Raw genomic sequence first — 68,321 nt, 5'->3', positions numbered from 1 at the left:
GGAGACAGCTCGTGGCTAGGGGCCCGGGAGACAGCTCACGGCCTGGGGCCCAGGGAGACAGCTCATGGTCTGGGGCCCAGGGAGACAGCTCGGGGCTCGGGGCCCGGGGAGACAGCTCGGGGCTCGGGATCTGGAGAGTCAGTTCGGGGTTCGGGGCTCAGGGCCTAGGGCCAAGGGAGACAGGGCTCAGGGCTCGGGGAGACAGCTCGGTGTCTGGGGAGTCAGCTCGGGGCCCGGGGAGGCAGCTCAGGGCTCCGGGCCCAGGGAGTCAGCTCGAAGCCCAGGGCCCGGGGAGACAGCTCAGGGCCCAGGGCCCGTGAAGACAGCTCAGGGCTCAGGGCCCAGGGAGTCAGCTCAAAGCCCAAGGCCCGGGGATACAGCTCAGGGCCTTGGGAGTCAGCTTGGGGCCCGGGGAGTCAGCTCAAGGCCCGGGGAAACAGCTCAGGGCCCGGGGAAACAGCTCAGGGCTCAGGGCCCAGGGAGTCAGCTCGAAGCCCAGGGCCCGGGAAGACGGCTCAGGGCCCGGGGAGACAGCTCAGGGCCCGGGGAGACCGATTGAAGGCCGATAAATCCTCAGGACCTGATGGTCTGCATCCCAGAGTACTTAAGGAGGTGGCCTTGGAAATAGCGGATGCATTGACAGTCATTTTCCAACATTCCATTGACTCTGGATCAGTTCCTATGGAGTGGAGGGTAGCCAATGTAACCCCACTTTTTAAAAAAGGAGGGAGAGAGAAAACAGAGAATTATATACCGGTCAGCCTGACCTCAGTAGTGGGTAAAATGATGGAATCAATTATTAAGGATGTCATAGCAGCGCATTTGGAAAGAGGTCCAAGTCAGCATGGATTTGTGAAGGGGAAATCATGCTTGACAAATCTTCTGGAATTTTTTGAGGATGTTTCCAGTAGAGTGGACAAGGGAGAACCAGTTGATGTGGTGTATTTGGACTTTCAGAAGGCTTTCGACAAGGTCCCACACAAGAGATTTATGTGCAAAGTTAAAGCACATGGGATTGGGGGTAGTGTGCTGACGTGGATTGAGAATTGTTTGTCAGACAGGAAGCAAAGAGTAGGAGTAAATGGGTACTTTTCAGAATGGCAGGCAGTGACTAGTGGGGTACCGCAAGGTTCTGTGCTGGGGCCTCAGCTGTTTACATTGTACATTAATGATTTAGACGAGGGGATTAAATGTAGTATCTCCAAATTTGCGGATGACACTAAGTTGGGTGGCAGTGTGAGCTGCGAGGAGGATGCTATGAGGCTGCAGAGTGACTTGGATAGGTTAGGTGAGTGGGCAAATGCATGGCAGATGAAGTATAATGTGGATAAATGTGAGGTTATCCACTTTGGTGGTAAAAATAGAGAGGCAGACTATTATCTGAATGGTGACAGATTAGGAAAAGGGGAGGTGCAACGAGACCAGGGTGACATGGTACATCAGTCATTGAAGGTTGGCATGCAGGTCCAGCAGGCGGTTAAGAAAGCAAATGGCATATTGACCTTCATAGCGAGGGGATTTGAGTACAGGGGCAGGGAGGTGTTGCTACAGTTGTACAGGGCCTTGGTGAGGCCACACCTGGAGTATTGTGAACAGTTTTGGTCTCCTAACTTGAGGAAGGACATTCTTGCTATTGGGGGAGTACAGCGAAGGTCCGCCAGACTGATTCCCGGGATGGTGGGACTGACATATCAAGAAAGACTGGATCAACTGGGCTTGTATTCACTGGAGTTCAGAAGAATGAGAGGGGATCTCATTGAAACATTTAAAATTCTGACGGGTTTAGACAGGTTAGATGCAGGAAGAATGTTCCCAATGTTGGGGAAGTCCAGAACCAGGGGTCACAGTCGAAGGATAAGGGGTAAGCCATTTAGGACAGAGATGAGGAGAAACTTCTTCACCCAGAGAGTGATGAACCTGTGGAATTCTCTACCCACAGAAAGTTGTTGAGGCCAATTCACTAAATATATTCAAAAAGGAGTTCGATGTATTCCTTACTACTAGGGGGATCAAGGGGTATGGCGAGAAAGCAGGAATGGGGTACAGAAGCTGCATGATCAGACATGATCATATTGAATGGTGGTGCAGGCTCGAAGGGCCGAATGGCCTGCTCCTGCACCTATTTTCTATGTTTCTATGAGACAGCTCAGGTCCCGGGGCCCGGGGAGACAGCTCGGGGCTCGGTGCCTGGGGAGACAGCTCAGGGCTCGGGGCCCGGGGAGACAGCTCAGGGCTCGGGGAGACAGCTCAGGGCCCGGGGCCTGTGGAGACAGCTCAGGGCCCGGGGCCCGGGGAAACAGCTTGGGGCTCGGGGCCCAGGGTGACAGCTCAGGGCCTGGGGAGTCAGGGCTCAGGGCTCAGGAAGTCAGCTCAGCTCCCGGGGAATCAGCTCAGGGCCTGGGGAAAGAGCTTGGGGCCCGGGAGAGAGCTCGGGGCCCAGGGAGAGAGCTCGGGGCCCGGGGAGACAGCTCTGGTCCCGGGGAGTCAGCACGGGGCCCGGGGATATAGCTCGGGGCCTGGGGAGACAACTCAGGGCCCGGGGATACAGCACAGGGCCTGGGAGACAGTTCAGGGCTCAGGGAGACAGCTCGGAGCCCGGGGAGGCAGCTTGGGGCTTGGGGCCCGGGGCCCGGGGAGTAAACTCGGGGCCTGGGGAGACAGACAGCTCAGGGCCCTGAGAGTCAGCTTGGGGCCCGGGGAGTCAGTTCGGGGCCCATAGAGTCAGCTCACGGCCCGGGGAAACAGCTCAGGGCTCAGGGCCCAGGGAGTCAGCTGAGGGCCTGGGACCCAGGGAGTCAGCTCAGGGCCTGGGACCCGGGGAGACAGCTCAGGGCCTGGGGAGTCAGCTCAGGGCCTGGGACCTGGGGAGACAGCTCAGGGCCCGGGGTGACAGCTTGGGGCCTGGGGAGTCAGCTCAGGGCCTGGGACCCAGGGAGTCAGCTCAGGGCCTGGGACCTGGGGAGTCAGCTCAGGGCCCGGGATGACAGCTTGGGGCCTGGGGCCCGGGGAGTCGGCTCAGGGCCCGGGACGACAGCTTGGGGCCTGGGGCCCGGGGAGACATCTCAGGACCCAGGGAGTCAGCTCAGGGCCCGGGGAGACAGCTGGGACCCAGAAAAATAGCTCGGGGCCCGGGGAGACAGCTCGGGGCCTGGGGAGACAGCTCGGGGTTCAGGGCTCAGGGCCCAGGGCCTGGGGAGACAGGGCTCAGGGCTCGGGGAGACAGCAAAGGGCTCGGGGAAACAGCTCGGGCCCAGGGAAACATTGCGGGGCCCGGGGAGACATCTCAGGGCCCAGGGAGACAGCTCGGGGTGCGGGGAGTCAACTCGGGGCCCGGGGAGACAGACAGCTCAGGGCCCTGAGAGTCAACTCGGGGCCCGGGGAGACAGACAGCTCAGGGCCCTGAGAGTCAGCTCGGGGCCCGGGGAGTCAGTTCGGGGCCCAGGGAAACAGCTCAGTGCTCAGGGCCGGTGGAGACAGCTCGGAGCCCGGGGCCTGGGGAAACAGCTCAGGGCCCAGGGTCCGAAGAGACAGCTCAGGGCCTGGGGTTCAAGGAGACAGATCGGAGCTCGTGGCCCGGGGAGTCAGATTAGTGTTCAGGGCCCGGGGAGACAGCTCAGGACTCGGGTCCTGTGTAGATAGCTCAGCACTCGGGAGACAACTCAGGTCCAGGGGAGACAGCACTGGGCTCAGGGAGACAGCTCGGGGCTCGGGGAGACTGCTCGGGGCCCTGGGAGACAGCTCGGAGCCCAGGGAGTCAACTTGGGGCCCGGGGAGACAGCTTGGGGCCCGGGGAGACAGCTCGGGGCCTGGGGCCCGGCGAGTCAGCTCAGCGTCCGGGGAATCAGCTCAGTGACCGGGGAGAGAGCTATGGGGCCCGGGGATAGAGCTCGGGGCCCGGGGAGACAGCTCGGTGCCCGGGGAGACACCTCGTGGCCCGGGGAGTCAGCTCGGGGCCTGGGGAGGCAGCTCGGGGCCCAGGGAGACTGCTCGGGGCCCTGGGAGACAGCTCGGAGCCCAGGGAGTCAACTTGGGGCCCGAGGAGACAGCTTGGGGCCCGGGGAGACAGCTCGGGGCCTGGGGAGACAGCTCGGGGTCTGGGACCCGGGGAGACAGCTCGGTGCTCGGGGAGTGAGCTCAGGACCCGGGTAGACAGCTTGGAGCCCCGGGGAGTCAGCACAGGGCCGGGGGCCCGGAGAAACAGCTTGGGGCTCGGGGCCCAGGGTGACAGCTCAGGGCCTGGGGAGTCAGGGCTCAGGGCTCAGGAAGTCAGCTCAGCTCCCGGGGAATCAGCTCAGGGCCTGGGGAAAGAGCTTGGGGCCCGGGAGAGAGCTCGGGGCCCAGGGAGAGAGCTCGGGGCCCGGGGAGACAGCTCTGGTCCCGGGGAGTCAGCACGGGGCCCGGGGATATAGCTCGGGGCCTGGGGAGACAACTCAGGGCCCGGGGATACAGCACAGGGCCTGGGAGACAGTTCAGGGCTCAGGGAGACAGCTCGGAGCCCGGGGAGGCAGCTTGGGGCTTGGGGCCCGTGGCCCGGGGAGTAAACTCGGGGCCTGGGGAGACAGACAGCTCAGGGCCCTGAGAGTCAGCTTGGGGCCCGGGGAGTCAGTTCGGGGCCCATAGAGTCAGCTCACGGCCCGGGGAAACAGCTCAGGGCTCAGGGCCCAGGGAGTCAGCTGAGTGCCTGGGACCCAGGGAGTCAGCTCAGGGCCTGGGACCCGGGGAGACAGCTCAGGGCCTGGGGAGTCAGCTCAGGGCCTGGGACCTGGGGAGACAGCTCAGGGCCCGGGGTGACAGCTTGGGGCCTGGGGAGTCAGCTCAGGGCCTGGGACCCAGGGAGTCAGCTCAGGGCCTGGGACCTGGGGAGTCAGCTCAGGGCCCGGGATGACAGCTTGGGGCCTGGGGCCCGGGGAGTCGGCTCAGGGCCCGGGACGACAGCTTGGGGCCTGGGGCCCGGGGAGACATCTCAGGACCCAGGGAGTCAGCTCAGGGCCCGGGGAGACAGCTGGGACCCAGAAAAATAGCTCGGGGCCCGGGGAGACAGCTCGGGGCCTGGGGAGACAGCTCGGGGTTCAGGGCTCAGGGCCCAGGGCCTGGGGAGACAGGGCTCAGGGCTCGGGGAGACAGCAAAGGGCTCGGGGAAACAGCTCGGGCCCAGGGAAACATTGCGGGGCCCGGGGAGACATCTCAGGGCCCAGGGAGACAGCTCGGGGTGCAGGGAGTCAACTCGGTGCCTGGGGAGACAGACAGCTCAGGGCCCTGAGAGAGAGCTCGGGGCCCAGGGAAACAGCTCGGGGTGCGAGGAGTCAACTCGGGGCCCGGGGAGACAGACAGCTCAGGGCCCTGAGAGTCAACTCGGGGCCCGGGGAGACAGACAGCTCAGGGCCCTGAGAGTCAGCTCGGGGCCCGGGGAGTCAGTTCGGGGCCCAGGGAAACAGCTCAGTGCTCAGGGCCGGTGGAGACAGCTCGGAGCCCGGGGCCTGGGGAAACAGCTCAGGGCCCAGCGTCCGAAGAGACAGCTCAGGGCCTGGGGTTCAAGGAGACAGATCGGGGCTCGTGGCCCGGGGAGTCAGATTAGTGTTCAGGGCCCGGGGAGACAGCTCAGGACTCGGGTCCTGTGTAGATAGCTCAGCACTCGGGAGACAACTCAGGTCCAGGGGAGACAGCACTGGGCTCAGGGAGACAGCTCGGGGCTCGGGGCCCGGGCAGACAGCACAGGGCCTGGGGCCCGGCGAGTCAGCTCAGCGCCCGGGGAATCAGCTCAGTGACCGGGGAGAGAGCTATGGGGCCCGGGGATAGAGCTCGGGGCCCGGGGAGACAGCTCGGTGCCCGGGGAGATACCTCGGGGCCCGGGGAGTCAGCTCGGGGCCTGGGGAGGCAGCTCGGGGCCCGGGGAGACTGCTCGGGGCCCTGGGAGACAGCTCGGAGCCCAGGGAGTCAACTTGGGGCCCGGGGAGACAGCTTGGGGCCCGGGGAGACAGCTCGGGGCCTGGGGAGACAGCTCGGGGTCTGGGACCCGGGGAGACAGCTCGGTGCTCGGGGAGTGAGCTCAGGACCCGGGTAGACAGCTTGGAGCCCCGGGAGTCAGCACAGGGCCGGGGGCCCAGGGAGACAGCTCGGGACCCGGTGAGACCGCTCAGGGTCTGGGGTTCAGCTCAGGGCCCGGGGAGACAGCTCAGGGCTCAGGGCCCAGGGAGACAGCTCAGGGCTCGGGGCCCGGGGAGAGAGCTCAGGGCTCGGGGAGACAGCTCAGGGCCCGGGGCCCGGAGAAACAGCTTGGGGCTCGGGGCCCGGGTGACAGCTCAGGGCTGGGAGTCAGGGCTCGGGGAGTCAGCTCAGCGCCCGGGGAATCAGCTCAGTGTCCGGGGAGAGAGCTCCGGGCCCGGGGAGAGAGCTCGGCGCCCGGGGAGACAGCTCAGGGCCCGGAGAGACACCTTGGGGCCCAGGTGACAGCACGGGTCCCGGGGAGATGGCACGGAGCCCGGGGAGTCAACTTGGGGCCCGTGGAGACAGCTTGGGGCCCGAGGAGACAGCTCAGGGCCTGGGGAGTCAGCTCGGCGCCCGGGGAGACAGCACGGGGCCTGGGGAGTCAGCTCGGCGTCCGGGGAGACAGCTCGGGTCCCGGGGAGACAGCTCAGTGCCCGGGGAGACAGCTCGGGGCTCGGGGAGACAGCTCGGGGCTCGTGGAGACAGCTCGGGGCCTGGGGAGTCAGCTCGGCGCCCGGGGAGACAGCTCGGGTCCCGAGGAGACAGCTCGGGGCTCGTGGAGACAGCCTGGGGCCCGGGGAGACAGCTCGGGGCCTGGGGAGTCAACTTGGCACCCGGGGAAACAGCTCAGGGCTCAGGGCCTGCGGAGACAGCTCGAGGCTCTGGACCCGGGGAGACAGCTCATGGCCTGGGGAGACAGCACAGGGCCCGGGGTTTGGGGAGACAGCTCGGGGCTCGGGGCCCGGGGAGTCAGATCAGTGTTCAGGGCCCGGTGAGACAGATCAGGGCTCGGGACCCGGGGCCTCAGCTCGGGGCTCAGGGCACGGGGAGTCATCTCAGGGCCTGGGGACAGGGAGACAGTTCGGGTCTCGGGGCCCAGGCAGACATCTCGGTGCTCGGGGTCCGTGGAGGCAGCTCAGTGCTCGGGGAGACAACTCAGGGCCCGGGGAATCAGCTCATGGCCCGGGGAGACAGCTCGGGACCCGGGGAGTCAACTCGGGGCCCGGGGAGACAGACAGCTCAGGGCCCATGGTGTCAGCTCGTGGCCCGGGGAAACAGCTCAGGGCTCAGGGCCTGGGGAAACAGCTCGGAGATGTGGACCTGGGGAGTCAGCTCAGCGCCAAAGGTTTCGAGGAGTGAGCTCGGGGCCGGGGAGAGAGCTCGGGACCCAGCGAACCAGCTCGGGGCCCGGGGATTCAACTCGGGACCCGAGGAGACAGACAGCTCAGGGCCCCGAGAGTCAGCATGGGCCCGGGGAGTCAGTTCGGGGCCCATGGAGTCAGCTCGCGGGCCGGGGAACCAGCTCAGGGCTCAGGGCCCGGGGAGACAGCTCCGGGCCCAGGGAGTCAGCTCGGTGCCTGGGGAGATAGCTCGGGGCCCGGGGAGACAGCTCGGGGCGCAGGGCCTGGGAAGACGGCTCAGGGCCCGGGGAGACAGCTCAGGGCCCAGGGAGTCAGCTTGGGACCCGGGGAGACAACTTGGATCCTGGGGAAATAGCTTGGGGCCCAGGAAGTCAGCTCAAGGCCCAGGGAGTCAGCTCGGGGCCCAGCGACACAGCTCAGGGCACAGGGAAGTGGAGAAAGCTCAGGGCCTGGGGCCCGGCGACACAGCTCAGGGCTCGGTGGGAGACAGCTCAGGGCCCAGGGAGACTGCACAGGGCCCGGGGAGACAGTTCAGGGCTCGGGGAAACAGCTCAGGGCCCAGGGCCCGGGGAAACAGCTCGGGGCTCAGGTCCCAGGGAGTCAGCTCGGGGTTCGGGGCTCAGGGCCCAGGGCCTGGGGAGACAGGGCTCAGGGCTTGGGGAGACAGCACAGGGCTCGGGGCCCGGCGAGTCAGCTCAGGGCCCGGGAAGTCAGCTCAGAGCCCGGGAAGTCAGCTCAGAGCCCGAGGAGACAGCTCGGGGCCTGGGGAATCAGCTCAGTGCCGGGGAGACAGCTCGGGGCCCGGGGTTTGGGGAGACAGCTCGGGGCTCGGGGCCCGGGGAGTCAGATCAGTGTTCAGGGCCCGGTGAGACAGATCAGGGCTCGGGACCCGGGGCCTCAGCTCGGGGCTCAGGGCACGGGGAGTCATCTCAGGGCCTGGGGACAGGGAGACAGTTCGGGTCTCGGGGCCCAGGCAGACATCTCGGTGCTCGGGGTCCGTGGAGGCAGCTCAGTGCTCGGGGAGACAACTCAGGGCCCGGGGAATCAGCTCATGGCCCGGGGAGACAGCTCGGGACCCGGGGAGTCAACTCGGGGCCCGGGGAGACAGACAGCTCAGGGCCCATGGTGTCAGCTCGTGGCCCGGGGAAACAGCTCAGGGCTCAGGGCCTGGGGAAACAGCTCGGAGATGTGGACCTGGGGAGTCAGCTCAGCGCCAAAGGTTTCGAGGAGTGAGCTCGGGGCCGGGGAGAGAGCTCGGGACCCAGCGAACCAGCTCGGGGCCCGGGGATTCAACTCGGGACCCGAGGAGACAGACAGCTCAGGGCCCCGAGAGTCAGCATGGGCCCGGGGAGTCAGTTCGGGGCCCATGGAGTCAGCTCGCGGGCCGGGGAACCAGCTCAGGGCTCAGGGCCCGGGGAGACAGCTCCGGGCCCAGGGAGTCAGCTCGGTGCCTGGGGAGATAGCTCAGGGCCCGGGGAGACAGCTCGGGGCGCAGGGCCTGGGAAGACGGCTCAGGGCCCGGGGAGACAGCTCAGGGCCCAGGGAGTCAGCTTGGGACCCGGGGAGACAACTTGGATCCTGGGGAAATAGCTTGGGGCCCAGGAAGTCAGCTCAAGGCCCAGGGAGTCAGCTCGGGGCCCAGCGACACAGCTCAGGGCACAGGGAAGTGGAGAAAGCTCAGGGCCTGGGGCCCGGCGACACAGCTCAGGGCTCGGTGGGAGACAGCTCAGGGCCCAGGGAGACTGCACAGGGCCCGGGGAGACAGTTCAGGGCTCGGGGAAACAGCTCAGGGCCCAGGGCCCGGGGAAACAGCTCGGGGCTCAGGTCCCAGGGAGTCAGCTCGGGGTTCGGGGCTCAGGGCCCAGGGCCTGGGGAGACAGGGCTCAGGGCTTGGGGAGACAGCACAGGGCTCGGGGCCCGGCGAGTCAGCTCAGGGCCCGGGAAGTCAGCTCAGAGCCCGGGAAGTCAGCTCAGAGCCCGAGGAGACAGCTCGGGGCCTGGGGAATCAGCTCAGTGCCGGGGAGACAGCTCGGGGCCCGGAGAATCAGCTCAGGGCCCGGGGAGACAGCTCAGAGCCCGGGGAGACAGCTCGGGGCCTGAGGAATCAGCTCAGGGCCCAGAGAGTCAGTTCGGAGCTGGGGGAGACAGCTCGGTGCCCGGGGAGACAGCTCGGTGCCCGGGGACTCAGCTCGGGGCCCGGAAAAACAGCTCGTGGCCCGGGGAGTCAACTCGGGGCCCGGGGATACAGACAGCTCAGGGCCCTGAGAGACAGCTTGGGGCCTGGGGAGTCAGTTCGGGGCCCGGGGAAACAGCTCTGGACCCGGGGAGACAGCTCGAGGCCCGGGGAAACAGCTCGGGGCCCAAAACCTTGGGAGAGAGCACAGGGCCTGGGGTTCGGGGAGACAGCTTGGGGCTCGGGGCCCAGGGAGTCAGATCAGTGTTCGTTGCCCGGGTAGACAGATCAGGGCTCAGGGCTCCGAGAAACAGCTCGGAACTTGGGACCCAGGGAGACAGCTCGGGGCTCAGGGCCCGGGGAGTCAGATCAGTGTTCGGGGCCCGGGGAGTCAGCTCAGGGCTCAGGGCCTGGGGAAACAGCTCGGGGCTTGGGACTCGGGGAGTCAGCTCAGGCTCCGGGGAGTCAGCTCGGGGCTCGGGGAGTGACCTCAGCGCTCGGGGAGACAACTCAGGTCCCGGGAAGACAGCACAGGGCTCAGGGAGACAACTCGGGGCCCGGGGAGTGAGCTCAGGGCCCGGGGAAACAGCTCGGTGCCCGGGGAGTGAGCTCAGGGCCCGGTGAGACAGCTCAGGGCCTGGGGAGACAGCTCGGGGCCCGGTGAGACCGCTTAGGGTCTGGGGAGACAGCTCGGGGCCCGGTGAGACAGCTCAGGGCCTGGGGAGACAGCTTGGGGTCCCGGGGATTCAGGTCAGGGCCCGTGAAGTCAGCTCTTGGCCCGGGGGTACAAACAGCTCAGGGCTCAGGGCCCGGGGAGACAGCTCGGTGCTCGGGGCCTCAGCTCGGGACCCGGGTAGATAGTTCGGGGCCCGGGGAGACAGCTCGGGGCCCGGCCGATACAGCTCGGGGCCCGGGGAGACAGCTCGGGGCCCGGGGAGACAGCTCAGGGGCCATGGAGTCAGCTTGGGGCCCGGGGCGTCAGTTTGGGGCCCATGGAGTCAGCTCTTGGTCCGGGGAGACAGCTCAGGTCTCAGTGCCTGGGGAGTCAGCTCAGGGCCTGGGGACCGCTCAGGGCCTGGGGAGACAGCTCAGGGCCTGAGGTGACAGCTCAGGGTTTGGGGAGACAGCTCAGGGACTGGGGAAACAGCTCAGGGCCTGGGGACAGCTCGGGGCTCGGGGCCCAGGCAGGCAGCTCGGGGCTCGGGCCCGGATAGTCAGATCAGTGTTCGGGGCCTGGGGAGACAGATCAGGGCCTATGGACAGGGAGACAGCTCGGGGCCCGGGGAGACAGCTCGGGGCTTGGGGCCCAGTGAGACAGCTCAGGGCCTGGGACCCGGGGAGACAGCTCGGGGCTCAGGGCCCAGTGAGTCAGCTCAGGGCCTGGGTCCCGGGGATTCAGCTCAGGGCCCGGGGAGTCAGCTCGAAGCCCAAACCTGGGGAGACAGATCAGGGCCCAGGGCCCAGGGAGTTGGCTCAGGGGTTGGGGAGACAGCTCAGGACTTGGGGAGTCAGCTCGTGGCCCTAAGAGAAAGCTCAGGTCCCAGTGTCCGGGGAGACCGCTCAGGGCTCGGGGAGACAGCACATGGCCCGGAGAAACAGTTCGGGGCCCGGGGAGACAGCTCAGGGACCGGGGAGTCAGCTCAGGGCTTGGGGCCCAGGGAGTCAGCTCGGGGCTTGGGGCCCAGGGAGACAGCTCGTGTCTCGGGGCCCAGGGAGTCAGCTCAGGGCCCGGGGCCCGGGGAAACAGATTGGGGCTCAGGGCCCGGGGAGTCAGCTCAGGGCTCGGGGCCCGGGGAGACAGCTCCGTGCACGGAGAGTCAACTCAGGACCCAGGGAATCAGCTCAGGGCCCAGGGAGAGAGCTCAGGGCCCAGGGAGACAGCTCAGGGCCTGAGGAGACAGCTCAGGGCCCGGGGAGACAGCTCAGGGCCCAGGGAGACAGCTCAGGGCCTGAGGAGACAGCTCAGGGCACGGGGAGACAGCACAGTGCCTGGGGAGACAGCTCAGGGCCCGGGGAGACAGCACAGGGCCCGGGGAGACAGCTCAGGGCCTGGGGAGATAGCTCAGGGCCTGGGGACAGGGAGACAGCTCAGGATAGGGGGCCCGGGCAGACAGCTCGGGGCTCAGGCCTGGGGAGTCAGATCAGTGCCCGGGGCCCAGGGAGACAGCTCGGTGCCTGGGGAATGAGCTCAGGGCCCGGGGAGTCAGCTCAGGACCCGGGTAGACAGCTTGGGGCCCGGGGAGTAGGCTCAGTGCCCGGGACCCAGGGAGGCAGCTTGGGGCCTGGTGAGACAGCTTAGGGCCTGGGGAGACAGCTCGGGGCCCAGTGAGACAGCTCAGGGCCTGGGGAGACAGCTCGGGGCCCGGTGATACCGCTCAGGGTCTGGGGAGACAGCTCGGGGCCCGGTGAGACAGCTCAGGGCCTGGGGAGACAGCTCGGGGCCCGGGGAGACAGCTCAGGGCTGGGGAGACAGCCCAGGGCCCGGGGAGACAGCTCAGGGCCCGTGGAGACAGCTCGGGGCCCGTGGAGACAGCTCAGGGCCTGGGGAGACAGCTCGGGGCCCGGGGAGTCAGCTCGGGGCCCGGGGAGACAGATAAGGGCTCGGGGAGACAGATAAGGGCCTGGGGAGACAGCTCGGGGACCGGGGCATCAGCTCGGGACCCGGGGAGATAGCTCGGGGCCCGGGGACACAGACAGCTCAGGGCCCTGAGAGTCAGCTTGGGGCCCGGGGATTCAGCTCAGTGGCCATGGAGTCAGCTCGGGGCCCAGAGCGTCAGTTCCGGGCCCATGGAGTCAGGGCTCAGTGCCCGGGGGGTCAGTTCAGGGCCTGGGGAGTCAGATCAGTGTTCGGGGACCGGGGAGACAGATCAGGGCCTGGGGACAGGGAGACAGCTCGGGGCCCGGGGCCCAGGGAGTCAGCTCAGGGCTCGGGGAGACAGCACAGGGCCCGGAGAAACAGTTCGTGAAACAGAGCCCGGGGCCCAGGGAAAAAGCTCAGGGCCCAGGGAGACAGCACAGGGCCCGGGGAGACAGTTTGGGGCCCGGGGAGACAGCTCAGGGCCTGGGGAGTCAGCTCCGTGCCCGGGGAGAGCGCTCAGGGCCCAGGGAGACAGCTCGGGGCCGAGGTAGATAGACTGCTCAGGGCCATGAGAGTCAGCTTGCGGTACATGGCGTCAGCTCGGGGCTTGGGGCGCAGGGAGACAGCTCGTGTCTCGGGGCCCAGGGAGTCAGCTCAGGGCCTTGGGAAAGGGAGACAGCTCAGGGCACAGGGCCCGGTGAGACAGCTCAGGGCTTGGGGCCCGGGGCCTGGAGAGACAGCTCAGGGCTTGTGGGGAAAGCTCAGGGCCTGGAGAGACAGCTCAGGGCTTGTGGGGAAAGCTCAGGGCCTGGAGAGACAGCTCAGGGCTTGTGGGGAAAGCTCAGGGCCTGTGGAGAAAGCTCAGGGCCCGGGGAGACAGCTCAGGACCTCGGGAGACAGCTCAGGGCCCGGGGAGACAGCACAGGGCCCGGGGAGACAGCTCAGGGCCCGGGGAGACAGCTCAGGGCCCGGGGAGACAGCTCAAGGCCGGGGAGACAGCACAGGGCCAGGAGAAACAGTTCGGCACCCGGGGAGTCAGCACAGGTTCAGGGAAACAGCTCGGGGCCCGGGGAGTCAGCTCAGGGCCGGGGGCCAGGGGAAACAGATTGGGGCTCGGGGCCCGGGGAGTCAGCTCAGGGCTTGGGGCCCGGGGAGACAGCTCCGTGCCCAGGGAGTCAACTCAGGACCCGGGGAATCAGCTCAGGGCCCAGGGAGAGAGCTCAGAGCCCAGGGAGACAGCTCGGGGCCTGGGGAGATAGACTGCTCAGGGCCGTGAGAGTCAGCTTGCGGCACGGCGAGACAGCTTGGGACCCGGGGAGACAGCTCGGGGCCCGGGGAGACAGCTCAGGGCCCGGGGAGACAGCTCGGGGCCCGGGGAGACAGCTCGGAGCCCGGGGAGATAGCTCGGGACACGGGGAGATAGCTCGGGGACCTGGGCCCGGGGAGACAGCTCGTGGCCTTAGGAGACAGCTCAGGTCCCGGGGCGCAGGGAGACAGCTCTGGACTCGGTGCCCGGGGAGTCAGCTTGGGGCTTGGGGCCTCAGTTCGGGGCTTAGGGCCCGGAGAGTCAACTCAGGGCCCTGGGAAAGGGAGACAGCTCAGGGCCCAGTGCCTGGTGAGACAGCTCAGGGCTTGGAGCCCGGGGCCTGGAGAGACAGCTCAGGGCTTGTGGAGACAGCTCAGGGCCTGGGGAGACAGCTCAGGACACGGGGAGACAGCACAGTGCCTGGGGAGACAGCTCAGGGCCCGGGGAGACAGCACAGGGCCCGGGGAGACAGCTCAGGGCCTGGGGAGATAGCTCAGGGCCTGGGGAAAGGGACACAGCTCGGGATAGGTGGCCCGGGCAGACAGTTCGGGGCTCAGGCCCGGGGAGTCAGATCAGTGCCCGTGGCCCAGGGAGACAGCTCGGTGCCTGGGGAGTGAGCTCAGGGCCCGTGGAGTCAGCTCAAGGCCCGGGGAGTCAGCTCAGTGCCCGGGACCCAGGGAGGCAGCTTGGGGCCCGGTGAGACAGCTTAGGGCCTGGGAGACAACTCGGGGCCCGGTGAGACCGCTCAGGGTCTGGGGAGACAGCTCGGGGCCCGGTGAGACAGCTCAGGGCCTGGGGAGACAGCTTGGGGCCCGGGGATTCAGCTCAGGGGCCATGGAGTCAGCTCGGGGCCCATAGCGTCAGTTCCGGGCCCATGGAGTCAGGGCTCAGTGCCCGGGAGGTCAGTTCAGGGCCTGGGGAGTCAGATCAGTGTTCGGGGACCGGGGAGACAGATCAGGGCTTGGGGATAGGGAGACAACTCGGGGCCCGGGGCCCAGGGAGTCAGCTCAGGGCCTGGGACCCGGGGAGACAGCTCAGGGCTCGAGGCCCAGGGAGACAGCTCAGGGCCTGGGACCCGGGGAGACAGTTCGGGACTCAGGGTCCAGGGAGTCAGCTCAGAGCCTGGATCCCGGGGTGTCAGCTCAGGGCTCGGGGAGTCAACTCGGGGCCCAGAGTAACAGCTCAGGGTTCAGGGCCCGGGGAGTCAGCTCAAAGCCCATTGCCTGGGGAGACAGATCAGGGCCCAGGGCCCAGGGAGACAGCTCAGGGGTTGGGGAGACAGCTCAGTACCCGGGGAGTCAGCTCGTGGCCCTAAGAGAAAGCTCAGGTCCCGGGGTCCGGGGAGACAGCTCAGGGCTCGGGGAGACAGCACAGGGCCCGGAGAAACAGTTCGAGAAACAGAGCCCGGGGCCCAGGGAAAAAGCTCAGGGCCCGGGGAGACAGCACAGGGCCCGGGGAGACAGTTTGGGACCTGGGGAGACAGCTCAGGGCCTGGGGAGTCAGCTCTGTGCCCAGGGAGAGCGCTCAGGGCCCAGGGAGACAGCTCGGGGCCGAGGGAGATAGACTGCTCAGGGCCGTGAGAGTCAGCTTGCGGTACATGGCGTCAGCTTGGGGCCCGGGGAGACAACTCGGGGCTTAGGGCCCAAGGAGTCAGCTCGGGGCTTGGGGCGCAGGGAGACAGCTCGTGTCTCGGTGACCAGGGAGTCAGCCCGGGGCTTGGGGCGCAGGGAGACAGTTCGTGTCTCGGGGCCCAGGGAGACAGCTCAGGGCTCGGGGCCCAGGGAGACAGCTCAGGTCTCGGGTACCAGGGAGACAGCTCAGGGCTCGGGGCACAGGGAGACAGCTCAGGGCTCGGGGCCCAGGGAGACATCTCAGGGCTCGGGGCCTGGGGAGACAGCCCAGGGCTTGGGGCCCGGGGCCTGGAAAGACAGCTCAGGGCCCGGGGAGACAGCACAGTGCCCGGGGAGACAGCACAAGGCCCGGAGAAACAGTTCGGGGCCCGGGGAGACAGCACAGGGTCCAGGGAAACAGCTCGGAGCCCGTGGAGTCAGCTCAGGGCCCGGTGCCCAGGGAGACAGCTCCATGCCCGGGGAGTCAACTCAGGACCCGGGGAATCAGCTCAGGGCCCGGGGAGAGAGCTCAGGGCCCAGGGAGACAGCTCGGGGGCTGCGGCGATAGACTGCTCAGGACCGTGAGAGTCAGCTTGCGGCACAAGGCGTCAGCTCGGGGCCCGGGGAGACAGCTCGTGGCCTTAGGAGTCAGCTCAGGGCTAGGGGCCAAGGGTGACAGCTCGGGGCTCAGGGCCCGGGGAGACAGCTCAGGGCTCAGGGCTCGGGGCCTTAGTTCGGGGCTCAGGGGCCGGAGAGTCAACTCAGGGCCCAGGGAAAGGGAGACAGCTCAGAGCCCAGGGCCTGGCGAGACAGCTCGGGGCCTGGGGAGACAGCTCAGGGCCTGGGGAGACAGCTCGGAGCTTGCGGCCCAGGGAGTCAGCTCGGGTCTTGGGGCCCAGGAAGACAGCTCAGGGCTCGGGGCCCAGGGAGTCAGCTCAGGGCTCGGGGCCCGGGGAGTCAGCTCAGGGACCGGGGCCCGGGGAAACAGATTGGGGCTCGGGGCCCGGGGAGACAGCTCCATGCCCGGGGAGTCAACTCAGGACCCGGGGAATCAGCTCATGGCCCGGGGAGAGAGCTCAGGGCCCAGGGAGACAGCTCGGGGCCTGGGGAGATAGACTACTCAGGGCCGTGAGAGTCAGCTTGCGGCACGGGGCGTCAGCTCGGGACCCGGGGAGACAGCTTGGGGTCCGGGGAGACAGCCCGCGGCCTGGGGAGACAGCTCGGGGCCCGGGGAGACAGCTCGTGGCCTTAGGAGACAGCTCAGGTCCCGGGGCCCGGGGAGACAGCTCTGGACTCGGTGCCCGGGGAGTCAGCTCGGGGCTTGGGGCCCAGGGAGACAGCTCGGGGTTTGGGGCCCGGGGAGACAGCTCAGGGCTCAGGGCTCAGTGCCTCAGTTCGGGGCTCAGGGCCCGGAGAGTCAACTCAGGGCCCTGGGAAAGGGACACAGCTCAGGGCCCAGGGCGTGGTGAGACAGCTCAGGGCTTGTGGAGACAGCTAGGGGCCTGGGGAGACAGCTCAGGGCACGGGGAGACAGCACAGTGCCCGAGGAGACAGCTCAGGGCTCGGGGAGACAGCTTAGGGCCCGGGGCCCTGGGAAACAATTCAGGGCTCAAGGCCCGGGGAGTCAGCTCGGGGTTCGGGGTTCAGGGCCCGGAGCCCCGGGAGACAGGGCTCAGTGAGACAGCTCGGGGCCCAGGGAGACAGCTCGGGGCCCGGGGAGATAGCTCAGGGACCGGGGAGACAGCTCGGGGCCCGGAGAAACAGCTCAGGGCCCGGGGAGTCAACTCGGGGCCCGGGGGGACAGACAGCTCAGGGCCCTGAGAGTCAGCTAGGGGTCCGGGGATTCAGCTCAGGGGCCATGGAGTCAGCTTGGGGCCCGGGGCATCAGTCCGGGGCCCATGGAGTCAGCTCTTGGCCCGGGGAAACAGCTCAGGGCTCAGGGCACGGTGGGACAGCTCATGGCCTGGGGACAGGGAGACAGGTCAGGGCCTAGGGCCTGGGGAGACTGCTCAGGGGTTGGGGAGACAGCTCATGGCCCTGAGAAAGCTCAGGTCCCGGGGCCCGGGGAGACAGCTCAGGGCTCAGGGAGACAGCACAGGGCCCGGAGAAACAGTTCGAGAAACAGAGCCTGGGGCCCAGGGAAAAAGCTGAGGGCCCGGGGAGACAGCTCAGGGCCTGGGGAGACAGCTCAGGGCCTGGGGACAGGGAATCAGCTCGGGATAGGGGGCCCGGGCAGACAGCTCCAGGCTCAGTCCCGGGGAGTCAGATCAGTGCTCGGGGCACGGGGAGACAGATCAGGGCTCGGGGCCTGAGGCCTCAGCTCGGGACTCGGGGCCCGGGGCGTCAACTCAGGGCATGGGGAGATAGCTCAGGTCCTGGGGACAGGGAGACAACTCGGGATAGGGGGCCCGGGCAGACAGTTCGGGGCTCGGGCCCGGGGCGTCAGATCAGTGTTCGGGGCCCGGGGAGACAGATCAGGGCCCGGGGACAGGGAGACAGCTCAGGGCCCGGGGCACGGGGCCCGGGGAGACAGCTCAGGGCCCAGGGCCTGGGGAGACAGCTCAGGGCCAGGGGCGCGGGGAGAAAGCTCGGGGCCCGGGGAGACAGCTCGGAGCTCGGAGAGACAACTTGGGGCTCGGGGAGACAGCTTGGAGCGTGGGGAGACAGCTCGGGGCCTGATGAGTCAGCTCCGGGCCCGGGGAAACAGCTCAGGGCTCAGGGCCTGCGCAGACAGCTTGGGGCTCTGGACCTGGGGAGACAGCGCAGGGCCTGGGGAGACAGCACAGGGCCCGGGGTTCGGGGAGACAGCTCAGTGCTCGGGGCCCGGGGAGTCAGATCAGGGTTCAGGGCCTGGTGAAACAGCTCGGGGCTTGGGACCCAGGGAGACAGCTCGGGACTTAGAGCCCGGGGAGTCAGATCAGTGCTCCAGGCCCGGGGAGTCAGATCAGTGTTCGGGGAGTGAACTTAGGGCTCGGGGAGACAGCTCGGTGCCCGGGGAGTGAGCTCAGGGCCTGGGGAGACAGCTCGGTGCCCGGGGAGTGAGCTCAGGGCTCTGGGAGACAGCTCGGTGTCTGGGGAGCGAGATTGGGGCCAGGGGAGTCAGCTCAGGGCCTGGGGAAACAGCTCGGAGCACGGTGAGACCGCTCAGGGCCTGGGAGGCAGATCGGGGCCCGGTGAGACAGCTCAGGGCCTAGGGAGACAGCTTGGGGCCCGGGGAGACAGCTCGGGGCCCGGGGAGACAGCTCAGGGCCTGGGGAGACAGCTCGGGGCCCGGGGAGACAGCTCAGGGCCCGGGGAGAAAGCTCAGGGCCTGGGGAGACAGCTCGGAGCCCGGGGAGACAGCTCAGGGCACGGGGAGTCAGCTAGGGGTCCGGGTATTCAGCTCAGGGCCCATGGAGTCAGCTCTTGGCCCAGGGGTACTGACAGCTCAGGGCTCAGGGCCCGGGGAGACAGCTCAGGCCTAGGGGCACGGCGCCTCAGCTCGGGGCCAGGGCAGACAACTCGAGATTCAGGACCCATGGAGTCAGTTCAGGGCACAGGGCCCAGGGAGACAGCTCAGGGCTAGGGGCCCGGGGCCTGGAGAGATAGCGCAGGGCTCGAGGAGACAACTCCGGGCCTGGGGAGACAGCTCCGTACCGGAGATTCAACTCAGTACCCGGGGAATCAGCTCAGGGCCCGGTGAGATAGCTCAGTGCTCGTGGAGTCAGCTCGGGGCCTGGGGCATCAGTCCGGGGCCCGGGGAGTCAGTTCTTGGCCCGTGGAAACAGCTCAGGGCTCTGGGCCCGGGGAGACAGCTCAGGGCCTGGGGACAGGGAGACAGCTCGGGGTAGGGGGCCCGGGCAGACAGCTCAGGGCCTGGCGCCCGGGAAGTCAGCTCAGGGCCCGGGCAGTCAACTCGGGGCACGGGGTAACAGCTCAAGGCTCAGGTCCCGGGGAGACAGCTCAGGGCTCAGGGAGACAGCACAGGGCCCAGAGAAACAGTTCGAGAAACAGAGCCTGGGGCCCAGGAAAAAAGCTCAGGGCCCAGGGAGACAGCTCAGGGCCTGGGGAGACAGCTCAGGGCCTGGGGACAGGGAATCAGCTTGGGATAGGGGGCCCGGGCAGACAGCTCCGGGCTCAGGCCCGGGGAGTCAGATCAGTGTTCGGGGCAAGGGGAGACAGATCAGGGCTCGGGGCCTGAGGACTCAGCTCGGGACTCGGGGCCCGGGGCATCAACTCAGGGCCTGGGGAGATAGCTCAGGGCCTGGGGACAGGGAGACAGCTCAGGATAGGGGGCCCGGGCAGACAGCTCGGGGCTCGGGCCGGGCGGCGTCAGATCAGTGTTCGGGGCCCGGGGAGACAGATCAGGGCCCGGGGACAGGGAGACAGCTCAGGGCCCGGGGCCCGGGGAGACAGCTCGGGGCCTGGGGAGACAACTTAGGACGGGGAGACAGCTTGGAGCGCAGGGAGACAGCTCGGGGCCTGGGGAGTCAGCTCGGCGCCCGGGGAGACAGCTTGGGGCCCGGGGAGATAGCTCGGTGCTCGTGGAGACAGCTCGGTGCCCGGTGAGACAGCACGGGGCCTGGGGAGTCAGCTCGGCGCCCGGGGAGACAGCTCGGGGCCCATGGAGTCAGCTTGGGGCCCGGGTAAACAGCTCAGGGCTCAGGGCCTGCGGAGACAGCTCAGGGCTCTGGACCTGGGGAGACAGCTCAGGGCCTGGGGAGACAGCACAGGGCCCGGGGTTCGGGGAGACAGCTCGGGGCTCGGAGCCCGGGGAGTCAGATCAGTGTTCGGGGCCTGGGGAGACAGATCAGGGTTCAGGGCCTGGTGAAACATCTCAGGGCTTGGGACCCAGGGAGACAGCTCGGGGCTTAGGGCCCGGGGAGTCAGATCAGTGCTCGGGGCCCGGGGAGACAGATCAGTGTTCGGGGCCCGGGGAGTCAGCTCAGGGCTCAGGGCCTGGGGAAACAGCTCAAGGCTTGGGACCCGGGGAGTCAGCTCAGGGCCCGGGGAGTCAGCTCGGTGCTCGGGGAATGAGCTCAGCGCTCGGGGAGACAACTCAAGTCCCAGGGAGACAGCACAGGGCTCAGGGAGACAACTCAGGTCCCGGGGAGTGAGCTCAGGGCCCGGGGAGACAGCTTGGAGCGCGGGGAGACAGCTCGGGGCCTGGGGAGTCAGCTCGGCACCCGGGGAGACAGCTCGGGGTTCGGGGAGATAGCTCGGGGCCCGGTGGATCAGTCAGGCGCCCATGGAGTCAGCTCTTGGCCCGGGGAAACAGCTCAGGGCTCAGGACCCGGGGAGACAGCTCAGGGCCTGGGGACAGGGAGACAGCTCGGGATAGGGGGCTCAGGCAGATAGCTCAGGGCCTGGCACCCGGGAAGTCAGCTCAGGGCCCGGGGAGTCAACTCGCGGCCCGGGGTAACAGCTCAGGGCTCAGGGCCCGGGTAGTCAGCTCGAAGCCCAGGGCCCTGGGACACAGGTCAGAGCCCAGGGCCTGGGGAGACAGCTCAGGGGTTGGGGAGACAGCTCGTGGCCCTAAGAGAAAGCTCAGGTCCCGGGGCCCGGGGAGACAGCTCAGGGCTCAGGGAGACAGCACAGGGCCCGGAGAAACAGTTCGAGAAACAGAGCCTGGGGCCCAGGGAAAAAGCTGAGGGCTCGGGGAGACAGTTCAGGGCCTGGGGAGACAGCTCAGAGCCTGGGGACAGGGAATCAGCTCGGGATAGGGGGCCCGGGCAGACAGCTCCGGGCTCAGGCCCGGGGAGTCAGATCAGTGTTCGGGGCACGGGGAGACAGATCAGGGCTCGGGCCCTGAGGCCTCAGCTCGGGACTCAGGGCCCGGAGCGTCAACTCAGGGCCTGGGGAGATAGCTCAGGGCCTGGGGACAGGGAGACAGCTCGGGATAGGGGGCCCGGGCTGACAGCTCGGTGCCCGGGGAGTGAGCTCAGGTCCCGGGGAGACAGCTCGGTGACCGGGGAGTGAGCTCAGGGCCCTGGGAGACAGCTCGGTGCCTGGGGAGTGAGCTCAGGGCCCAGGGAGTCAGCTCAGGACCCTGGTAGACAGCTTGGGGCCCGGGGAGTCAGCTTGGGGCCAGGGGAGTCAGCTCAGTGCCCGGGGCCCAGGGAGACAGCACGGAGCCTGGTGAGACAGCTCAGGGCCTGGGGAGACAACTCGGGACACGGTAAGACCACACAGGGTCTGGGGAGACAGCTCGGGGCCCGGTGCGACCGCTCAGGACCTGGGGAGACCGCTCAGGACCTGGGGAGACAGCTCGGGGCCCGGGGAGACAGCTCCGTGCCCGGGGAGTCAACTCAGTACCCGGGGAATCAGCTCAAGGCCCGGGGAGAGCGCTCAGAGCCCAGGGAGACAGCTCGGGGCTTGGGGAGATAGACTGCTCAGGGCCGTGAGAGTCAGCTTGCGGCACGGGGCATCAGCTCGGGACCTGGGGAGGCAGCTCGGGGCCCGGGGAGACAGCTCGTGGCCTTAGGAGACAGCTCAGGTCCCGGGGCCCAGGGAGACAGCTCTGGTCTCGGTGCCCGGGGAATCAGCTCGGGGCTTGGGGCCCCGGTAGACAGCTCGGGGCTCGGGGCCCGGGGAGACAACTCACGGCTCAGGGATCGGGGCCTCAGTTCTGGGCTCAGGGCCCGGGGAGTCAACTCAGGGCCCTGGGAAAGGGACACAGCTTAGGGCCCAGGGCCTGGTGAGACAGCTCAGGGCTTGTGGAGACAGCGCAGGGCCTGGACAGACAGCTCAGGGCCTGGGGAGACAGCTCAGGTCCCGGGGAGACAGCTCAGGGCCTGGGGAGACAGCTCAGGGTTTGGGGAGACAGCTCAGGACCCGGCGAGACAGCTCGTGGCCCGAAGAGAAAGCTCAGGTCCCGGGTCCCGGGGAGGCAGCTCAGGGCTGGGGAGACAGCTCAGGTCTCAGGGCGCGGGGCAACAGCTCACGGCCCGTGGCTGGGGAGACAGCTCAGGGCTGGGGAGACAGCTCAGGTCTCAGGGCGCGGGGCAACAGCTCAGGGCCCGGGGCTGGGGAGACAGCTCGGGTCCCGGGGAGACAACTCGGGGCCCGGGGAGACAGCACGGGGACCATGGAGTCAGCTCGGAGCCCGGGAAAACAGCTCAGGGCTCAGGACCTGCGGAGACAGCTCGGGGCTCTGGACCTGGGGAGACAGCTTAGGCCCTGGGATGACAGCACAGGGCCCGGGGTTCGGGGAGACAGCTCGCGGCTCGGGGCCTGGGGAGTCAGATCAGTGTTCGGGGCACGGGGCGACAGATCAGAGTTGAAGGCCTGGGGAAACAGCTCGGGGCTTGGGACCTAGGGAGACAGCTCGGGGCTTAGGGCCCGGGGAGTCAGATCAGTACTCGGGGCCCGCGGAGACAGATCAGTGTTTGGGGCCCAGGGAGTCAGCTCAGGGCTCAGGGCCTGGAGAAACAGCTCGGGGCTTGGGACCCGGGGAGTCAGCTCGGGTCTCGGGGAATGAGCTCAGTGCTCAGGGAGACAACTCAGGTCCAGGGGAGACAGCACAGGGCTCAGGGAGACAACTCAGGTCCCGGGGAGTGAGCTCAGGGTCCGGGCAGACAGCTCGGTGCCTGGGGAGTGAGCTCAGGGCCCGGGGAGACAGCTCGGTGCCCGGGGAGTGAGCTCAGGGCCCGGGGAGACAGCTCGGTGCCCGGGGAGTGAGCTCAGGGCCCGGGGAGAAAGCTCGGTGCCCAGGGAGCCAGCTTGGGGCTCGGGGAGTCAGCTCAGTGCCCGGGGCCCAGGGAGACAGCACGGTGCCTGGTGAGACAGCTCAGGGCCTGGGAAGACAGCTCGGGGCACGGTGAGACCACACATGGTCTGGGGAGATCGACTGCTCAGGGCCGTGAGAGTCAGCTTGTGGCACGGGGCGTCAGCTCGGGACCCGGGTAGGCAGCTCGGGGCCCGGGGAGGCAGCTCGGGTCCCGGGGAGACAGCTCAGGGCCCGGGGAGGCAGCTCATGGCCTTAGGAGACAGCTCATGGCCTTAGGAGACAGCTCAGTTCCTGGGGCCCAGGGAGACAGCTCTGGACTCGGTGCCCGGGGATGTCAGCTCGGGGCTTGGGGCCCAGGGAGACAGCTCGGGGCTCGGGGACCGGGGAGACAGCTCAGGGCTCAGGGATCGGGGCCTCAGTTCTGGGCTCATGGCCCGGAGAGTCAACTCAGGGCCCTGGGAAAGGGACACAGCTTAGGGCCCAGGGCCTGGTGAGACAGCTCAGGGCATGGGGCCCGGGGCCTGGAGAGACAGCTCAGGGCTTGTGGAGACAGCACAGGGCCTGGAGAGACAGCTCAGGGCCTGGGGAGACAGCTCAGGTCCCGGGGAGACAGCTCAGGGCCTGGGGAGACAGCTCAGGGTTTGGGGAGACAGCTCAGGACCCGGCGAGACAGCTCGTGGCCCGAAGAGAAAGCTCAGGTCCCGTGTCCCGGGGAGGCAGCTCAGGGCTGGGGAGACAGCTCAGGTCTCAGGGCGCGGGGCAACAGCTCAGGGCCCGTGGCTGGGGAGACAGTTCGGGGCCCGGGGAGACAACTCGGGTCCTGGGGAGACAGCACGGGGCCCATGGAGTCAGCTCGGAGCCCTGGGAAACAGCTCAGGACTCAGGATCTGCAGAGACAGCACAGGGCCCGGGGTTCGGGGAGACAGCTCGGGGCTCGGGCCCTGGGGAGTCAGATCAGTGTTCGGGGCACGGGGCGACAGATCAGGGTTCAGGGCCTGGGGAAACAGCTCGGGGCTTGGGACCCAGGGAGACAGCTCGGGGCTTAGGGCCCGGTAAGTCAGATCAGTGCTCGGGGCCCGGGGAGACAGATCAGTGTTCGGGGCCCAGGGAGTCAGCTCAGGTCTCAGGGCCTGGGGAAACAGCTCGGGGCTTGGGACCCGGGGAATGAGCTCAGCGCTCGGGGAGACAACTCAGGTCCCAGCGAGACAGCACAGGGCTCAGGGTGACAACTCAGGTCCTGGGGAGTGAGTTCAGGGACCGGGGAGACAGCTCGGTGCCCGGGGAGTGAACCCAGGGCCCGGGGAGACAGCTTGGAGCGCGGGGAGACAGACTCGGGGCCTGGGGAGTCAGCTCGGCACCCGGGGAGACAGCTCGGGGTTCGGGGAGATAGCACGGTGCTCGTGGAGTCAGCTCAGGGCCCGGTGGATCAGTCAGGGGCCCATGGAGTCAGCTCTTGGCCCGGGGAAACAGCTCAGGGCTCAGGACCTGGGGAGACAGCTCAGGGCCTGGGGACAGGGAGACAGCTCGGGATAGGGGGCCCGGGCAGACAGCTCAGGGCCTAGCACCCGGGAATTCAGCTCAGGGGTTGGGGAGACAGCTCAGGGGTTGGGGAGACAGCTCGTGGCCCTAAGAGAAAGCTCAGGTCCCGGGGAGACAGCTCAGGGCTCAGGGAGACAGCACAGGGCCCAGAGAAACAGTTCGAGAAACAGAGCCTGGGGCCCAGGGAAAAAGCTGAGGGCCCGGGGAGACAGCTCAGGGCCTGGGGAGACAGCTCAGGGCCTGGGGACAGGGAATCATCTCGGGATAGGGGGCCCGGGCAGACAGCTCCGGGCTCAGGCCCGGGGAGTCAGATCAGTGTTCGGGGCACGGGGAGACAGATCAGGGCTCGGGGCCTGAGGCCTCAGCTCGGGACTCGGGGCCCGGGGCGTCAACTCAGGGCCTGGGGAGATAGCTCAGGGCCTGGGGACAGGGAGACAGCTCGGGATAGGGTCCCGGGCTGACAGCTCGGTGCCCGGGGAGTGAGCACAGGTCCCGGGGAGACAGCTCGGTGCCCGGGGAGTAAGCTCAGGGCCCTGGGAGACAGCTCGGTGCCTGGGGAGTGAGCTCAGGGCCCGGGGAGTCAGCTCAGGACCCTGGTAGACAGCTTGGGGCCCAGGGAGTCAGCTTGGGGCCAGGGAAGTCAGCTCAGTGCCCGGGGCGCAGGGAGACAGCACGGAGCCTGGGGAGACAGCTCGGGGCACGGTAAGACCACACAGGGTCTGAGGAGACAGCTCGGGACCCGGTGCGACCGCTCAGGGCCTGGGGAGACAGTTCAGGGCCCGGGGAGACAGCTCCGGGCCCGAGGAGACAGCTTAGGGCCTGGGGAGACAGCTCGGGGCCCGGGGAGACAGCTCGGGGTCCGGGGAGACAGCTCAGGGCCTGGGGAGACAGCTTGGGGCTCAGGGAGACAGCTCAGGGCACGGGGAGTCAGCTTGGGGTCCGGGTATTCAGCTCAGGGCCCATGGAGTCAGCTCTTGGCCCAGGGGTACAGACAGCTCAGGGCTCAGGACCCGGGGAGACAGCTCGGGCCTAGGGGCTCGGCGCCTCAGCTCGGGGCCCGGGCAGACAACTCGAGACTCAGGGCCCAGGGAGACAGCTCAGGGCTTGGGGCCCGGAGCCCGGAGAGATAGCTCAGGGCTCGAGGAGACAACTCAGGGCCTGGGGAGCCAGCTCCGTGCCCGGGGAGTCAACTCAGTACCCGGGGAATCAGCTCAGGGCCCGGGGAGAGCGCTCAGAGCCCAGGAAGACAGCTCGGGGCCTGGGGAGATTGACTGCTCAGGGCCGTGAGAGTCAGCTTGCGGCACGGGGTGTCAGCTCGGGACCCGGGGAGGCAGCTCGGGGCCCGGGGAGACAGCTCGGGGCCCGGGGATACAGCTTGTGGCCTTAAGAGACAGCTCGGGGCTTGGGGCCCAGGGAGACAGCTCGGGGCTCGGGGCCCGGGGAGACAGCTCAGGGCTTAGGGATCGGGGCCTCAGTTCTGGGCTCAGGTTCCGGAGAGTCAACTCAGGGCCCTGGGAAAGGGACACAGCTTAGGGCCCAGGGCCTGGTGAGACAGCTCAGGGCATGGGGCCCGGGGCCTGGAGAGACAGCTCAGGGCTTGTGGAGACAGCGCAGGGCCTGGAGAGACAGCTCAGGGCCTGGGGAGACAGCTCAGGTCCCGGGGAGACAGCTCAGGGCCTGGGGAGACAGCTCAGGGTTTGGGGAGACAGCTCAGGACCCGGCGAGACAGCTCGTGGCCCGAAGAGAAAGCTCAGGTCCCGGGTCCCGGGGATGCAGCTCAGGGCTGGGGAGACATAGACATAGAAACATAGAAACATAGAAAATAGGTGCAGGAGCAGGCCATTCAGCCCTTCTAGCCTACACCGCCATTCAATGAGTTCATGGCTGAACATGAAACTTCAGTAGCCCCTTCCTGCTTTCTCGCCATAACCCTTGATCCCCCAAGTAGTAAGGACTTCATCTAACTCCCTTTTGAATATATTTAGTGAATTGGCCTCAACTACTTTCTGTGGTAGAGAATCCCACAGGTTCACCACTCTCTGGGTGAAGAAGTTTCTCCTCATCTCGGTCCTAAATGGCTTACCCCTTCTCCTCAGACTGTGACCCCTGGTTCTGGACTTCCCCAACATTGGGAACATTCTTCCTGCATCTAACCTGTCTAAACCCGTCAGAATTTTAAACGTTTCCATAAGGTCCCCTCTCATTCTTCTGAACTCCAGTGAATATAAGCCCAGTTGATCCAGTCTTTCTTGATAGGTCAGTCCCGCCATCCCGGGAATCAGTCTGGTGAATCTTCGCTGCACTCCCTCAATAGCAAGAATGTCCTTCCTCAAGTTAGGAGACCAAAACTGTACACAATACTCCAGGTGTGGCCTCACCAAGGCCCTGTACAACTGTAGCAACACCTCCCTGCCCCTGTATTCAAATCCCCTCGCTATGAAGGCCAACATGCCATTTGCTTTCTTAACCGCCTGCTGTACCTGCATGCTAACCTTCAATGACTGATGTACCATGACACCCAGGTCTCGTTGCACCTTCCCTTTTCCTAATCTGTCACCATTCAGATAATAGTCTGTCTCTCTGTTTTTACCACCAAAGTGGATAACCTCACATTTATCCACATTATACTTCATCTGCCATGCATTTGCCCATCACCTAACCTATCTAAGTCACTCTGCAGCCTAATAGCATCCTCCTCGCAGCTCACACTGCCACCCAACTTAGTGTCATCCGCAAATTTGGAGATACTGCATTTAATCACCTCGTCTAAATCATTAATGTACAGTGTAAACAGCTGGGGCCCCAGCACAGAACCTTGCAGCACCCCACTAGTCACTGCCTGCCATTCTGAAAAGTACCCGGTTACTCCTACTCTTTGCTTCCTGTCTGACAACCAGTTCTCAATCCACGTCAGCACACTACCCCCAATCCCATGTGCTTTAACTTTGCATATTAATCTCTTGTGTGGGACCTTGTCGAAAGCCTTCTGAAAGTCCAAATATACCACATCAACTGGTTCTCCTTTGTCCACTTTACTGGAAACATCCTCAAAAAATTCCAGAAGATTTGTCAAGCATGATTTCCCTTTCACAAATCCGTGCTGACTTGGACCTATCATGTCACCATTTTCCAGATGCACTGCAATGACATCCTTAATAATTGATTCCATCATTTTACCCACTACTGAGGTCAGGCTGACCGGTCTATAATTCCCTATTTTCTCTCTACATTGGCTACCCTCCACTCGATAGGAACTGATCCAGAGTCAATGGAATGTTGGAAAATAGCATCCGCTATTTCCAAGGCCACCTCCTTAAGTACTCTGGGATGCAGTCCATCAGGCCCTGGGGATTTATCGGCCTTCAATCCCATCAATTTCCCCAACACAATTTCCCGAATAATAAAGATTTCCCTCAGTTCCCCCTCCTTACTAGACCCTCTGACCCCTTTTATATCCGGAAGGTTGTTTGTATCCTCCTTCGTGAATACTGAACCAAAGTACTTGTTCAATTGGTCTGCCATTTCTTTGTTCCCCGTTATGACTTCCCCTGATTCTGACTGCAGGGGACCTACGTTTGTCTTTACTAACCTTTTTCTCTTTACATACCTATAGAAACTTTTGCAATCCGCCTTAATGTTCCCTGCAAGCTTCTTCTCGTACTCCATTTTCCCTGCCCTAATCAAACCCTTTGTCCTCCTCTGCTGAGTTCTAAATTTCTCCCAGTCCCCAGGTTCGCTGCTATTTCTGGCCAATTTGTATGCCACTTCCTTGGCTTTAATACTATCTCTGATTTCCCTAGATAGCCACGGTTGAGCCACCTTCCCTTTTTTATTTTTACGCCAGACAGGAATGTACAATTGTACATTCCTGAGACAGCTTAGGTCTCAGGGCGCGGGGCAACAGCTCAGGGCCCGTGGCTGGGGAGACAGCTCGGGGCCTGGGGAGACAACTTGGGGCCCGGGGAGACAGCACGGGGCCCATGGAGTCAGCTCGGGCCCGGGGAAACAGCTCAGGAATCAGGACCTGCGGAGACAGCTCGGGGCTCTGGACCTGGGGAGACAGCTTAGGCCCTGGGGAGACAGCACAGGGCCCGGAGTTCGAGGAGACAGCTCGGGGCTCGGGGCCTGGGGAGTCAGATCAGTGTTCGGGGCACGGGGCGACAGATCAGGGTTCAGGGCCTGGGGAATCAGCTCGGGGCTTGGGACCCAGGGAGACAGCTCGGGGCTCAGGGCCCGGGGAGTCAGATCAGTGCTCGGGGTCCGGGGAGACAGATCAGTGTTCGGGGCCCTGGGAGTCAGCTCAGGGCTTAGGGCCTGGGGAAACAGCTCGGGGCTTGGGACCCGGGGAGTCAGCTCAGGGCCCGGGGAGTCAGCTCGGGGCTCGGGGAATGAGCTCAGTGCTCAGGGAGACAACTCAGGTCCAAGGGAGACAGCACAGGGCTCAGGGAGACAACTCAGATCCCGGGGAGGGAGCTGAGGGCCCGGGGAGACAGCTCGGTGCCCGGGGAGTGAGCTCAGGGCCCGGGGAGACAGCTCGGTGCCTGGGGAGTGAGCTCAGGGCCCGGGAAGGGAGCTCAGGGCCCGGGGAGACAGCTCGGTGCCTGGGGAGTGAGCTCAGGGCCCGGGGAGACAGCTCGGTGCCTGGGGAGTGAGCTCAGGGCCCGGGGAGTCAGCTCAGGACCCTGGTAGACAGCTTGGGGCACGGGGAGTCAGCTTGGGGCCCGGGGAGTCAGCTCAGTGTCTGGGGCCCAGGGAGACAGCTCGGGGCCTGGTGAGATAGCTCAGGGCCTGGGGAGACAGCTCGGGGCCCGGGGTGACAGCTCAGGGCCCGGGAAGACAGCTCGGGGCCCGGGGAGACAGCTTAGGGCCTGGGGAGACAGCTCGGGGTCCGGGGAGACAGCTCGGGGCCCGGGGAGACAGCTCAGGGCCTGGGGAGACAGCTTGGGGCCCGGGGAGACAGCTCAGAGCACGGGGAGTCAGCTCGGGGTCCGGGTATTTAGCTCAGGGCCCATGGAGGCAGCTCTTGGCCCAGGGGTACAGACAGCTCAGGGCTCAAGGCCCGGGGAGACAGCTCGGGCCTAGGGACTCGGCGCCTCAGCTCGGGGCCCGGGCAGACAACTCGAGACTCAGGGCCCAGGGAGTCAACTCAGGGCCCAGGGCCCAGGGAGACAGCTCAGGGCTTGGGGCCCGGGGCCCGGAGAGATAGCTCAGGGCTTGAGGAGACAACTCAGGGCCTGGGGAGCCAGCTCCATGCCCGGGGAGTCAACTCAGTACCCGGGGAATCAGCTCAGGGCCCGGGGAGAGAGCTCAGAGCCCAGGGAGACAGCTCGGGGCCTGGTGAGACAGCTTAGGGCCTGGGGAGATAGACTGCTCAGGGCCGTGAGAGTCAGCTTGCGGCACGGGGCGTCAGCTCGGGACCCGGGGAGGCAGCTCGGGGCCCGGGGAGCCAGCTCGGGGCCCGGGGAGACGGCTCAGGGCCTGGGGACAGGGAGACAGCTCGGGATAGGGGGCCCGGGCAGACAGCTCAGGGCCTGGCACTCGGGAAGTCAGCTCAGGGCTCGGAAAGTCAACTCGCGGCCCAGGGTAACAGCTCAGGGCTCAGGGCCCAGGGAGTCAGCTCGAAGCCCAGGGCCCTGGGACACAGGTCAGAGCCCAGGGACTGGGGAGACAGCTCAAGGGTTGGGGAGACAGCTCGTGGCCCTAAGAGAAAACTCAGGTCCCGGGGCCCGGGGAGACAGCTCAGGGCTCAGGGAGACAGCACAGGGCCCGGAGAAACAGTTCGAGAAACAGGGCCTGGGGCCCAGGGAAAAAGCTGAGGGCCCGGGGAGACAGCTCAGGGCCTGGGGAGACAGCTCAGGGCCTGGGGACAGGGAATCAGCTCGGGATAGGGGGCCCGGGCAGACAGCTCCGGGCTCAGGCCCGGGGAGTCAGATCAGTGTTCGGGGCACGGGGAGACAGATCAGGGCTCGGGGCCTGAGGCCTCAGCTCGGGACTCGGGGCCCGGGGCGTCAACTCAGGGCCTAGGGAGATAGCTCAGGGCCTGGGGACAGGGAGACAGCTCGGGATAGGGGGCCCGGGCTGACAGCTCGGTGCCCGGGGAGTGAGCTCAGGTCCCGGGGAGACAGCTCGGTGCCCGGGGAGTGAGCTCAGGGCCCTGGGAGACAGCTCGGTGCCTGGGGAGTGACCTCAGGGCCCAGGGAGTCAGCTCAGGATCCTGGTAGACAGCTTGGGGCCCGGGGAGTCAGCTTGGGGCCAGGGGAGTCAGCTCAGTGCCCGGGGCCCAGGGAGATAGCACGGAGCCTGGTGAGACAGCTCAGGGCCTGGGGAGACAGCTCGGGGCACGGTAAGACCACACATGGTCTGGGGAGACAGCTCGGGGCCCGGGGAGACAGCTCAGGGCCCGGGGAGACAGCTCGGGGCCCGGGGACACAGCTTAGGGCCTGGGGAGACAGCTCGGGGCCCGGGGAGACAGCTCGGGGCCCGGGGAGACAGCTCAGGGCCTGGGGAGACAGCTTGGGGCCCGGGGAGACAGCTCAGAGCACGGGGAGTCAGCTCGGGGTCCGGGTATTCAGCTCAGGGCCTATGGAGTCAGCTCTTGGCCCAGGGGTACAGACAGCTCAGGGCTCAGGGCCCGGGGAGACAGCTCGGGCCTAGGGACTCGGCGCCTCAGCTCGGGGCCCAGGCAGACAACTCAAAACTCAGGGCCCAGGGAGTCAACTCAGGGCCCAGGTCCCACGGAGACAGCTCAGGGCTTGGGGCCCGGGGCCCGGAGAGATAGCTCAGGGCTCGAGGAGACAACTCAGGGCCTGGGGAGCCAGCTCCATGCCCAGGGAGTCAAGTCAGTTCCCGGGGAATCAGCTCAGGGCCCGGGGAGAGAGCTCAGAGCCCAGAGAGACAGCTCGGGGCCTGGTGAGACAGCTTAGGGCCTGGGGAGATAGACTGCTCAGGGCCGTGAGAGTCAGCTTGCGGCACGGGGCGTCAGCTCGGGACCCGGGGAGGCAGCTCGGGGCCCGGGGAGACAGCTCGGGGCCCAGGGAGACAGCTAGTGGCCTTAGGAGACAGCTCAGGTCCCGGGGCCCAGGGAGACAGCTCTGGACTCGGTGCCCAGGGAGACAGCTCGGGGCTTGGGGCCCAGGGAGACAGCACGGGGCCTGGTGAGACAGCTCAGGGCCTGGGGAGACAGCTCAGGGCACGGTGAGACCACACAGGGTCTGGGGAGATCGAATGCTCAGGGCCGTGAGAGTCAGCTTGTGGCACGGGGCATCAGCTCGGGACCCGGGGAGGCAGCTCGGGGCCCGGGGAGACAGCTCAGGGCCCGGGGATACAGCTCGTGGCCTTAGGAGACATCTCAGTTCCTGGGGCCCAGGGAGACAGCTCTGGACTCGGTGCCCGGGGAGTCAGCTCAGGGCTTGGGGCCCAGGGAGACAGCTGAGGGCTCGGGGATCGGGGCCTCAGTTCTGGGCTCAGGGCCCGGAGAATCAACTCAGGGCCCTGGGAAAGGGACACAGCTCAGGGCTCAGGGCATGGGGCCCGGGGCCTGTAGAGACAGCTGAGGGATTGTGGAGACAGCGCAGGACCCGGCGAGACAGCTCATGGCCCGGAGAAAGCTCAGGTCCCGGGTCCCGGGGAGGCAGCTCAGGGCTGGGGAGACAGCTCAGGTCTCAGGGCGCGGGGCAACAGCTCAGGGCCCATGGCTGGGGAGACAGCTCGGGGCCCGGGGAGACAACTCGGGGCCTGGGGAGACAGCACGGGGCCCATGGAGTCAGCTCGGGGCCCGGGGAAACAGCTCAGGACTCAGGACCTGCGGAGACAGCTCGGGGCTCTGGACCTGGGGAGACAGCGCAGGGCCTGGGGAGACAGCACAGGGCCCGGGGTTCGGGGAGACAGCTCGGGGCTCGGGGCCTGGGGAGTCAGATCAGTGTTCGGGGCACGGGGCGACAGATCAGGGTTCAGGGCCTGGGGAAACATCTCGGGGCTTGGGACCCAGGGAGACAGCTCGGGGCTTAGGGCCCGGGGAGTCAGATCAGTGCTCGGGGCCCGGGGAGACAGATCAGTGTTCGGGGCCCAGTGAGTCAGCTCAGGGTTCAGGGCCTGGGGAAACAGCTCGGGGCTTGGGACCCGGGGAGTCAGCTCAGGGCCCGGGAAGTCAGCTCGGGTCTCGGGGAATGAGCTCAGTGCTCAGGGAGAAAACTCAGGTCCAGGGGAGACAGCACAGGGATCAGGGAGACAACTCAGGTCCAGGCGAGTGAGATCAGGGCCCGGGGAGACAGCTCGGTGCCCGGGGAGTGAGCTCAGGGCCCGGGGAGACAGCTCGGTGCCTGGGGAGTGAGCTCAGGGCCCGGGGAGTCAGCTCAGGACCCTGGTAGACAGCTTGGGGCACGGGGAGACAGCTCGGCGCCCGGGGAGTAAGCTCAGTGCCCGGGGCCCAGGGAGACAGCTCGGGGCCTGGTGAGATAGCTCAGGGCCGTGGGAGACAGCTCGGGGCACGGTGAGACCGCCAGGGTCTGGGGAGACAGCACGGGACCCGGTGAGACCTCTCAGGGCCTGGGGAGAGAGCTCGGGGCCCGGGGAGAAAGCTCAGGGCCTGGGGAGACAGCTCGAGGCCCGGTGTGACCGCTCAGGGCCTGGGGAGACAGCTCGGGGCCCGGGGAGACAGCTCAGGGCCTGGGGAGGCAGATCGGGGCCCAGGGAGACAGCTCAGGGCCTGGGGAGACAGCTCGGGGCCCAGGTAGACAGCTCGGGGCCCGGGGAGACATCTCAGGGCCTGGGGAGACAGCTCGGGGCTTGGGGCCCAGGGAGTCAGCTTGGGGCTTGGGGCCCAGGGAGACAGCTCATGTCTCGGGGCCCAGGGAGTCAGCTCGGGGCTTGGGGCCCAGGAAGACAACTCAGGGCTCGGGGCCCAGGGAGTCAGCTCGGGGCTTGGGGCCCGGGGAGACAGCTCAGGGCTCGGGGCCCAAATAGACAGCTCAGGACTCGGGGCCCAGGGAACAGCTCAGGGCGTGGGGCCCAGGGAGACAGCTCAGGGCTTGGGGCCCAGGGAGTCAGCTCAGGGCTTGGGGCCAGGGGAGACAGCTCCGTGCTCGGGGCCGAGGGAGACAGCTCAGGGCTCGGGGCCCAGGGAAACAGCTCAAGGCTCGGGGCCCAGGGAGACAGCTCAGGGCTCGGGGCCCAGGGAGACAGCTCAGGGCTCGGGACCCTTGGAGACAGCCCAGGGCTCAGGGCTCGGGGCCTCAGTTCGGGACTCAGTGCCCGGGGAGTCAGCTCAGTGCCCTGGGAAAGGGAGACAGCTCAGGGCCCAGGGCACAGGGAGACAACTCAGGGCTTGGGGCCCGGGGCCCGGAGAGATAGCTCAGGGCTCGAGGAGACAACTCAGGGCCTGGGGAGGCAGCTCCGTGCCCTGGGAGTCAACTCAGTACCCGGGGAATCAGCTCAGGGCCCGGGGAGAGAGCTCAGGGCCCGGGGAGTCAACTCGGGGCCCGGGGGGACAGACAGCTCAGGGCCCTGAGAGTCAGCTCGGGGTCCGGGGATTCAGCTCAGGGGCCATGGAGTCAGCTCTGGGCCCGGGGCATCAGTCCGGGGTCCATGGAGTCAGCTCTTGGCCCGGGGAAACAGCTCAGGGCTCAGGGCCCGGGGAGACAGCTCAGAGCCTGGGGACAGGGAGACAGCTCGGGATAGGGGGCCCGGGCAGACAGCTCAGGGCCTGGCACTCGGGAAGTCAGCTCAGAGCCCGGGGAGTCAACTCGGGGCCCAGGGTAACAGCTCAGTGCTCAGGGCCCAGGGAGTCAGCTTACAGCCCAGGGCCCTGGGACACAGGTCAGAGCCCAGGGCCTGGGGAGACAGCTCAGGGGTTGGGGAGACAGCTCGTGGCCCTAAGAGAAAGCTCAGGTCCCGGGGCCTGGGGAGACAGCTCAGGGCTCAGGGAGACAGCACAGGGCCTGGAGAAACAGTTCGAGAAACAGAGCCTGGGGCCCAGGGAAAAAGCTCAGGGCCCGGGGAGACAGCTCAGGGCCTGGGGAGACAGCTCAGGGCCTGGGGACAGGGAATCAGCTCGGGATAGGGGGCCTGGGCAGACAGCTCCGGGCTCAGGCCCGGGGAGTCAGATCAGTGTTCGGGGCACGGGAAGACAGATCAGGGCTCGGGGCCTGAGGCCTCAGCTCGGGACTTGGTGCCCGGGGCGTCAACTCAGGACCTGGGGCGACAACTCGGGGCCCGGGGAGACAGATCAGGGCCCGGGGACAGGGAGACAGCTCAGGGCCCGGGGCCCGGGGAGACAGCTCAGGGCCCAGGGCCTGGGAAGACAGCTCAGGGCCCGGGTCCCGGGGAGACAGCTCAGAGCCCGGGGAGACAGCTCGGAGCCCGGGGAGACAACTTGGGGCCCGGGGAGACAGCTTGGAGCGCGGGGAGAGAGCTCGGGGCCTGGGGAGTCAGCTCGGCGCCTGGGGAGACAGCTCGAGGACCGGGGAGACAGCTCGGTGCTCGTGGAGACAGCTCGGGGCCCGGGGAGACAGCTCGGGGTCTGGTGAGTTATCTCGGCACCCGGGGAGACAGCTCGGGGACCATGGAGTCAGCTCGGGGCCCGGCGAATCAGCTCAGGGCTCAGGGCCTGCGGAGACAACACAGGGCCCGGGATTCGGGGAGACAGCTCGGGGCTTAGGGCCCGGGGAGTCAGATCAGTGCTCGGGGCCCGGGGAGACAGATCAGTGTTCGGGGCCCAGGGAGTCAGCTCAGGGCTCAGGGCCTGAGGAAACAGCACGTGGCTTGGGACCCGGGGAGTCAGCTCAGGGCCCGGGGAGTCAGCTCGGGGCTCGGGGAATGAGCTCAGCGCTGGGGGAGACAACTCAGGTCCCGGGGAGACAGCACAGGGCTCAGGGAGACAACTCAGGTCCCGGGGAGGCTGCACAGGGCTCAGGGAGACAACTCAGATCCCGGGGAGTGAGCTCAGGGCCCAGGGAGACAGCTCGGTGTCCGGGGAGTGAGCTCAGGGCCCGAGGAGACAGCTCGGTGCCTGGGGAATGAGCTCAGGCCCCTGGGAGACAGCACGGTGCCTGGGCAGTGATCTCAGGGCCCGGGGAGTCAGCTCAGGACCCTGGTAGACAGCTTGGGTCCGGGGGAGCCAGCTTGGGGCCAGGCGAGTCAGCTCAGTGCCCGGGGCCCAGGGAGACAGCATGGGGCCTGGTGTGACAGCTCAGGGCCTGGGGAGACAGCTCGGGGCACGGGGAGACAGCTTAGGGCCTGGGGAGACAGCTCGGGGCCCGGGGAGACAGCTCAGGTCCTGGGGAGACAGCTCAGTGCTCGTGGAGACAGCTCGGGGCCCGGGGAGACAGCTCGGGGCCTGGGGAGTCAGCTCGGCGCCCGGGGAGACAGCTCGGGGACCATGGAGTCAGCTCGGGGCCCGGGGAAACAGCTCAGGGCTCACCGCCTGCGGAGACAGCACAGGGCCCGGGGTTCGGGGAGACAGCTCGGGGCTCGGGGCCCGTGGAGTCAGATCAGTGTTCGGGGCCCGGGGAGACAGATCAGGGTTCAGGGCCTGGTGAAACAGCTCGGGGCTTGGGACCCAGGGAGACAGCTCGGGGCTTAGGGCCCGGGGAGTCGGATCAGTGCTCGGGGCCCGGGGAGACAGATCAGGGCCCGAGGACAGGAAGACAGCTCAGGGCCCGGGGACCGGGGAGACAGCTCGGTGCTCGTGGAGACAGCTCATGGCCCGGGGAGACAGCTCGGGGCCTGGGGAGTCAGCTCGGCGCCCGGGGAAACAGCTCAGGGCTCAGGGCCTGCGGAGACAGCTCAGGGCTCTGGACCTGGGGAAACAGCTCAGTGTTCGGGGCCCGGGGAGACAGATCAGGGCTCAGGGCCTGGGGAAACAGCTCGTGGCTTGGGACCCGGGGAGTCAGCTCAGAGCCCGGGGAGACAACTTGGGGCCCGGGGAGACAGCTTGGAGCGCGGGGAGACAGCTCGGGCCTGGGGAGTCAGCTCGGCGCCCGGGGAGACAGATCGAGGCCTGGGGAGACAGCTCCGTGCTCGTGGAGACAGCTCGGGGCCCGGGGAGACAGCTCGGGGCCTGGGGAGTCAGCTCGGCGCCCGGGGAGACAGCTCGGGGACAATGGAGTCAGCTCGGGGCCCGGGGAAACAGCTCAGGGCTCACCGCCTGCGGAGACAGCACAGGGCCCGGGGTTCGGGGAGACAGCTCGGGGCTCGGGGCCCGGGGAGTCAGATCAGTGTTCGGGGCCCGGGGAGACAGATCAGGGTTCAGGGCCTGGTGAAACAGCTCAGGGCTTGGGACCCAGGGAGACAACTCGGGGCTTAGGGCCCGGGGAGTCAGATCAGTGCTCGGGGCCCGGGGAGACAGATCAGTGTTCGGGGCCCGAGGAGTCAGCTCAGGGCTCAGGGCCTGGGGAAACAGCTCGTGGCTTGGGACCCGGGGAGTCAGCTCAGGGCCCGGGGAGTCAGCTCGGTGCTCGGGGAATGAGCTCAGCGCTCGGGGAGACAACTCAAGTCCCAGGGAGACAGCACAGGGCTCAGGGAGACAACTCAGGTCCCGGGGAGTGAGCTCAGGGCCCGGGGAGACAGCTTGGAGCGCGGGGAGACAGCTCGGGGCCCGGGGAGTCAGCTCAGGGCTCAGGGCCTGGGGAAACAGCTCGTGGCTTGGGACCCGGGGAGTCAGCTCAGGGCCCGGGATGTCAGCTCGGGGCTCGGGGAATGAGCTCAGTGCTCGGGGAGACAACTCAGGTCCCGGGGAGACAGCACAGGGCTCAGGGAGTGAACTCAGGGCCCGGGGAGACAGCTTGGTGTGCGGGGAGACAGCTCGGGGCCTGGGGAGTCAGCTCGGAGCCCGGGGAGACAGCTCGGGGCCCGGGGAGATAGCTCGATGCTCGTGGAGACAGTTCGGGGCCCGGGGCATCAGTCCGGGGCCCATGGAGTCAGCTCGTGGCCCGGGGAAACAGCTCAGGGCTCAGGGCCCGGGGAGACAGCTCAGGGCCTGAGGACAGGGAGACAGCTCGGGATAGGGGGCCCGGGCAGACAGCTCAGGGCCTGGCAGCCGGAAAGTCAGCTCAGGGCTCAAGGAGTCAACTCGGGGCCCGGGGTAACAGCTCAGGGCTCAGGACCCAGGGAGTCAGCTCGAAACCCAGGGCCCTGGGACACAGGTCAGAGCCCAGGGCGTGGGGAGACAGCTCAGGGGTTGGGGAGACAGCTCGTGGCCCGAAGAGAAACTCAGGACCCGGGGCCCGGGGAGACAGCTCAGGGCTCAGGGAAACAGCACAGAGCCCGGAGAAACAGATCGAGAAACAGAGCCTGGGGCCCAGGGGAAAAGCTCAGGGCCCAGGGAGACAGCTCAGGGCCTGGGGAGATAGCTCAGGGCCTGGGGACAGGGAGACAGCTCGGGATTGGGGGCCCGGGCAGACAGCTCGGGGCTTGGGCCCGGGGCGTCAGATCAGTGTTCTGGGCCCGGGGACACAGATCAGGGCCCGGGGACAGGAAGACAGCTCAGGGCCCGGGGAGACAACTTGGGGCCCGGGGAGACAGCTTGGAGAGCGGGGAGACAGCTCGGGGCCTGGGGAGTCAGCTCAGCACCCGGGGAGACAGATCGAGGCCCGGGGAGACAGCTCAGTGCTCGTGGAGACAGCTCGGGGCCCGGGGAGACAGCTCGGGGCCTGGGGAGTCAGCTCGGCGCCCGGGGAGACAGCTCGGGGACCATGGAGTCAGCTCGGGGCCCGGGGAAACAGCTCAGGGCTCACCGCCTGCGGAGACAGCACAGGGCCCGGGGTTCGGGGAGACAGCTCGGGGCTCGGGGCCCGTGGAGTCAGATCAGTGTTCGGGGCCCGGGGAGACAGATCAGGGTTCAGGGCCTGGTGAAACAGCTCGGGGCTTGGGACCCAGGGAGACAGCTCGGGGCTTAGGGCCCGGGGAGTCGGGTCAGTGTTCGGGGCCCGGGAACACAGATCAGGGCCCGAGGACAGGAAGACAGCTCAGGGCCCGGGGACCGGGGAGACAGCTCGGTGCTCGTGGAGACAGCTCATGGCCCGGGGAGACAGCTCGGGGCCTGGGGAGTCAGCTCGGCGCCCGGGGAAACAGCTCAGGGCTCAGGGCCTGCGGAGACAGCTCGGGGCTCTGGACCTGGGGAAACAGCTCAGTGTTCGGGGCCCGGGGAGACAGATCAGGGCTCAGGGCCTGGGGAAACAGCTCGTGGCTTGGGACCCGGGGAGTCAGCTCAGAGCCCGGGGAGACAACTTGGGGCCCGGGGAGACAGCTTGGAGCGCGGGGAGACAGCTCGGGCCTGGGGAGTCAGCTCGGCGCCCGGGGAGACAGATCGAGGCCTGGGGAGACAGCTCCGTGCTCGTGGAGACAGCTCGGGGCCCGGGGAGACAGCTCGGGGCCTGGGGAGTCAGCTCGGCGCCCGGGGAGACAGCTCGGGGACAATGGAGTCAGCTCGGGGCCCGGGGAAACAGCTCAGGGCTCACCGCCTGCGGAGACAGCACAGGGCCCGGGGTTCGGGGAGACAGCTCGGGGCTCGGGGCCCGGGGAGTCAGATCAGTGTTCGGGGCCCGGGGAGACAGATCAGGGTTCAGGGCCTGGTGAAACAGCTCGGGGCTTGGGACCCAGGGAGACAGCTCGGGGCTTAGGCCCCGGGGAGTCAGATCAGTGCTCGGGGCCCGGGGAGACAGATCAGTGTTCAGGGCCCGGGGAGTCAGCTCAGGGCTCAGGGCCTGAGGAAACAGCGCGTGGCTTGGGACCCAGGGAATCAGCTCAGGGCCCGGGGAGTCAGCTCGGAGCTCGGGGAATGAACTCAGCGCTCGGGGCGACAACTCAGGTCCCGGGGAGACAGCACAGGGCCCAGGGAGACAACTCAGGTCCCGGGGAGTGAGCTCAGGGCCCGGGGAGACAGCTCGGTGTCCGGGGAGTGAACACAGGGCCCGGGGAGACAGCTCAGGGCCTGGGGAGACAGCTCAGGGTTTTGGGAGACAGCTCAGGATCTGGGGAGACGGCTCATAGCCCTAAGAGAAAGCTCAGGTCCCGGATCCCGGGGAGACAGCTCAGGGCTTGGGAGACAGCTCAAGTCTCAGGGCGCGGGGCAACAGCTCAGGGCCCGGGCCTGGGGAGTCAGCTCGGCACCCGGGGAGACAGCTCGAGTCCCGGGGAGACAGCTCGGGGTCTGGGGAGTCAGCTCAGGGCCCAGAGAAACAGCTCAGGGCTCAGGGCCTGCGGAGACTGCTCGTGGCTCTGGACCCGGGAAGACAGCTCAGGGCCTGAGGAGACCGCACAGGGCCCGGGGTTCGGCGAGACAGCTCGGGGCTCAGGGCCTGGGGAGTCAGATCAGTGTTCGGGGCCCGGGGAGACAGATCAGGGCTCAGGGCCTGAGGAAACAACTCGGGGCTCAGTGTCTGGGGAGTCAGATCAGTGCTCGGGGCCCGGGGAGACAGGTCAGTGTTCCCGCCCCGGGGAGTCAGCTCAGGGCTCAGAGCCTGGGGAAACAACTCGGGGCTTGGGACCCGGGGAGTCAGCTCAGGGCCCAGGGAGTCAACTCAGGGCCCGGGGAGACAGCTCAGCGCCTGGGGAGACAGCTCGGGGCTTGGGACCTGGGGAGACAGCTTGGGGCCCGGGGAGACAGCTCGGGGCCCGGAGAGACAGCTCAGGGCCTGGGGAGACAGCTCAGGGGCCTGGGAGTCAGCTTGGGGTCCGGGGATTCAGCTCAGGGCCCATGGAGTCAGCTCTTGGCCCGGGGGTACTGACAGTTCAGGGCTCAGGACCCGGGGAGACAGCTCGGGGATCGGGGAGACAACTCAGGGCCTGGGGAGACAGTTCGGGGACCGGGGCGTCAGCTCGGGGCCCATGGAGTCAGCTCTTGGTCCGGGGAAACAGCTCAGGGCTCAGTGCCCTGTGTGTCAGCTCAGAGCCTGGAGAGACAGCTCGGGGCCCGGGGAGACAGCTCAGGGCACGGGGTGTCAGCTCGGGGTCCGGGTATTCAGCTCAGGGCCCATGGAGTCAGCTCTTGGCTAAGGGGTACAGACAGCTCAGGGCTCAGGGCCCGGGGAGACAGCTCGGGCCTAGGGGCTCGGCGCCTCAGCTCGGGGCCCGGGCAGACAACTCGAGGCTCAGGGCCCAGGGAGTCAGCTCAGGGCCCAGGGCCCAGGGAGACAGCTCAGGGCTTGGGGCCCGGGGCTCGGAGAGATAGCTCAGGGCTCGAGGAGACAACTCAGGGCCTGGGGATACAGCTCCATGCCCGGGGAGTCAACTCAGTACCCGGGAAATCAGCTCAGTGCCCGTGGAGAGAGCTCAGAGCCTAGGGAGACAACTCAGAGCCTGGGGAGACAGTTCGGGGACTAGGGCGTCAGCTCGAGGCCCATGGAGTCAGCTCTTGGTCCGGGGAAACAGCTCAGGGCTCAGTGCCCTGTGAGTCAGCTCAGGGCCTGGGGAGACAGCTCGGGGCCCGGGGATACAGCTCAGGGGCCTGGGAGTCAGCTTGGGGACCGGTGGGACCGCTCAGGGCCCAGGGAGTCAGCTCGGGGCCGAGGGAGACAGCTCAGGGCACGGGGAGTCAGCTTGGGGTCCGGGGATTCAGCTCAGGGCCCATGGAGTCAGCTCTTGGCCCGGGGGTACTGACAGCTCAGGGCTCAGGGCCCGGGGAGACAGCTCGGGGCTCGGGGAGACAACTCAGGGCCTGGGGAGACAGTTCGGGGACCGGGGCGTCAGCTCGGGGCCCATGGAGTCAGCTCTTGGTCCGGGGAAACAGCTCAGGGCTCAGTGCCCTGTGAGTCAGCTCAGGGCCTGGGGAGACAGCTCGGGGCCCGGGGATACAGCTCAGGGGCCTGGGAGTCAGCTTGGGGACCGGTGGGACCGCTCAGGGCCCAGGGAGTCAGCTCGGGGCCGAGGGAGACAGCTCAGGGCACGGGGAGTCAGCTTGGGGTCCGGGGATTCAGCTCAGGGCCCAGGGAGTCAGCTCAGGGCCCAGGGCCCATGGAGACAGCTAAGGGCTTGGAGCCCGGAGCCCGGAGAGATAGCTCAGGGCTCGCGTAGACAACTCAGGGCCTCGGGAGACAGCTCGGGGACCGGGGAGACAGCTCGGGGACCGGGGCGTCAGCTCGGGGCCCGGGGAGACAGGTCGGGTCCCGGGGAGTCAGCTCTTGGTGCAGGAAAACAGCTCAGGGCTCAGTGCCCGGGGAGTCAGCTCGGGACCCGGGGAGACAGCTCGGGGCCCGGGGAGTCAGCTCGGTGCCCAGGGAGACAGCTACGGGCCTGGGGAGACAGCTCAGGGCCCGGGGAGACAGCTCAGGGCCTGGGGACACAGCTCGGAGCCCGGGGAGACAGCTCGGGGCCCGGGGAGACAGCTCAGGGCCTGGGGAGACAGCTCGGGGCCTGGGGAGACAGCTCAGGGGCCTGGGAGTCAGCTTGGGGACCGGTGGGACCACTCAGGGCCCAGGGAGTCAGCTCGGGGCCCGGGGAGACAGCTCAGGGCACGGGGAGTCAGCTTGGGGTCCGGGGATTCAGCTCAGGGCCCATGGAGTCAGCTTTTGGCCCGGGTACTGACAGCTGTCGAAATCTCGACCTCAGAAAAGAATGACTCCGACACTTACAGCTCCGATGGAAGTTTCCCTTTTAATTTACTTGCTCGCAAGGGGTAGGTTTCACTCAGTCAAGGGCTAAATGAAACCTCCGCAATGGTACAGCTTCACAAGATATTTATACAGTAAAACCCAAGTTCTGGCCTCTCCCTGTGTATTGCTCTGTCTCACAGTCAGTGATTACAGATAAAGAGTTAATTACTATATCCTGGTCCTGAAATGGTGTCAAGATATTTCCTTTTGTCAGGGTTATCAGAAAGCCAAACGGCCATTACTCCATGAGTCATAGGTAATGGGCTATCACCTGTCTTGTATTGTGTCAGGATTATCCAATTTCCTGGTCAGTTTACCTGTTTGCTTCAAATGGATGAGGTAAAGGAAAGAGATAATGGCTAGAAGATAAGGGTGGACTGACATGGAACTCCTGTAGTGTAGACAATAGGAGAGCACCATGGGGGGTTACTTGTCTCAGCATGACTTGTCTCCTAGCTGTCTGATAACCATCAGCCATCTAAAAGCAGGTTTAGCTGTTTAAAATAAGCTGGCTGCTAAAATGCAGAAAGTTCTGGAAGGGCCAGGACTCCATTTTAATCAAAAGGCACACAAATACCGTTTGGTATCAGCTTAGATAAAAATACATTTCCACATTCCCCCATTTTGTCCTTCACAAGGACAACTCAATCCATTCTGATCTTGTACAGTCTCTCCATTTCCATTTCTACACAAGAGCCTTCAGCAGTTGTTGCTACCATAACTCTAGCCGTGGTCTCGGTAGGTAACATAGTTTCTCCAACCCTGGCACAGCAACACTTAATGACGACAAATAATAGATACAGGGCGAAGACTATCAGCAGGAATATGATCAAACCCTGTACCACAGATTTCCCCAGGGCTCCCAACCATCCTGATGCCCAACCCCACAAGGTGATACCGTCCTGGCCAACTGTCTGCTTATACTCTATTACCTTGATTGCAGTATTGGTCGCCAGCAGGACCTGGTATGGTCCTTCGAATCTTGGCTGTAGACTGCTTTTCCTTTTAAAAATCTTGATGTAAACGAATTCCCCTGGCTCCAGGTTATGACACATCCCTTCCGCTGGCTTGACTTGGGCTTCCTTTACCTGTGAATGAAAGCTGGAAATACATTTGGTTAGTGCAATACAATAATTCAACATATTTTCCTCCATTTTGTGGATGTCCATCTGTTTTGCAGTAAATGGTGCTGTAAAAGGTAGTCGTTGGGGACGTCCCATAACTATCTCATGTGGTGACAAGCCTGTTGTTCTGTTGGTTGCAGATCGCATTACCATCAAAGCTAAGGGCAGCAGTTCTGTCCATTTCAGTCCAGTGTCATTGCATAGTTTTGCCAGCTTATTTTTAAGCATTCCATTATATCTTTCAACAAGTCCAGCTGATTGTGGATGATAACTGCAATGAAAACGTTGATTAATCTGTAAAGCTTTACACATTTCTCTTATAACAGTTCCCGTGAAATGTGACCCGTTATCACTAGAAAGCTTAGCAGGAATTCCGAAGCGCGGTACAATTTCTTTTAACAAACATTTAGCAACAGTAGTGGCATCGGCCTTTTTACATGGAAAGGCTTCAATCCATCTAGAGAACACATCTACAATAACTAATACATACTTGGATCCCATACACATAGGTAATTCAATAAAATCCATTTGTAAATGTACAAAAAGCCCGACTGGATTTGGGTGGGAGGCAGATTCTACTTTTTCCGTCTTACCCGGATTCATTGTCTGACAGGTAACACAATTTTCACAGATTTGTTTTGCAATTGCCGAAATACCTGGTGCATACCAAGTTGCCAAAATATAATCTGCCAATCCCCCTTTGCCTGCATGTGTGAATGTATGAACACATCGGGCAATCCATGGAAGTAAGGATCTAGGGGCCACCACGCGGCCGTCATGGTGAACCCATATTCCTTCTGGATTTTTATAACATTGATCCTTCGTCCAGGTCACCACCTCCTCCGTACTGGCCTGTGTCTGAAAGGCCAGCACGTCATTAATAGTGGGTGGCGGGTCTGAGCAATTATTTTTCCTTAGTGGGAACAATGACACCTGCATCCCCCCTTTCGACAGAGCTGCTGACTTAGCTGCATTATCAGCTCTGGCATTCCCAAGTGCCACCTCATTCGACTGGCCTGTATGTGCTTGGCATTTGATAATGGCAAGTTTTAAGGGGCATTGAATGGCTCGCAGGAGATTTTCCACTTGTTCTGCATTTTTGATAGGGGTTCCTGAAGAAGTCAGGTACCCGCGAATCTTCCAAATTTGTCCATAGTCATGTGATACCCCAAAAGCATACCTGGAGTCAGTGTAGATATTAACTGTGTGTCCTTCAGCCAGAATACAGGCTCGAGTTAACGCAAACAATTCGGCTTGTTGGGCTGAAAAGGAGTCTGGAAGAGAGGCTGTTTCGACAACATTAAACTGAGTTACAATTGCATAAGCCGCTCTAGGTTGGCCCCTATCATTTCGTAAGGCTGATCCGTCAACATAGTACACTAGCTCAGGGTTACACATTGGTACATCTGTTAGATTGATACGTGGTTTAGTCACTAATTCGGTTACCATTTCACATGAATGGGGTTCGCCGTCGTCTTCCGTGGGGAGTAGAGTGGCTGGATTTAAGGTAGTACATCTTTTGATGACAAGGTTCGGATTTGATAACAGTTCGACCTCGTATTTGGTGGTTCTTGCGGAGGTTAGGTGTTGGGTGGCACATTTAGTAAGTAAAATCTCGACAGAGTGTGGGATATATAAAATGGTCTGATGATTTAGAGTTATTGTCTGAGCCTGTTGCATAGCATAATAAGCTGCTGCCAACGAAGGAAGACATCCTGGTAGTCCGCGTGCCACTGGGTCTAGTTGGGTACTGAAATACGCTACCGGTCGCTGCCTGTCCCCATGTAACTGAGTCAAAACAGATTGTGCAAAACCCGACTTGTGATGCACAAATAAGTTGAATAGCTTAGTGTAATCTGGTAATCCCAAGGCGGGTGCTGAAGTGAGGGACTGTTTAAGGTTCTGAAAAGCATTCCGGGATACCTCATTCCAAATCAACTTCTCTGGTAGTGCGGGCATGGACATGTCTAACAGTGGTCTAACAATCTCGGAATAACTCGTAACCCATTGCCGGCAGTATCCTGTCATGCCGAGGAGGTGTTTCATTTCTCTCTTGGTTACTGGTAGTGGGGCAGAGCAGATTGCTTTTACTCGGTCTTGTGTCAATTGTCTCGTATCTCTGACCAATTCGTGCCCTAGATACCGAACCTTTTCTGAGACAAATTGTAACTTTGCCTTTGACACCTTGTGTCCTTTCGAGGCCAGAGCTTTTAATAACACAAGGGAGTCCGTTTCGCAGGCCAATTTGGAGGGTGAGGCGAGCAATAAGTCGTCAACATACTGCACAAGTGTAGAACCTGCTGGTAAAATTACATCTTCCAGATCCCTCTTTAGGCACTGTGAGAATATGGTAGGGCTCTCGGTAAATCCCTGCGGGAGTCTTGTCCACGTATATTGGCGTCCTTTATACGTGAAGGCAAACAGGAATTGAGACTCTGGGTGAATAGGTATTGAGAAAAATGCTGAACACAGATCAACTACTGTGTAATACGTTGATGATGCCGGAATACTGGCAAGTATAATTGCCGGGTTGGGTACCACTGGATAAGTTGGGAATACCGAATGATTCACGGCTCGTAGGTCTTGGACAAATCTCCATTTGTCACTATTGGGCTTCTGCACCGTAAAGATCGGTGTGTTACATGGACTTCTAGTTGGAACGATTACTCCCTGGGCCAGCAGGGACTTAATGACTGGCTCAATACCTTGTTCTGCGGCTGGGGACAAGGGGTATTGGGGCTTCTTGGGGAGCGGGGCGGTTGAATTGATTGCTACCTTATAGGGTTGTGCGGTAAGCATCCTCCCTACTTCATTAGCGTGTGTAGACCATAGTTGTTCTGGAACTTTAGCAAGAAGCTCTGCTGTGCTTTGTCGTACTGGGAAGCTAGTGGCTGAGAGCATCCTTTCTTCTAAGACAGCATCGAAGTATACTTTCCCATTCAACTTGACAGAATAGCCTCCCCCCTTTTCATGTTGCCCCAAAGTTCCATTACGTGTGTGCCATTCCTCTTGTACTGGGGATCCTTGCATTCTTTTAACCATCTGTCCTAAATCCTGGGGTTTATGTGTGCCTGCAACCGCAAGGGTGCAGTGTGGAACGCTCCCTTTAACCCTAAACAAGCTCTGACTGTGGGAGGATAATTCAACCCCTGCCGCTATCCCTTCGGGTCCGATAAAGATTTTTCCGATCATCAATTGATGTTTCTGGTGCAGGAATGGTTGATAAAAGATTTGTGCTGTAGCGTCTGATCCCGTTTTGTCACAATATGCTGTGCAGTGTAATGTTTCGTACCACTTGCCCAAGGTTTGAGATTTGAGGTAGTCTGTGATTAACCTTGTTACACACCAATATGAACCAACCAAATAGGATAGGGTTTTGCTTAGTGTGGGGTCCAAATTTTCCCAGGCATACAATATGGGAGTTGTGGGTTGAAGTAGTGGATATGCGCCACATTTATCTATGGGGACTCGAACCTCCAGACCAGCTGGGGAACAGAGGATCGTGGCATTCATTTTACATAACAGGTCACGTCCACACAGATTCACTGGAACCTCTTTAGACAGTAGGAATGAATGACTATCTTCGTAATCCTCTATTTGTACATTGATAGGGTTGGAGAAAAACATTTGCTGTGCGTGTCCAGATAGTCCAATCACTGAGGTTTGATTAGTGGAAGTGGGAATTCCCCTCGTATCCTCCCTTGAAAGGACCGAATAGGTGGCACCAGTATCCACTAGGAATGGGACATCCTTTCCTTGTATTCGTATTTTTACTTCAGGTTCTCCTATGGCATTTAACGAAACGACAGGAAGCTGTTTGTTCGCAGCACTCGGGTCTGGGATTGGGCGTCATTGATCATTATACGGGCAATTTGGTGGTTGGCCGAATTGCTTTTGATTCTGTGATCCAAATGGATCTTGCACAGAGAAATTAGTCTGAGGTCTAGCATGTACCTGGACTTGGGTCGCATACTGGTTGGGTTCTGAAGGGGGAGGGTGTGCTCTATTACCTGCCTGTTGAGTCCAATCATGATTTGGTTGTTGCTGTTTTGCCCGGCAAGTTCTAGCCCAGTGTCCAATCTGTCCACAATTGTGACAGGTATAATATTGTTCCTGCCCTGCACCTCCTCTCCCTCTTCCCCTGTAATATCCTCCTCTGGCTCGCCCTCTTCCTCTACCCTGGGGTGGGGCGTAGGACGGTGTCACCGGGGTGGGTGTCATTGGAGCTGCTTGTCCTACAAACATTGTGACCTTGCTTTTAGATTCTCTATTTCGCTCTTGTATGTCCTTTAACATAGATACAACCTTGGATAGCGATTCCTGTCGCCATCCGAGACAAACTAGTTTAAAGGGATCTCTGAGTTCGGGCCGTAGCCCGTTTACCACGGCGCTGATCATAGGAGCCTCTACCTCCTCCATTTTCATGCCTGAACATTGGTTCATGATCTCTCGCACTCTTTCTACATAATCCTCAACATCCTCCTCCTTTCTTTGTGTAGTTTCCATAATTTTGGACCAATTCGTTTTCCTCGGGAACACCGAATGTAAGGCTTCCCAACATCTTCCCCAGAACCCCTCTCCTGGCTTCGTGCTGGGATCTGCATCCGGAGCCTCTCGATGGGTTTTAAAATCTTTGAATTTTATCTCAAGTTCGGCAAACTTTGTGTCCTTTAACCATGCTTTCAGTAAGATTTGACCATCTAATATACTGGGTTCGTGGCACAAGATGATTACTTTTAACTGGTCTATGGCCTTTTCAATATTGGTTTTGGGGTCTGCCAATCCTTCCACAATTATTCTTAATTCACTTGGTGACCATGGTCGATAAATAGGGACCGGAGCCCCCCCAGAGAGTGGACTGGGAAAAAGTCTTACTGGGTATACTGATGATGATGGCTCCAGGGCACTGGGCTCTGGTCCACGGGTATGACATCGTGTGCCCCCTGCAGGGCCGTCACGGTATTGATTCCCTTGTGACTGACTTATATTTCCTGCAGCCTCACCTGTATTGTTGGGAGCGGGTGTTACCCCGTTTCCCTGTACTCCGGCCCGAGGATCATCTCCTCCTTGGCCTGGAGCACCCCCCGGGGATGGAACATACGGCGGTGGTCGATGGCTGTAGGGAGTCCAATCCTCATCCCAGTCCTCATCCTCATCCTTATCCTTATCCCAACCCTCCGGAGCCCTAGGTGAGTGTGCCTTTGTCTCTTTAGCAACCATAACGGATGGGTGTTTGTTATGTCGAGGGCGATTCACCTGCTCTACCCGTTCATCCCCCTGCTTTCTCCCTCTAGTACACTGCTTGCTAACTCTTAGGCTCTTCTCGTGTCGTTCCTCAGCTTCCCTTTTCCAATCTCCAAACGCTGACCAATTCACTTTTTTTTTTCCTCTTCTACCTGGGTCTCTGTCTATAAGGCATTCTTCTAGACAGGTTATTCTCTCTAAATTGAATGAACCATCGGGTGGAAATGGCCTGTTTTCACCCTTAGTCCATTTTACCCATTCTCTTAGGTGGTCAATTGAAGACTGACCACAATTCTGGAGCATAAAATGGGCTGGGGTCCCTTTTGTGGTGGTTTACTTGCTCCAGCCCCCATTCTGGATGATTTAAGATTTTACCACAGTTTCTGATCTCACAATCCTTTCGGCCAACCGAGTTCTCTACGCCCACTTCTCCTGGCCGTTACGTGGCCTGAAAAGGCTCTTAATTCGGGCTCAGTCTGGGTGTGTGAGATATGTTGGCACGAACCAATCGTAGTTGATCAATCAGTTACTGTTTCTTTTCTTAATCAATCCTTGTGGTTTTTTTTTCCGAATCACAATTTTCCCTAGTGACTCTTCCCGTTTCTCTAATGGCAATGACTCACAAAGGTATTGCACACAACAGTAATACAAGGACAACAAACAATATTCCCGTGAGTACACAAATCATAACCTCTAAACAAATTCTCAGTCTGCGTTGTACGCCACTACAGACCGAGTCCTTAACTTATCCTAATAACAGCTGATAAAACTTAAGGTTCCGTACCCAAACTCTTTGATCGATTGCGCTCTTTTTTTTTAATAGTCTTATCACATAAGAACCCCTTCCGAATTAAAAACAATAAAAATCTTATCACATAAGAACCTTCGATCGATTATTAGCGCTTTCTTTTTTTTTTTTTCTTTTCTTTTAATAGTCTTATCACATAAGAACCCCTTCCGAATTAAAAACAATAAAAATCTTATCACATAAGAACCTGGAACCCTTTTCGATCGACTAGCGCTTCCTTACCTACTGAAACCTTCCCCGGGCTGTCTCGAGATTTTTCCCAGAACCTGTTCTCTTCTGCTGGCGAGCTGAGAAAGAAATGGTTATAAAAAAAATATCTTTAACTTTTAAATGCCGAGTCTTGTAGATGCAGTACCTCAGCTGTGGACAACAGATTACATCTGCGATTCAACAGTGAAGAAACCTCTTGTGAGCAAAGGCTCACCTTGTTTGGCCACCGAAGCCTTTCACTGGAGAGGCACTATGCCTGTATCCGTTTTACTCACAGAACAGAGAGTATGCATCTCGGTGGAACCTCCAATAACTGTCGAAATCTCGACCTCCGAAAAGAATGACTCCGACACTTACAGCTCCGATGGAAGTTTCCCTTTTAATTTACTTGCTCGCAAGGGGTAGGTTTCACTCAGTCAAGGGCTAAATGAAACCTCCGCAATGGTACAGCTTCACAAGATATTTATACAGTAAAACCCAAGTTCTGGCCTCTCCCTGTGTATTGCTCTGTCTCACAGTCAGTGAATACAGATAAAGAGTTAATTACTATATCCTGGTCCTGAAATGGTGTCAAGATATTTCCTTTTGTCAGGGTTATCAGAAAGCCAAACGGCCATTACTCCATGAGTCATAGGTAATGGGCTATCACCTGTCTTGTATTGTGTCAGGATTATCCAATTTCCTGGTCAGTTTACCTGTTTGCTTCAAATGGATGAGGTAAAGGAAAGAGATAATGGCTAGAAGATAAGGGTGGGGTGACATGGAACTCCTGTAGTGTAGACAATAGGAGAGCACCATGGGGGGTTACTTGTCTCAGCATGACTTGTCTCCTAGCTGTCTGATAACCATCAGCCATCTAACAGCAGGTTTAGCTGTTTAAAATAAGCTGGCTGCTAAAATGCAGAAAGTTCTGGAAGGGCCAGGACTCCATTTTAATCAAAAGGCACACAAATACCGTTTGGTATCAGCTTAGATAAAAATACATTTCCACACAGCTCAGGGCTCAGGCCCCGGGGAGACAGCTCGGGGCTTGGGGCTCGGGGCCCGGAGAGATAGCTCAGGGCTCGGGGAGACAACTCAGGGCCTGGGGAGACAGCTCGGGGCCCGGGGATACAGCTCAGGGCCCGGAGAGTCAACTCAGGGCCCTGGGAAGGGGACACAGCTCAGGGCCCAGGGCCTGGTGAGACAGCTCAGTGCATGGGGCCCGAGGCCTGGAGAGACAGCTCAGGGTTTGTGGAGCCAGCGCAGGGCCTGAGAGACAGCTCAGGGCCCGGGGAGGCAGCTCAGGTCCCGGGGAGACAGCTCAGGGCCTGGGGAGACAGCTCAGGGTTTAGGGAGACATCTCAGGACCTGGGGAGACGGCTCGTGGCCCTAAGAGAAAGCTCAGGTCCCGGATCCCGGGGAGACAGCTCAGGGCTGGGGAGACAGCTCAAGTCTCAGAGCGCGGGGCAACAGCTCAGGGCCCGGGCCTGGGGAGTCAGCTCAGCACCCGGGGAGACAGCTCGAGGCCCGGGGAGACAGCTCGGGGTCTGGGGAGTCAGCTCAGGGCCCAGAGAAACAGCTCAGGGCTCAGGGCCTGCGGAAACTGCTCGTGGCTCTGGACCCGGGGAGACAGCTCAGGGCCTGAGGAGACAGCACAGGGCCCGGGGTTCGGCGAGACAGCTCGGGGCTCAGGGCCTGGGGAGTCAGATCAGTGTTCGGGGCCCGGGGAGACAGATCAGGGCTCAGGGCCTGAGGAAACAGCTCAGGGCTCAGTGTCTGGGGAGTCAGATCAGTGCTCGGGGCCCGGGGAGACAGATCAGTGTTCCCACCCCGGGGAGTCAGCTCAGGGCTCAGAGCCTGGGGAAACAACTCGGGGCTTGGGACCCGGGGAGTCAGCTCAGGGCCCAGGGAGTCAACTCGGGGCCCGGGGAGACAGCTCAGGGCCTGGGGAGACAGCTCGGGGCTTGGGACCTGGGGAGACAGCTTGGGGCCCGGGGAGACAGCTCGGGGCCCGGGGAGACAGCTCAGGGCCTGGGGAGACAGCTCGGGGCCGGGGAGACAGCTCGGGGCCTGGGGAGACAGCTCAGGGCCCGGGGAGACAGCTCGGGGCTCGGGGAGACAGCTCAGGGCCTGGGGAGACAGCTCGGGGCCCGGGGATACAGCTCAGGGGCCTGGGAGTCAGCTTGGGGACCGGTGGGACCGCTCAGGGCCCAGGGAGTCAGCTCGGGGCCGAGGGAGACAGCTCAGGGCACGGGGAGTCAGCTTGGGGTCCGGGGATTCAGCTCAGGGCCCATGGAGTCAGCTCTTGGCCCGGGGGTACTGACAGCTCAGGGCTCAGGGCCCGGGGAGACAGCTCGGGGCTCGGGGAGACAACTCAGGGCCTGGGGAGACAGTTCGGGGACCGGGGCGTCAGCTCGGGGCCCATGGAGTCAGCTCTTGGTCCGGGGAAACAGCTCAGGGCTCAGTGCCCTGTGAGTCAGCTCAGGGCCTGGGGAGACAGCTCAGGGCCTGTTGAGTCAGATCAGTGTTCGGGGCCCGGGGAGACAGATCAGGGCCTGGGGACAGGGAGACAGCTCGCGGCCCGGGGAGACAGCCCCAGGGCTCGGGGCCCAGGAAGTCAGCTCAGGGCCTGGGACATGGGGAGGCAGCTCGGGCTCGGGGCTCGGGGCCTCAGCTCGGGGCCCAGGCAGATAGCTCGAGGCTCAGGGCCCAGGGAGTCAGCTCAGGGCCCAGGGCCCATGGAGACAGCTAAGGGTTGGAGCCCGGGGCCCGGAGAGATAGCTCAGGGCTCGGGTAGACAACTCAGGGCCTCGGGAGACAGCTCGTGGACCGGGGAGACAGCTCGGGGACCGGGGCGTCAGCTCGGGGCCCGGGGAGACAGCTCGGGTCCCGGGGAGTCAGCTCTTGGTGCAGGAAAACAGCTCAGGGCTCAGTGCCCGGGGAGTCAGCTCAGGGCCTGGGGAGACTGCTTGGGGCCCGGGGAGACAGCTCGGGGCCCGGGGAGTCAGCTCGGTGCCCAGGGAGACAGCTACGGGCCTGGGGAGACAGCTCAGGGCCCGGGGAGACAGCTCAGGGCCTGGGGACACAGCTCGGAGCCCGGGGAGACAGCTCGGGGCCCGGGGAGACAGCTCAGGGCCTGGGGAGACAGCTCTGGGCCTGGGGAGACCACTCAGGGCCCAGGGAGTCAGCTCGGGGCCCGGGGGGACAGCTCAGGGCACGGGGAGTCAGCTTGGGGTCCGGGGATTCAGCTCAGGGCCCATGGAGTCAGCTTTTGGCCCGGGGGTACTGACAGCTCAGGGCTCAGGCCCCGGGGAGACAGCTCGGGGCTTGGGGTCTGGGGCCCGGAGAGATAGCTCAGGGCTCGGGGAGACAACTCAGGGCCTGGGGAGACAGCTCGGGGCCTCAGCTCGGGGCCCGGGCAGGCAGCTCGAATCTCAGGGCCCAGGGAGTCAGCTCAGGGTCCAGGGCCCAGGGAGACAGCTCAGGGCTTGGGGCCCGGGGCCCGGAGAGATAGCTCAGGGCTCGGGGAGACAACTCAGGGCCTGGGGAGACAGCTCGGGGCCCGGGGCGTCAGTTCGCGGCCAATGGAGTCAGCTGTTGGTCCGGGAAAACAGCTCAGGGCTCAGTGCCCATAGAGTCAGCTCAGGGCCTGGGGAGACAACTCAGGGCCTGTTGAGTCAGATCAGTGTTCGGGGCCCGGGGAGACAGATCAGGGCCTGGGGAGACAGCACAGGGCCCGGGGTTCGGGGAGACAGCTCGGGGCTCGGGGCCCGGGGAGTCAGATCAATGTTCGGGGCCCGGGGAGACAGATCAGGGTTCAGGGCCTGGTGAAACAGCTCGGGGCTTGGGACCCAGGGAGACAGCTCGGGGCTTAGGGCCCGGGGAGTCAGCTCAGGGCTCAGGGCCTGGGAAAACAGCTAGTGGCTTGGGACCTGGGGAGTCAGCTCAGAGCCTGGGGAGACAACTTGGGGCCCGGGGAGACAGCTTGGAGTGCGGGGAGACAGCTCGGGACCTGGGGAGTCAGCTCGGCGCCCGGGGAGACAGCTCGAGGCCTGGGGAGACAGCTCGGTGCTTGTGGAGACAGCTCCGGGCCCGGGGAGACAGCGCGGGGCCTGGGGAGTCAGCTCAGCGCCCGGGGAGACAGCCCCAGGGCTCGGGGCCCAGGAAGTCAGCTCAGGGCCTGGGACATGGGGAGGCAGCTCGGGCTCGGGGCTCGGGGCCTCAGCTCGGGGCCCAGGCAGATAGCTCGAGGCTCAGGGCCCAGGGAGTCAGCTCAGGGCCCAGGGCCCATGGAGACAGCTAAGGGTTGGAGCCCGGGGCCCGGAGAGATAGCTCAGGGCTCGGGTAGACAACTCAGGGCCTCGGGAGACAGCTCGTGGACCGGGGAGACAGCTCGGGGACCGGGGCGTCAGCTCGGGGCCCGGGGAGACAGCTCGGGTCCCGGGGAGTCAGCTCTTGGTGCAGGAAAACAGCTCAGGGCTCAGTGCCCGGGGAGTCAGCTCAGGGCCTGGGGAGACTGCTTGGGGCCCGGGGAGACAGCTCGGGGCCCGGGGAGTCAGCTCGGTGCCCAGGGAGACAGCTACGGGCCTGGGGAGACAGCTCAGGGCCCGGGGTGACAGCTCAGGGCCTGGGGACACAGCTCGGAGCCCGGGGAGACAGCTCGGGCCCCGGGGAGACAGCTCAGGGCCTGGGGAGACAGCTCTGGGCCTGGGGAGACCACTCAGGGCCCAGGGAGTCAGCTCGGGGCCCGGGGGGACAGCTCAGGGCCCGGGGAGTCAGCTTGGGGTCCGGGGATTCAGCTCAGGGCCCATGGAGTCAGCTTTTGGCCCGGGGGTACTGACAGCTCAGGGCTCAGGCCCCGGGGAGACAGCTCGGGGCTTGGGGCCTGGGGCCCGGAGAGATAGCTCAGGGCTCGGGGAGACAACTCAGGGCCTGGGGAGACAGCTCGGGGCCTCAGCTCGGGGCCCGGGCAGGCAGCTCGAATCTCAGGGCCCAGGGAGTCAGCTCAGGGTCCACGGCCCAGGGAGACAGCTCAGGGCTTGGGGCCCGGTGCCCGGAGAGATAGCTCAGGGCTCGGGGAGACAACTCAGGGCCTGGGGAGACAGCTCGGGGCCCGGGGCGTCAGTTCGCGGCCAATGGAGTCAGCTGTTGGTCCGGGAAAACAGCTCAGGGCTCAGTGCCCATAGAGTCAGCTCAGGGCCTGGGGAGACAACTCAGGGCCTGTTGAGTCAGATCAGTGTTCGGGGCCCGGGGAGACAGATCAGGGCCTGGGGAGACAGCACAGGGCCCGGGGTTCGGGGAGACAGCTCGGGGCTCGGGGCCCGGGGAGTCAGATCAATGTTCGGGGCCCGGGGAGACAGATCAGGGTTCAGGGCCTGGTGAAACAGCTCGTGGCTTGGGACCCAGGGAGACAGCTCGGGGCTTAGGGCCCGGGGAGTCAGCTCAGGGCTCAGGGCCTGCTGAAACAGCTCGTGGCTTGGGACCTGGGGAGTCAGCTCAGAGCCTGGGGAGACAACTTGGGGCCCGGGGAGACAGCTTGGAGTGCAGGGAGACAGCTCGGGACCTGGGGAGTCAGCTCGGCGCCCGGGGAGACAGCTCGAGGCCTGGGGAGACAGCTCGGTGCTTGTGGAGACAGCTCCGGGCCCGGGGAGACAGCGCGGGGCCTGGGGAGTCAGCTCAGCGCCCGGGGAGACAGCTCAGGGATCATGGAGTCAGTTCGGGGCCCGGGGAAACAGCTCAGGGCTCAGGGCCTGCGGAGACAGCACAGGGCCCAGGGTTCGGGGAGACAGCTCGGGGCTCGGGGCCCGGGGAGTCAGATCAGTGTTCGGGGCCCGGGGAGACAGATCAGGGTTCAGGGCCTGGTGAAACAGCTCGGGGCTTGGGACCCAGGGAGACAGCTCGGGGTTAAGGGCCCGGGGAGTCAGATCAGTGCTCGGGGCCCGGGGAGACAGATCAGTGTTCGGGGCCCGGGGAGTCAGCTCAGGGCTCAGGGCCTGAGGAAACAATGTGTGGCTTGGGACCCGGGCAGTCAGCTCAGGGCCCGGGGAGTCAGCTCGGGGCTCGGGGAATGAGCTCAGCACTCGGGGCGACAACTCAGGTCCCGGGGAGACAGCACAGGGCTCAGGGAGACAACTCAGGTCCCGGGGAGTGAGCTCAGGGCCCGGGGAGACGGCTCGGTGCCTGGGGAATGAGCTCAGGGCCCTGGGAGACAGCTCGGTGCCTGGGGAGTGATCTTAGGGCACAGGGAGTCAGCTCAGGACCCTGGTAGACAGCTTGGGGCCCGGGGAGCCAGCTTGGGGCCAGGCGAGTCAGCTCAGTGCCCGGGGCCCAGGGAGACAGCACGGGGCCTGGTGAGACAGCTCAGGGCCTGGTGAGACAGCTCGGGGCACGGTGAGACCGCACTGGGTCTGGGGGGACAGCTCGGGGCCCGGTGAGACCGCTCAGGGCCTGGGGAGACAGATCGGGGCCCGGGGAGACAGCTCAGGGCCTGGGGAGACAGCTCGGGGCCCGGGGAGACAGCTCGGGGCCCGGGTAGACAGCTCAGGTCCTGGGGAGACAGTTCGGGGCCCGGGGAGACAGCTCGGGGCCCGGGGAGACAGATCAGGGCCTGGGGAGACAGATCGGGGCCCGGGGAGACAGCTCAGGGCACGGGGTGTCAGCTCGGGGTCCGGAAATTCAGCTCAGGGCCCATGGAGTCAGCTATTAGCCCAGGGGTACAGACAGCTCAGGGCTCAGGGCCCGGGGAGACAGCTCGGGCCTAGGGGCTCGGCGCCTCAGCTCGGGGCCCGGGCAGACAACTCGAGGCTCAGGGCCCAGGGAGTCAGCTCAGGGCCCAGGGCCCAGGGAGACAGCTCAGGGCTTGGGGACCGGGCCCGGAGAGATAGCTCAGGGCTCGAGGAGACAACTCAGGGCCTGGGGATACAGCTCCATGCCCGGGGAGTCAACTCAGTACCCGGGGAATCAGCTCAGTGCCCGTGGAGAGAGCTCAGAGCCTAGGGAGACAGCTCGGGGCCTGGGGAGATAGACTGCTCAGGGCCGTGAGAGTCAGCTTGCGGCACGGGGCGTCAGCTCGGGACCCGGGGAGGCAGTTCGGGGCCCGGGGAGACAGCTCGGGGCCCGGGGAGTCAGCTCGTGGCCTTAGGAGATAGCTCAGGTCCCGGGGCCTGGGGAGACAGCTCTGGACTCGGTGCCCGGGGAGTCAGCTTGGGGCTTGGGGCCCAGGGAGACAGCTCGGGGCTCGGGGCCCAGGGAGACAGTTCGGGGCCTGGGAAGATAGACTGCTCAGGGCCGTGAGAGTCAGCTTGTGGCACGGGGCGTCAGCTCGGGACCCGGGGAGGCAGCTCGAGGCCCGGGGAGGCAGCTCAGGGCCCGGGGAGACAGCTCGTGGCCTTCGGAGACAGCTCAGGGCCCGGAGCCCAGGGAGATAGCTGTGGATTCGGTGCCTGGGGACTCAGCTCGGGGCTTAGGGCCCGGGGAGTCAGCTCAGGGCTCAGGGCCTGGGGAAACAGCTCATGGCTTGGGACCTGGGGAGTCAGCTCAGAGCCCGGGGAGACAACTTGGGGCCCGGGGAGACAGCTTGGAGTGCGGGGAGACAGCTCGGGACCTGGGGAGTCAGCTCGGCGCCCGGGGAGACAGCTCGAGGCCTGGGGAGACAGCTCGGTGCTTGTGGAGACAGCTCGGTGCCCGGGGAGACAGCGCGGGGCCTGGGGAGTCAGCTCAGCGCCCGGGGAGACAGCTCAGGGATCATGGAGTCAGTTCGGGGCCCGGGGAAACAGCTCAGGGCTCAGGGCCTGCGGAGACAGCACAGGGCCCGGGGTTCGGGGAGATAGCTCGGGGCTCGGGGCCCGGGGCTCGGGGCCCGGGGAGTCAGATCAGTGTTCGGTGCCCGGGGAGACAGATCAGGGTTCAGGGCCTGGTGAAACAGCTCGGGGCTTGGGACCCAGGGAGACAGCTCGGGGCTTAGGGCCCGGGGAGTCAGATCAGTGCTCGGGGCCCGGGGAGACAGATCAGTGTTCGGGGCCCGGGGTGTCAGCTCAGGGCTCAGGGCCTGAGGAAACAATGTGTGGCTTGGGACCCGGGCAGTCAGCTCAGGGCCCGGGGAGTCAGCTCGGGGCTCGGGGAATGAGCTCAGCACTCGGGGCGACAACTCAGGTCCCGGGGAGACAGCACAGGGCTCAGGGAGACAACTCAGGTCCCGGGGAGTGAGCTCAGGGCCCGGGAAGACAGCTCGGTGTCCGGGGAGTGAACACAGGGCCCGGGGAGACAGCTCGGTGCCCGGGGAGTGAGCTCAGGGCCCGGGGAGACGGCTCGGTGCCTGGGCAGTGATCTTAGGGCACAGGGAGTCAGCTCAGGACCCTGGTAGACAGCTTGGGGCCCGGGGAGCCAGCTTGGGGCCAGGCGAGTCAGCTCAGTGCCCGGGGCCCAGGGAGACAGCACGGGGCCTGGTGAGACAGCTCAGGGCCTGGTGAGACAGCTCGGGGCACGGTGAGACCGCACAGGGTCTGGGGGGACAGCTCGGGGCCCGGTGAGACCGCTCAGGGCCTGGGGAGACAGCTCGGGGCCCGGGGAGACAGCTCAGGGCCTGGGGAGACAGATCGGGGCCCGGAGAGACAGCTCAGGGCACGGGGTGTCAGCTCGGGGTCCGGGAATTCAGCTCAGGGCCCATGGAGTCAGCTATTAGCCCAGGGGTACAGACAGCTCAGGGCTCAGGGCCCGGGGAGACAGCTCGGGCCTAGGGGCTCGGCGCCTCAGCTCGGGGCCCGGGCAGACAACTCGAGGCTCAGGGCCCAGGGAGTCAGCTCAGTGCCCAGGGCCCAGGGAGACAGCTCAGGGCTTGGGGCCCGGGGCCCGGAGAGATAGCTCAGGGCTCGAGGAGACAACTCAGGGCCTGGGGATACAGCTCCATGCCCGGGGAGTCAACTCAGTACCCGGGGAATCAGCTCAGTGCCCGTGGAGAGAGCTCAGAGCCTAGGGAGACAGCTCGGGGCCTGGGGAGATAGACTGCTCAGGGCCGTGGGAGTCAGCTTGCGGCACGGGGCGTCAGCTCGGGACCCGGGGAGGCAGCTCGGGGCCCGGGGAGACAGCTCGGGGCCCGGGGAGTCAGCTCGTGGCCTTAGGAGATAGCTCAGGTCCCGGGGCCCGGGGAGACAGCTCTGGACTCGGTGCCCGGGGAGTCAGCTTGGGGCTTGGGGCCCAGGGAGACAGCTCGGGGCTCGGGGCCCAGGGAGACAGTTCGGGGCCTGGGAAGATAGACTGCTCAGGGCCGTGAGAGTCAGCTTGTGGCACGGGGCGTCAGCTCGGGACCCAGGGAGGCAGCTCGAGGCCCGGGGAGGCAGCTCAGGTCCCGGGGAGACAGCTCGTGGCCTTCGGAGACAGCTCAGGGCCCGGAGCCCAGGGAGACAGCTGTGGATTCGGTGCCCGGGGACTCAGCTCGGGGCTTGGGGCCCAGGGAGACAGCTCGGGGCTCGGGGCCTGGAGAGACAGCTCAGGGCTCAGGGCTCGGGGCCTCAGTTCTGGGCTCAGTGCCCGGAGAGTCAACTCAGGGCCCTGGGAAGGGGACACAGCTCAGGGCCCAGGGCCTGGTGAGACAGCTCAGTGCATGGGGCCCGAGGCCTGGAGAGACAGCTCAGGGTTTGTGGAGACAGCGCAGGGCCTGAGAGACAGCTCAGGGCCCGGGGGGGCAGCTCATGTCCAGGGGAGACAGCTCAGGGCCTGGGGAGACAGCTCAGGGTTTAGGGAGACATCTCAGGACCTGGGGAGACGGCTCGTGGCCCTAAGAGAAAGCTCAGGTCCCGGATCCCGGGGAGACAGCTCAGGGCTGGGGAGACAGCTCAAGTCTCAGGGCGCGGGGCAACAGCTCAGGGCCCGGGCCTGGGGAGTCAGCTCGGCACCCGGGGAGATAGCTCGAGGCCCAGGGAGACAGCTCGGGGTCTGGGGAGTCAGCTCAGAGCCCAGAGAAACAGCTCAGGGCTCAGGGCCTGCGGAGACTGCTCGTGGCTCTGGACCCGGGAAGACAGCTCAGGGCCTGAGGAGACAGCACAGGGCCCGGGGTTCGGCGAGACAGCTCGGGGCTCAGGGCCTGGGGAGTCAGATCAGTGTTCGGGGCCCGGGGAGACAGATCAGGGCTCAGGGCCTGAGGAAACAGCTCGGGGCTCAGTGTCTGGGGAGTCAGATCAGTGCTCGGGGCCCAGGGAGACAGATCAGTGTTCCCGCCCCGGGGAGTCAGCTCAGGGCTCAGAGCCTGGGAAAACAACTCGGGGCTTGGGACCCGGGGAGTCAGCTCAGGGCCCAGGGAGTCAACTCGGGGCCCGGGGAGACAGCTCGGGTCTTGGGACCTGGGGAGACAGCTTGGGGCCCGGGGAGACAGCTCGGGGCCCGGGGAGACAGCTCAGGGCTTGGGGATACAGCTCAGGGGCCTGGGAGTCAGCTTGGGGACCGGTGGGACTGCTCAGGGCCCAGGGAGTCAGCTCGGGGCCGAGGGAGACAGCTCAGGGCACGGAGAGTCAGCTTGGGGTCCGGGGATTCAGCTCAGGGCCCATGGAGTCAGCTCTTGGCCCGGGGGTACTGACAGCTCAGGGCTCAGGACCCGGGGAGACAGCTCGGGGCTCGGGGAGACAACTCAGGGCCTGGGGAGACAGTTCGGGGACCGGGGCGTCAGCTCGGGGCCCATGGAGTCAGCTCTTGGTCCGGGGAAACAGCTCAGGGCTCAGTGCCCTGTGAGTCAGCTCAGGGCCTGGGGAGACAGCTCGGGGCCCGGGGATACAGCTCAGGGGCCTGGGAGTCAGCTTGGGGACCGGTGGTGCCGCTCAGGTCCCAGGGAGTCAGCTCGGGGCCGAGGGAGACAGCTCAGGGCACGGGGAGTCAGCTTGGGGTCCGGGGATTCAGCTCATGGCCCATGGAGTCAGCTCTTGGCCCGGGGGTACTGACAGCTCAGGGCTCACGGCCCGGGGAGACAGCTCGGGGCTCGGGGCGACAACTCAGGGCCTGGGGAGACAGTTCGGGGACTGGGGCGTCAGCTCGGGGCCCATGGAGTCAGCTCTTGGTCCGGGGAAACAGCTCAGGGCTCAGTGCCCTGTGAGTCAGCTCAGGGCCTGGGGAGACAGCTCAGGGCCTGTTGAGTCAGATCAGTGTTCGGGGCCCGGGGAGACAGATCAGGGCCTGGGGACAGGGAGACAGCTCGCGGCCCGGGGAGACAGCCCCAGGGCTCGGGGCCCAAGAAGTCAGCTCAGGTCCTGGGACATGGGGAGGCAGCTCGGGCTCGGGGCTCGGGGCCTCAGCTCGGGGCCCAGGCAGATAGCCCGAGGCTCAGGGCCCAGGGAGTCAGCTCAGGGCCCAGGGCCCATGGAGACAGCTAAGGGCTTGGAGCCCGGGGCCCGGAGAGATAGCTCAGGGCTCGGGTAGACAACTCAGGGCCTCGGGAGACAGCTCGGGGCCCGGGGAGATAGCTCGGGTCCCGGGGAGTCAGCTCTTGGTGCAGGAAAACAGCTCAGGGCTCAGTGCCCGGGGAGTCAGCTCAGGGCCTGGGGAGACTGCTCGGGGCCCGGGGAGACAGCTCGGAGCCCGGGGAGTCAGCTCGGTGCCCAGGGAGACAGCTACGGGCCTGGGGAGACAGCTCAGGTCCCGGGGAGACAGCTCAGGGCCTGGGGAGACAGATCGGAGCCCGGGGAGACAGCTCCGGTCCCGGGGAGACAGCTCAGGGCCTGGGGAGTCAGCTCGGGGCCCGGGGAGACAGCTCAGGGCACGGGGAGTCAGCTTGGGGTCCGGGGATTCAGCTCAGGGCCCATGGAGTCAGCTTTTGGCCCGGGGGTACTGACAGCTCAGGGCTCAGGCCCCGGGGAGACAGCTTGGGGCTTGGGGCCCGGGGCCCGGAGAGATAGCTCAGGGCTCGGGGAGACAACTCAGGGCCTGGGGAGACAGCTCGGGGCCTCAGCTCGGGGCCCGGGCAGGCAGCTCGAATCTCAGGGCCCAGTGAGTCAGCTCAGGGCCCAGGGCCCAGGGAGACAGCTCAGGGCTTGGGGCCCGGGGCCCGGAGAGATAGCTCAGGGCTCGGGGAGACAACTCAGGACCTGGGGAGACAGCTCGGGGCATCAGCTCGGGGCCCGGGGCGTCAGTTCGGGGCCCATGGAGTCAGCTGTTGGTCCGGGAAAACAGCTCAGGGCTCAGTGCCCATAGAGTCAGCTCAGGGCCTGGGGAGACAGCTCAGGGCCTGTTGAGTCAGATCAGTGTTCGGGGCCCGGGGAGACAGATCAGGGCCTGGGGAGACAGCACAGGGCCCGGGGTTCGGGGAGACAGCTCGGGGCTCGGGGCCCGGGGAGTCAGATCAATGTTCGGGGCCCGGGGAGACAGATCAGGGTTCAGGGCCTGGTGAAACAGCTCGGGGCTTGGGACCCAGGGAGACAGCTCGGGGCTTAGGGCCCGGGGAGTCAGCTCAGGGCTCAGGGCCTGGGAAAACAGCTAGTGGCTTGGGAACTGGGGAGTCAGCTCAGAGCCCGGGGAGACAACTTGGGGCCCGGGGTGACAGCTTGGAGCGCGGGGAGACAGCTCGGGACCTGGGGAGTCAGCTCGGCGCCCGGGGAGACAGCTCGAGGCCTGGGGAGACAGCTCGGTGCTTGTGGAGACAGCTCCGGGCCCGGGGAGACAGCGCGGGGCCTGGGGAGTCAGCTCAGCGCCCGGGGAGACAGCTCAGGGATCATGGAGTCAGTTCGGGGCCCGGGGAAACAGCTCAGGGCTAAGGGCCTGCGGAGACAGTACAGGACCCGGGGTTCGGGGAGACAGCTCGGGGCTCGGGGCCCGGGGAGTCAGATCAGTGTTCGGGGCCCGGGGAGACAGATCAGGGTTCAGGGCCTGGTGAAACAGCTCGGGGCTTGGGACCCAGGGAGACAGCTCGGGGCTTAGGGCCCGGGGAGTCAGATCAGTGCTCGGGGCCCGGGGAGACAGATCAGTGTTCGGGGCCCGGGGAGTCAGCTCAGGGCTCAGGGCCTGAGGAAACAATGTGTGGCTTGGGACCCGGGCAGTCAGCTCAGGGCCCGGGGAGTCAGCTCGGGGCTCGGGGAATGAGCTCAGCACTCGGGGCGACAACTCAGGTCCCGGGGAGACAGCACAGGGCTCAGGGAGACAACTCAGGTCCCGGGGAGTGAGCTCAGGGCCCGGGAAGACAGCTCGGTGTCCGGGGAGTGAACACAGGGCCCGGGGAGACAGCTCGGTGCCCGGGGAGTGAGCTCAGGGCCCGGGGAGACGGCTCGGTGCCTGGGGAATGAGCTCAGGGCCCTGGGAGACAGCTCGGTGCCTGGGGAGTGATCTTAGGGCACAGGGAGTCAGCTCAGGACCCTGGTAGACAGCTTGGGGCCCGGGGAGCCAGCTTGGGGCCAGGCGAGTCAGCTCAGTGCCCGGGGCCCAGGGAGACAGCACGGGGCCTGGTGAGACAGCTCAGGGCCTGGTGAGACAGCTCGGGGCACGGTGAGACCGCACTGGGTCTGGGGGACAGCTCGGGGCCCGGTGAGACCGCTCAGGGCCTGGGGAGACAGATCGGGGCCCGGGGAGACAGCTCAGGGCCTGGGGAGACAGCTCGGGGCCCGGGGAGACAGCTCGGGGCCCGGGTAGACAGCTCAGGTCCTGGGGAGACAGTTCGGGGCCCGGGGAGACAGCTCGGGGCCCGGGGAGACAGATCAGGGCCTGGGGAGACAGATCGGAGCCCGGGGAGACAGCTCAGGGCACGGGGTGTCAGCTCGGGGTCCGGGAATTCAGCTCAGGGCCCATGGAGTCAGCTATTAGCCCAGGGGTACAGACAGCTCAGGGCTCAGGGCCCGGGGAGACAGCTCGGGCCTAGGGGCTCGGCGCCTCAGCTCGGGGCCCGGGCAGACAACTCGAGGCTCAGGGCCCAGGGAGTCAGCTCAGGGCCCAGGGCCCAGGGAGACAGCTCAGGGCTTGGGGCCCGGGGCCCGGAGAGATAGCTCAGGGCTCGAGGAGACAACTCAGGGCCTGGGGATACAGCTCCATGCCCGGGGAGTCAACTCAGTACCCGGGGAATCAGCTCAGTGCCCGTGGAGAGAGCTCAGAGCCTAGGGAGACAGCTCGGGGCCTGGGGAGATAGACTGCTCAGGGCCGTGAGAGTCAGCTTGCGGCACGGGGCGTCAGCTCGGGACCCGGGGAGGCAGTTCGGGGCCCGGGGAGACAGCTCGGGGCCCGGGGAGTCAGCTCGTGGCCTTAGGAGATAGCTCAGGTCCCGGGGCCTGGGGAGACAGCTCTGGACTCGGTGCCCGGGGAGTCAGCTTGGGGCTTGGGGCCCAGGGAGACAGCTCGGGGCTCGGGGCCCAGGGAGACAGTTCGGGGCCTGGGAAGATAGACTGCTCAGGGCCGTGAGAGTCAGCTTGTGGCACGGGGCGTCAGCTCGGGACCCGGGGAGGCAGCTCGAGGCCCGAGGAGGCAGCTCAGGGCCCGGGGAGACAGCTCGTGGCCTTCGGAGACAGCTCAGGGCCCGGAGCCCAGGGAGATAGCTGTGGATTCGGTGCCTGGGGACTCAGCTCGGGGCTTAGGGCCCAGGGAGTCAGCTCAGGGCTCAGGGCCTGGGGAAACAGCTCGTGGCTTGGGACCTGGGGAGTCAGCTCAGAGCCCGGGGAGACAACTTGGGGCCCGGGGAGACAGCTTGGAGTGCGGGGAGACAGCTCGGGACCTGGGGAGTCAGCTCGGCGCCCGGGGAGACAGCTCGAGGCCTGGGGAGACAGCTCGGTGCTTGTGGAGACAGCTCGGTGCCCGGGGAGACAGCGCGGGGCCTGGGGTGTCAGCTCAGCGCCCGGGGAGACAGCTCAGGGATCATGGAGTCAGTTCGGGGCCCGGGGAAACAGCTCAGGGCTCAGGGCCTGCGGAGACAGCACAGGGCCCGGGGTTCGGGGAGATAGCTCGGGGCTCGGGGCCCGGGGCTCGGGGCCCGGGGAGTCAGATCAGTGTTGGGGCCCGGGGAGACAGATCAGGGTTCAGGGCCTGGTGAAACAGCTCGGGGCTTGGGACCCAGGGAGACAGCTCGGTGCTTAGGGCCCGGGGAGTCAGATCAGTGCTCGGGGCCCGGGGAGACAGATCAGTGTTCGGGGCCCGGGGTGTCAGCTCAGGGCTCAGGGCCTGAGGAAACAATGTGTGGCTTGGGACCCGGGCAGTCAGCTCAGGGCCCGGGGAGTCAGCTCGGGGCTCGGGGAATGAGCTCAGCACTCGGGGCGACAACTCAGGTCCCGGGGAGACAGCACAGGGCTCAGGGAGACAACTCAGGTCCCGGGGAGTGAGCTCAGGGCCCGGGAAGACAGCTCGGTGTCCGGGGAGTGAACACAGGGCCCGGGGAGACAGCTCGGTGCCCGGGGAGTGAGCTCAGGGCCCGGGGAGACGGCTCGGTGCCTGGGCAGTGATCTTAGGGCACAGGGAGTCAGCTCAGGACCCTGGTAGACAGCTTGGGGCCCGGGGAGCCAGCTTGGGGCCAGGCGAGTCAGCTCAGTGCCCGGGGCCCAGGGAGACAGCACGGGGCCTGGTGAGACAGCTCAGGGCCTGGTGAGACAGCTCGGGGCACGGTGAGACCGCACAGGGTCTGGGGGGACAGCTCGGGGCCCGGTGGGACCGCTCAGGGCCTGGGGAGAAAGCTCGGGGCCCGGGGAGACAGCTCAGGTCCTGGGGAGACAGTTCGGGGCCCGGGGAGACAGCTCGGGGCCCGGGGAGACAGCTCAGGGCCTGGGGAGACAGATCGGGGCCCGGAGAGACAGCTCAGGGCACGGGGTGTCAGCTCGGGGTCCGGGAATTCAGCTCAGGGCCCATGGAGTCAGCTATTAGCCCAGGGGTACAGACAGCTCAGGGCCTAGGGGCTCGGCGCCTCAGCTCGGGGCCCGGGCAGACAACTCGAGGCTCAGGGCCCAGGGAGTCAGCTCAGTGCCCAGGGCCCAGGGAGACAGCTCAGGGCTTGGGGCCCGGGGCCCGGAGAGATAGCTCAGGGCTCGAGGAGACAACTCAGGGCCTGGGGATACAGCTCCATGCCCGGGGAGTCAACTCAGTACCCGGGGAATCAGCTCAGTGCCCGTGGAGAGAGCTCAGAGCCTAGGGAGACAGCTCGGGGCCTGGGGAGATAGACTGCTCAGGGCCGTGGGAGTCAGCTTGCGGCACGGGGCGTCAGCTCGAGACCCGGGGAGGCAGCTCGGGGCCCGGGGAGACAGCTCGGGGCCCGGGGAGTCAGCTCGTGGCCTTAGGAGATAGCTCAGGTCCCGGGGCCCGGGGAGACAGCTCTGGACTCGGTGCCCGGGGAGTCAGCTTGGGGCTTGGGGCCCAGGGAGACAGCTCGGGGCTCGGGGCCCAGGGAGACAGTTCGGGGCCTGGGAAGATAGACTGCTCAGGGCCGTGAGAGTCAGCTTGTGGCACGGGGCGTCAGCTCGGGACCCAGGGAGGCAGCTCGAGGCCCGGGGAGGCAGCTCAGGGCCCGGGGAGACAGCTCGTGGCCTTCGGAGACAGCTCCGGGCCCGGAGCCCAGGGAGACAGCTGTGGATTCGGTGCCCGGGGACTCAGCTCGGGGCTTGGGGCCCAGGGAGACAGCTCGGGGCTCGGGGCCCGGAGAGACAGCTCAGGGCTCAGGGCTCGGGGCCTCAGTTCTGGGCTCAGTGCCCGGAGAGTCAACTCAGGGCCCTGGGAAGGGGACACAGCTCAGGGCCCAGGGCCTGGTGAGACAGCTCAGTGCATGGGGCCCGAGGCCTGGAGAGACAGCTCAGGGTTTGTGGAGACAGCGCAGGGCCTGAGAGACAGCTCAGGGCCCGGAGAGGCAGCTCATGTCCCGGGGAGACAGCTCAGGGCCTGGGGAGACAGCTCAGGGTTTAGGGAGACATCTCAGGACCTGGGGAGACGGCTCGTGGCCCTAAGAGAAAGCTCAGGTCCCGGATCCCGGGGAGACAGCTCAGGGCTGGGGAGACAGCTCAAGTCTCAGGGCGCGGGGCAACAGCTCAGGGCCCGGGCCTGGGGAGTCAGCTCGGCACCCGGGGAGATAGCTCGAGGCCCAGGGAGACAGCTCGGGGTCTGGGGAGTCAGCTCAGAGCCCAGAGAAACAGCTCAGGGCTCAGGGCCTGCGGAGACTGCTCGTGGCTCTGGACCCGGGAAGACAGCTCAGGGCCTGAGGAGACAGCACAGGGCCCGGGGTTCGGCGAGACAGCTCGGGGCTCAGGGCCTGGGGAGTCAGATCAGTGTTCGGGGCCCGGGGAGACAGATCAGGGCTCAGGGCCTGAGGAAACAGCTCGGGGCTCAGTGTCTGGGGAGTCAGATCAGTGCTCGGGGCCCAGGGAGACAGATCAGTGTTCCCGCCCCGGGGAGTTAGCTCAGGGCTCAGAGCCTGGGAAAACAACTCGGGGCTTGGGACCCGGGGAGTCAGCTCAGGGCCCAGGGAGTCAACTCGGGGCCCGGGGAGACAGCTCAGGGCCTGGGGAGACAGCTCGGGGCTTGGGACCTGGGGAGACAGCTTGGGGCCCGGGGAGACAGCTCGGGGCCCGGGGAGACAGCTCAGGGCCTGGGGATACAGCTCAGGGGCCTGGGAGTCAGCTTGGGGACCGGTGGTGCCGCTCAGGTCCCAGGGAGTCAGCTCGGGGCCGAGGGAGACAGCTCAGGGCACGGGGAGTCAGCTTGGGGTCCGGGGATTCAGCTCAGGGCCCATGGAGTCAGCTCTTGGCCCGGGGGTACTGACAGCTCAGGGCTCACGGCCCGGGGAGACAGCTCGGGGCTCGGGGCGACAACTCAGGGCCTGGGGAGACAGTTCGGGGACTGGGGCGTCAGCTCGGGGCCCATGGAGTCAGCTCTTGGTCCGGGGAAACAGCTCAGGGCTCAGTGCCCTGTGAGTCAGCTCAGGGCCTGGGGAGACAGCTCAGGGCCTGTTGAGTCAGATCAGTGTTCGGGGCCCGGGGAGACAGATCAGGGCCTGGGGACAGGGAGACAGCTCGCGGCCCGGGGAGACAGTCCCAGGGCTCGGGGCCCAAGAAGTCAGCTCAGGGCCTGGGACATGGGGAGGCAGCTCGGGCTCGGGGCTCGGGGCCTCAGCTCGGGGCCCAGGCAGATAGCTCGAGGCTCAGGGCCCAGGGAGTCAGCTCAGGGCCCAGGGCCCATGGAGACAGCTAAGGGCTTGGAGCCCGGGGCCCGGAGAGATAGCTCAGGGCTCGGGTAGACAACTCAGGGCCTCGGGAGACAGCTCGGGGCCCGGGGAGATAGCTCAGGTCCCGGGGAGTCAGCTCTTGGTGCAGGAAAACAGCTCAGGGCTCAGTGCCCGGTGAGTCAGCTCAGGGCCTGGGGAGACTGCTCGGGGCCCGGGGAGACAGCTCGGAGCCCGGGGAGTCAGCTTGGTGCCCAGGGAGACAGCTACGGGCCTGGGGAGACAGCTCAGATCCCGGGGAGACAGCTCATGGCCTGGGGAGACAGATCGGAGCCCGGGGAGACAGCTCCGGTCCCGGGGAGACAGCTCAGGGCCTGGGGAGTCAGCTCGGGGCCCGGGGAGACAGCTCAGGGCACGGGGAGTCAGCTTGGGGTCCGGGGATTCAGCTCAGGGCCCATGGAGTCAGCTTTTGGCCCGGGGGTACTGACAGCTCAGGGCTCAGGCCCCGGGGAGACAGCTTGGGGCTTGGGGCCCGGGGCCCGGAGAGATAGCTCAGGGCTCGGGGAGACAACTCAGGGCCTGGGGAGACAGCTCGGGGCCTCAGCTCGGGGCCCGGGCAGGCAGCTCGAATCTCAGGGCCCAGTGAGTCAGCTCAGGGCCCAGGGCCCAGGGAGACAGCTCAGGGCTTGGGGCCCGGGGCCCGGAGAGATAGCTCAGCGCTCGGGGAGACAACTCAGGGCCTGGGGAGACAGCTCAAGTCTCAGGGCGCGGGGCAACAGCTCAGGGCCCGGGCCTGGGGAGTCAGCTCGGCACCCGGGGAGATAGCTCGAGGCCCAGGGAGACAGCTCGGGGTCTGGGGAGTCAGCTCAGAGCCCAGAGAAACAGCTCAGGGCTCAGGGCCTGCGGAGACTGCTCGTGGCTCTGGACCCGGGGAGACAGCTCAGGGCCTGAGGAGACAGCACAGGGCCCGGGGTTCGGCGAGACAGCTCGGGGCTCAGGGCCTGGGGAGTCAGATCAGTGTTC

General features: G+C 65.1%; 1 protein-coding gene across 1 annotated transcript; it reads left to right on the top strand.

Moving 5' to 3' along the window:
* The first annotated feature begins 8,397 nt into the window (after window positions 1–8,397).
* LOC139276858 (hornerin-like) lies at window positions 8,398–22,310 on the top strand. Its single transcript, XM_070894855.1, has 2 exons — window positions 8,398–9,738; window positions 21,561–22,310. Exons 1-2 carry the CDS (start codon window positions 8,398–8,400, stop codon window positions 22,308–22,310), a joined length of 2,091 nt encoding a protein of 696 aa, XP_070750956.1.
* Window positions 22,311–68,321: the final 46,011 nt, after the last annotated feature.

The sequence above is a fragment of the Pristiophorus japonicus genome, chromosome 12 (assembly GCF_044704955.1).
Source record: "Pristiophorus japonicus isolate sPriJap1 chromosome 12, sPriJap1.hap1, whole genome shotgun sequence".
In the NCBI taxonomy this organism is placed as follows: Eukaryota; Metazoa; Chordata; class Chondrichthyes; family Pristiophoridae; genus Pristiophorus; species Pristiophorus japonicus.
Note: the sequence above shows the minus strand (reverse complement) of the source record. Positions and strands in the feature narration are given on the sequence as shown.

Excerpts from the sequence above, each read along its gene's own strand:
- LOC139276858 (XM_070894855.1), top strand. The coding sequence starts at position 8,398 with ATGGCCCGGGGAGACAGCTCGGGACCCGGGGAGTCAACTCGGGGCCCG. Across the intron at positions 9,739-21,560 it reads GAGAGAGCACAGGGCCTGGG|ACAGCTCGGGGCTCGGGGCC; the intron begins GTTCGGGGAGAC and ends GGGCCCCGGTAG.